The sequence below is a fragment of the Sarcophilus harrisii genome, chromosome 2, assembly GCF_902635505.1.
Source record: "Sarcophilus harrisii chromosome 2, mSarHar1.11, whole genome shotgun sequence".
Classification (NCBI taxonomy): Eukaryota; Metazoa; Chordata; class Mammalia; order Dasyuromorphia; family Dasyuridae; genus Sarcophilus; species Sarcophilus harrisii.
Genome location: NC_045427.1, coordinates 34691997 through 34752944, shown reverse-complemented (window position 1 = coordinate 34752944; position 60948 = coordinate 34691997). Strand labels below are relative to the sequence as shown.

The following is a 60948-nucleotide window of genomic DNA, read 5'->3' as shown; positions in this document are numbered from 1 at the left end:
GGAGAAGCTGGGCAGAGGCCCGGCCCCCGAGAGCCGCTCCAGCTCCGGACCCGCCTAGATCACGGCCGTAATGCGCTTGGCAGGTAACAGCGCTGTTCACCTGCGCGCTAGGACCAGGGCTGTCTAGGAGCGGAGCATCCTATGACGTCACTGCCCAACTGAGCGCAAGAGCCTGGACAAGGAGATTCTAGAAGCACCAGAAATTTCTGCGGATGAACTTGGTATTTATTTTGCAAATGTTTTAAAGTCACTTCCCAGTGTCTGGCTTTACCTCGCTCTCCCCGCTTTTTGGGGGGGGGGGGGGCAGAGACCATCTACCTTAGCCTCCTGTCACCCCACCCCTAATCCCGCCATCTCACCTGGGACTTAATCAAAATCAGTTTAAACCCAAGTGCAAGGAACTCGTGCGCCTGCGCTCCATCCCGGAGACTACATTTCCCAGACGCGAGGAGAGGAACCGCAGCTCCCACGGCTGCCAGCAAGAGCCACGCTAGCCCTGGGCAGGCGCAGCTGAGGAGCTATTTCCGTCCCTTTTCACTTAAGTGGAGATTGGGGAAAGTTGCCGACCTCTGGGTTGTGTTTGTGGGCGGGGGCGCTCTGATTTGAGGCCACCCGGGCGGAGAGATGGCTTCCGGAGCTGGGGAGGAGAAATCTATCCTTGGAGCCCTTGGTTCTACTTCTGCCCCCGAGGCTGTGTTGCTGCGGGATCCGAACTAGAACCTTGAATCCCGCTTTTTTTCTTCACCTTAAAAAAGCCCCACTTTTTTCTGAAGCCTTAAAAGGGGCGCACTTAGTCCCTGAAGAGTAGCTGCATTGATTACGCGCCAGCTGAGTGCCAGCAAGGAAGATGTAAATTACTAAACAATAAACACTGATTAATCAGCGGTGGAAAAAGAGACCCCGCCCTCTGGGTTCTGTGTACCTGGGGAGAAGCTGGGACACCTTATTGAGGTAAGGCAGGGATAAAAAAAAAAACCGAGGGGGGCGGGGGGATTTGGGGGCAGGAGGGATGTGGGTCCCCAGGTTTACTTTGACCCTTTTTTGTGAGCATGAATGATAATAGCCGACCCTTTATAAAGACCTGAAAAAGGTGGGTGTTCCGATTTACGGTCCAGGTGGTGTAGATTAATAGGAGTGGGATAAAGGGGAAGGGGGAGAGCAAGGAGGGAGGAGGGAAAAGAGGTGGAAGGGGAGGGGGCGAGGGCGAGGGCGAGGAAGTAGAGAGAGATCGGGAGAGGAAGGAGAGAGGGAGGGATCCCTGGGTGGGGAGGATAAGTGATGCGCTTTGGGTGCTCTAGATTCCTGGTGGCCTAGAGGTCAGCGGCAATAAAACGGTTGCTAAGAATCCCCGTTAAGTTGTCCACGGGTTTTAGGAGGGAAAGAATTCACTGATTCCCGAAGATTACTTGCAAAATGAAAGTTTATTCTTGGATAGAAATCAGTTCCCCAGAGACTGACCCTGTAGTGGCAGATCTGGGGCAAATGGACTTTGGCACTGAGAGAACGCAGTTCTCAGTGGACAGAAGGGTCCTGATAGCTGAGTGAGCCACCGAGAGCCATCTGCAAAGACCTTCCTTGAAAGGAAGCTGTGATATTGGGTCTTAGTGGGGGCTGGGACAGCCCAAACAGGTCTGACTCATTGGGGCTCTGGCAGCCCAAGCAGCTCAGACCCAGTGGGGGCTGGGACAGCCCCGATCTCCTATTGGAATCAACAGCACTTCAGAGTGGAGCTTTTTGACCAGGATTTCTAATTGAATCCAAGGCCCGGCGTCCTGGAAAGACCTTGTCTGGGGGGGAAATGGCTTCCCTAGGAATGGTTGAGATTATGAAAGGGATCACAGATGAAAAGGAAATACAGTTTCTTAAAGGGACACAACCTGCTTCATAAGGAATAGCCAGGCAAGTGAAGGACACCAGGAGCAGAATTAGCTGAGTCGGGGAAAAGAGGCTTTCAACAACATTGTAACAAGGATCGCGGTAGAGTTTATTAGATTTTATTATTATTATTATTATTGAGGTTTCTCAAGGGAGGACTTGCGTGTATATTTCTGTGTAAATGCCTGAGTGATGACATGTATGGGTGTGTGTATACATATATATGTATGTATGTGTGTGTGTTTATATATATGTGTGTTTTTGTGTGTGAGAATGTAGCAGTTCCTGAGAAGCTTTAGGGCAGTGTCACAAACTGTGCTGCCTGTGGGAGAACCATCTGTTGGTCTGTGCGCCCAGTGGTTTCAATTAATTCTTGGGAACTGCCCCACTCCTACACTCCTCAGTTGTACCCCTAAGCCATAAAATTAGTACATCAGTGACTTCTTTGCTATAAAATTAACTTCTTGCTTCTGACTCTTTGGTAAATTTCCTCGGAACTTGAGCAGTTTCAGTTGGCATTAATAATTATCATAAATCTTTGCGCCTTAACTTGAAAACTTGAGTTTGCGAATTCTTTTCCCATGCCTGGAACACGGTCTTGGGGAACCTCCTGCCTCAACAAGTGCATGTAGGGGTGTGTGTGTGTGTGTGTGTGTGTATTTGATGTAAATATACGTGTGTATGCTCGTAGGTGTATAAAAGTGTGTTTATAGATGTATGTATGAGGGGACTACGGATAGGTGTCTGTTATGTATGTGTGTGGGTACACATCTAAGTTTGTATATAAATACATGTATATGTTGGGGTGTGGATGGGTTATGTATGTGTATATACTTGTAAATGCATGTGAGTCTATATAAATACATGTGGGGAGATGTGCAGATGGGCTTATGCGTTTGTGCATGTAGGTGTGTGTAAGTGAGATAGATGTATGTGTGCTTATGTGTATGGACGTCTGAACATAAATGTATGTGTAGCTGCTTGGGGGAAGGGGATAGGATGAAAGGAGAAAAAAGAATAAAATAAAAATTGTACTGCAGGGACAATGTCTACTATTATTATACATGCTTTCTTGAAATGGAAACTTATTGTTATACTTTTTGAATCTACTCTATGTTCTTCTGGGCACGTGACAAATGCTTTTCTATTTTCTTTTCCCATTTATTTTCTTTTTTATATTGTATTTATTTTTAAATATATATATTTTAAAAGTCCTTAAATGTTTTGTAAAGCATTTGACATGGTTATCTCATTTAATTCTCACAACAGCCCTGACAAGTAGATGCTATTATTTATCTCCCATTTTTCAGATGAGTTAAGAGGGAAGAAAATAAATACATGTAAAGTGCTTACTATGAGGCAGGCACTGTGCTAAGTACTTTTTAGAATATTATCTCACTTAATCCTCACAACAACCAGGAGAAGTAGATGCCATTGATGCCATTGTTATATTCATTTTTCAGATAAATTAAAGGGGAATAGCTGGGAGCTATGATTACCCTCAAGTAACAGTTGGAGAAACTGAAGCATAGAAGTACAGTGACTTGTCCAGGACCATACATTCTTTGTGCATTATGATGCTGAACATAAAAGAGTTAGCCAGGTGATGGTCCCTTCTAAACTTACATACAGCTGTTCCTCAATTGTCTGTATCAAGAAGTCTTGGCAGCCTGGCAGGATTCAGCTGACCAAGTGGGTCCATCTATAAGGAGGAAAGAGAACTTTTGTTCTTGGAAAGGATACAAATGGATAATGGAAAAGTCCTATCCACCTGGAGAGGCTTCTGGGATAATCTCCAGTTAACGCCCTTCAAGGTCTGGCCTGGCTAAGTTGAGGTTTTGATGAAAAGAATTCTGAGGTTTTGTCCCGGGTCACAGAAAAATGGCCATCTGCACCTGGAGAGGGCTGAACCTTCCCAACCAATGAAATAGTGGTAAGTTTGAAAAAATGTATAGATGTGTCTATGGATACCTACAGCCCTACTAACATTTATGATCCTAGAATACTTTGAGATCTGGTGAGGAGCTTTGTTGTGGAGTTCTGTCACTTGTATCAAGCTTCTTCTGAGTCTTTCTTAGCAAAGGTGGTGGAGTCCTTTCCAGCTCATTTTTAGATGAGGAAGCTGAGCCAAAAAAGAATTGATTGACTTGCTCAGGGTCATCTAGCTGTTAATTATCTGGGGCTAGATTTAAACTCATATCTTCCTGCTTCCAGGCCTGGTGCTGTTTGTATTGTGCCACCTACTTGCCCAGTAAAGGAACATAGAATTCTTCAGGTCCAGCCCTCTTATTTTGTCAGCCTGGAAAAGCAATGTGACTTGGCCAGGCTCACAGGGCTGGTAAATGCCAGATCCTACTGAGATAGGATTTGGAGCCAGTTTTTCAAGAATTTGTACTTTTCTCTTTCTGTGTTCTTTTTCTGTTTTTTCTTGTAGTTTTCTTTCTCTTTTCTCATTGTTTAATTACTCTTCTCTCTCTTTTCAATCTCAGTTGTATTTGTCTGTTATGTGTGAATATATATAACTACATATCTCAGTATAATTAGAATATTTATTGACTGACCTCTTCCTTAGATAATCAGTTCTTTTAGACAACAAAGGATTTGTATTTAGTATTTATTATTGTTATGTTTATGAGGCTTGTAGAAGACCCTTACCCAAAATGACTACTCAGAAATCACTCAGTAGAAGGCAGAAAAGTTGGTTATTGAAAACCCCGTCCCATCCCGAGATAAGAAAGAGAAAGCTTGTGATAGGAGGGCTAAAGAAGTAGTAAAGATACATAGCTTTTATACAAGAAATTACATCACAAGTAAGAGAGCATTGAGAAGGGGAAGAGGAGGTATCTAATTGGTTGTTGCTATTTGGAGAGATCGGAATGGAAGGTTTTTGTTTCCCCAAAATCACCTGATTTCTAGGAAACAGAAAATCAGGCCTTCAGGCTTAATCAAGCAGATAGTGGTCCAGCTAATAGACTAAATATCGATAAATGTCAAATACTGATAAATGTCATCAGCTCAGGTTAAGTAAACATGTTTCTAGCTGGCCAAGGCTCAAGTAAATATGAGCCTGCACATATTATACAAGTCATAGAGGAAACACAGAAATATGAAAATAAAATGCAGAAAAAGAATTCATACATTCCTGTAAGTTCTTCACCTTATCTCTCTCTCTATTCCATACATGTTGTCTTCAGTTATGATAATGGTTCTATCCTATTCAGTATTTGAAAAAGTGGGCATTTGTGTGTCCTGGTGCTCAGGTTTGAATGTAAGGTTTCTGAAGCTGATGTGGGATGTCCCTGCATCTTTTGGTAAAATCTTTACAGTTTGAAATCTTGTTCTTGGTACTGTTGGTACAAGTACCAAGTCAGTTCTGGGAAGCAAAAATGTATTCTAAGGTAACTCTGCCATCTTTCTAGGGAGATAAGACTTGAGAAAGGTCAGAGTCTCAAAGAAAACACTGAAAAAGGATTGATTTTGGAGGACCATGGCATTCAAGAAAAAGGTAAGAATCCAACCATGTCAAAGTGGGAATAAGGAGAGAGGGACAAACCTTGCCCAGCCTAACTTGTCTCCCAGTATCCCTCTTGCATCACAGTCCACCTGCTGGACATATCCCAAGTGAGACATATCCAAAAGAAAACTCACCTTCCCCCACAACCCCCATGTGGCATTCCTCCAGACTTTCTGTTTCTTGACAGCACCATCATTCTTCCAGTCACTTTTGTTCACGGTCTTGGAATCATCCCCACCTCCTTCAGCACATTGTCCATTCTTTGTCCAAGTCTTCTTTCTTTTCCCTTCATAGTAGTTCTTTCTTTTTTTTTTTTTAATTTAATTTAATTTAATTTTTCCCCACTCATCTGGGAAAATAATTTTTAACAATTGTTGGTTTTTAAGTTTTGAGTTTCACATTTTTCATCTCCCTCCCTGCCTTCCTGCCTCAAGATATACTAAGCAGTCTGAAATAGAGAGATACATATGTTATACATGTTTAGTCATGTAAAGCATTATGCTATTAGTCATTTTGTGGAAGAAAATTCATACAAGGAAGGAAAGAAGAGGCCAGAAAACAAGTGAAAAATAGTGTTTGGGGCCTGTATTCATATACCATTCTTTCCATGGAGATAGCATTTTTCATTAACATTGTATTGCTAAGAATAGCATCATAGATCAGAAATACTGTGCTGCTGCTGCTGTGTACAGTGTTCTGGCTCTGCTCATTTCACTTTTCACAATTCATGTGAGTTTTCTAGGTTGCTCTAAAATCATCTTGCTCCTCATTTCTCAGAGCCCAGTAGTATTCCATGACAGTCATGTACCACAACTTGTTCAACCATTCCCCAATTAATGGGCATCATCTCAGTTTCTAATTTATTTTCCAGAATGGCTACAACAATTTGCAGCTTTGGCAGTAGTATATTTGTGTGTTTATCTTCCCCTAGGCCCTTTAACTTTGGCATTTTAAAATCATCTTTGCTAGGTTGTTGGATTTGGAGTAAAATTTAATTGTTGTTTTCATTTGAAATCTATTATTAGCACTGTGAAACATTTTTTTCATATGGCTATTGGCCATCAGTGTTTTCCCATATGAAAAATGTTCATCCTGACTCCTCAGGGACTATGTTTTGCATGACTACATATGTATAACCTATATAAAACTGCTTTCCTCCTCAGTGAGGAGAGAGGGAAGGAGGGAATTTGAAACTCAAAGAAGTTTACTGAATATCTAAAATTGCATTTACACACACACATATATGTATATTTTAATTAAAGCTTTTTATTTACAAACGTATGCATGCGTAATTTTTCAACATTGACCCTTGTAAAACTTTCTGTTTGAAATTTATCCCCCTTCCTCTACTCTTACAGGGCAAGTAGTCCATACATGTTAAATATGTTAAAATATATGTTAAATCCAATATATGTATACATATTTATACAGTTATCTTGCTGCATAAGAAAAATCAGATCTAGAAAGGAAAAAAAAAAACAAAGAAGGAAAATAAAATGCAAACAAAAAGCATGAAAATACTATGTTGTGGTCTACGTTCAATTCCCACAGTCCTCTCTCTCTCGATATAAGTGGCTCACTTTTTTATCATTGAACAATTAGAACTGGTTTGAATCCTCTCATTGTTGAATGTCCATCATAATTGATGATCGTATAGTCTTGCTGTTGCCATGTATAATGAGCTCCTGGTTCTGCTCATTTCACTCAGCATCAGTTCATGTAAGTCTTTCCAGGCCTTTCTGAAATCATCCTGCTGGTCGTTTCTTACAGAACAATAATATTCTATAACATTCATATACCATAACTTATTCAGCCATTCTCCAACTGATAGGCATACACTCAGTTTCCAGTTTCTTGCCACTACAAAAAGGACTGCTATGAACATTTTTGCACATGTGGGTCCCTTAGCCTCCTTTAAAATCTCTTTGGGATATAAGCCCAGTAATATCACTGTTGGATCAAAGGGTATGCATATTTGATAAGTCTTTGGGCATAGTTCCAAATTACTCTCTAGAGTGGTTGGATCTGTTCACAATTCTACCAACAATGTATCAACATCCCAGTTTTCCCCAGTCCCCTCCAACATTCATCATAATCTCTTCCTGTCATCTTAGCCAACCTGACAGGTGCCCTTATATTTGGAAAAAAATTTTACATTTTCATCTTATCCTTACTATATATTGTGGACAGCTTCTTGGCCTGATTTCTTCCCATTCACTATATATCTGAGATACCAAGCTTTTATCAACAATATTTGATGCATTGAGTTTTGCCTTTTCATTACCTTCAAAACAATTGCATAACTAACAAAAACAGTAAGAATCCATTAATAAACATCTTTCATAGTAAGCTGTACTTACTTATGTTTATAAAATCTAGAAAGGTTAGCGACAGAAAAGCCCCTCTTTAGTGCAATCAAAAAGACTTATCTAAAAATATGAATTTTGTTATGTGTATTAGCAAAATACCAGAAAATTTTCCCTATGAGGATAAAGTAAGGATATTCTTCTCTCCACACCATTCTTCAACATAGTTCTATAAATGCTAACAATAGGAATAAGGGAAGAAAGATAAGTTACAAAGACATTGGCAAAGGAAAAAAAGATTATTTCTACTTGTAGACAATGTGCTAATTTCTGTAGAAAACCCCAGAGAATCAGCACGGAAAAGAAAGACATTTGTAACTTCTGTCATGAAACAGAACTTCAAATACATTCACAAAAATCACAGTTACTTCTTTACAGATTTAGAAAAACAGTAGCAGGATCCAGTCTTGAAAAGAGAAAGTTCATTCAAATTCAAAATAATTATTAGATGCCTAAAGCCTTTGGGAATTCTCCTGTGAAGATCTTGAAGACACCCCATGACATCCCTGTGACAGAGCCGAGTTACATGTGTGGGACTGTGGGTGACCGGACCACTAGGAGCTGGAATGCTCGGCCACGGGTCAGACACAAGTCGTCCCAAGGACCCTTTGCAGGGGGCTTCTCCCCAGAGCACATCTCGTGTTTCTTCTGAGCGAATCCAGCTCTGCTTCTCTGGTGGAGCCTGGCGCCTTCTGCGGGCGCACGCCGTACTGGGCAGTCCTGGGCCAGTGTCTCCCTTGTCAAACACTCGATTCTAAAGTTCTTTCAAGATCCATTGAGAGCACCCTTGCCTCACCGACTGCCTCGTGAGCACACACTGTCATGTGTGAGTTTTCCATAAAACTGTTTTGCCGAGCGCACACTTGGTATTCCAATAAAATGACCAGCCCCAGAGTTGTGTCCTCTGCAGCAGAGCTGGAATGCTGGGCAGCTCAGTTGGAAAAAGCTCAAGTTGTTTCTCTCAACACAAAGTCAAAAGAAGCATGAATGGACCATCCCTTCCCAAAGTGAATATGCCCTTCCTTTAGAGGAACTTCCAAGAAGACTGGCTGGAGTGAAAGGCTCTTGGGAGGAGTGGTGAGGATTTTTTTTTTTTTTTAATGAACTAGATCGAGTTTTATCTACTTGGGAGAAATCATCCCTTGCTAGGATAGTACCTAGGGTACATGATGTATCTAGGAAAGTCTTGAACTAGAATCTTTGTAACTGAAGTTGGTTTTCTATCCACTATCCAATGGTTACCTTTATCTAGGAGTCTTACAAAAGAGATGGTGTTAGACTGTAGAAGTCCTTGAATTCTTATGAGAAAACTTTGGATATTACTCTAGAGAACTTGAAGGATTGAGCTCTCTTTCCTGACAGTGTATCACTTTCTCTACTACATCTTTCAAATCAGTAAATACTTTGAAATAATCCACTGTGCACCAGAGACTGTGCTAAGTACTGGGGATACAAAAAGAGGCACAAGACAGTCCCTATCCTCCAGGACCTCCTATTCTAGTGTGAGAAAAGTGGGAGTAGCTTTGCTTCCTCTTGGCACTAATCCAGAAACCTTTTGATGTTGCACCTTGGGCTTTCATCTTTCCATTTTCCCTTGAGTTCCTTGAACTCAAATCTGAGAGCTAATCTTTCTGACTATTCATAGCTGAGTTCAGAGCTGTATCATACCCTCCCTTTATTTCCTGCTTCTCTTTTACCTCAGATCTCAATAATCAAATTTACTCAATGTGTTCTCCCAAAGGACCATACTTTAGTTCTCATTGGACTCATCTCAGTGATTCCCCTTATTCTTGGAAGCCTTAGAAACCATTTGCCTTTTTCTTGTTTATTTTTTATTAATATTTTTTCTTGTAACTAAACCCTAAGAGAAAAAGGAAAGATGGTCTTCTGTTATGTTAATAGGGAAAAAGAGATTGTGGGGAACTAGCTACTGGAACTGAACACTATTTTAGTGTCCCTTGCACAGAACAGTGATTAGACAGAGATTGGATCGTCCTTATTTATGAACTCCTGGGTCATGAAAGGTCAGCGGTCTTGTCCTATTTCTCAAAAAACTTTTGTATACCACCAGAAGCATATGTCTGTACCTGCTTCTTGTGTTTCCTCACTTTGAGGAGTAAATGATAATGCCTCTTACAAGTTTTTCTTTTGTTTTAGTTTTTTCCTGATTAGTGGTTGCAAAATTTTTTATAGTGTTTAGTTACCAGTTGTATTTCCTCTTGTGTGAATTATGTTCATTCCCTCTGGCCTTTCTCCTTTGAATATCTTTTTGTCTTTATAAGTTTCTGTGAGTTTCCTGTAAATCCTGCAATTGCACCTTTTAGCCATCCCGTTTCTTCCAAATCATTTCCACAGTTCTTTTGCATTTGTCAATATCTAATTATTGCTTTTCTTTTTTTCTTTTTTTTAATTAAAACATTTTATTTTCAACATATATACATGATAATTTTCAACATTCACCCATACAAAATCTTGTGTTCTAAATTTTTTCCCATCCTTCCCTACATCTCAAGTAATCTAATACGTGCTAAACATTTGGACTGATTATTGCTTTTCATATGATGCAGTGAATATCTAACTTATATGGCAGAGAATGATGATTGCCAAAAGTAATGCCAAATTATAATATATGATTATTTATAAAATCTTACAAAAAAGGATGCTAGTCATGAGAAGCATCATTTCTTTAGTCAAAAAAAAAAAAAAAAAAAAGCATGGAAAGCCAAACCATTTTAAAGAGGGCTTGATATTAATTAAGCAGTCCTAAGAGGTACATTTTTTATATGAAAATTGGAAGTCAAGTATAAAAGAAAAATTGAAAAGATTTCTGAAAATTGTTATATCACTTATGTTTCACCATCAGGCAGTTGGAACTGCCACACTCTAACCTCAAACTGGGGTAAGTGGAAATAGCACTAAATATGATAAAGATGGAAAAAACAGCTGTCTTGGGTCAAGTTTATACAGACATATTTTGTTTAGGAAAAGCAAAGGTATAAGAGTTTTTAAGGCTTGATAAAGATAAAGAAAGAGTACTATAGGCATGGGAAAATAATTGTGCTTTAATATTATTTTTAAAATGTATCTGAAAAAACATCAGTGTCTACTTCTCTGTATTCTTCCTTTCCTGTCATTACAAGATCTTTATGAGAATCATCTCCTTGATCATTATATACTTCAACAACAATACTATATGATGACCAGTTCTGATGGATCAGGCCATCCTCAGCAATGATATCAACCAAATCATCTCCAATGGAGCAGTAATGAACTGAACCAGCTACGCCCAGAGAAAGAACTCTGGGTGATGTCTAAAAACCATTACATTGAATTCCCAATCCCTATATTTATGCACACATGCATTTTTGATTTACTTCACAAGCTAATTGTATAATATTTCAGAGTCTGATTCTTTTTGTACAGCAAAATAACGGTTTGGTCATGTATACTTATTGTGTATCTAATTTATATTTTAATATATTTAACATCTGCTGGTCATCCTGACATCTGGGGGAGGGGGTGGGGGGGTAAGAGGTGAAAAATTGGAACAAGAGGTTTGGCAATTGTGAATGCTGTAAAGTTACCCATACATATAACCTGTAAATAAAAGGCTACTAAATAAAAAATAATAATAATAATTAAAAAAAAAAAGAGAGAATCATCTCCTTATAAATTGAGTCTTCAATCTGGGTATTTGTAGGAAACAGGTAGACTTACACTATCATTATTTGACAAAGGGACACCTTTCCTTTTTCACATTTAACTGAAAAATATGGAAAACATAAGATCCCACTGTACTTATTGTATCCCACCAGTTTTTATACAGTGGAATGATGTATTTGACTCCTTTTACAAGGAGGGTTACATACATCAAAATCATTCAAAATTATTTGATAGATAGCAATGGAAATAACCTTGTGATGCTCTGATCCTAAATATCCTATGGATATTTGATAGTGGTCTTAGCCACTATGATGGAGACCTAGTATAGAGTCCAAGAAACTAGGCATTGGCCAACACTGAGTACCCTATACCAAGATAAGATCGAAATGGGTTCATGATTTAGACATAAAGGGTGATATTTTAAACATCTTAGGAGAATAAGGGATAGTATACCACCCAGATCTGTGGAGAAGAAAGGACTATATGGCCAAAGAAGAACTAGAGAAAATTGTGAAATGTATATTGGATAATTCTGATTGTGTTAAATTTTAAAAGTTTTTGTACAAACAAAACGACTGCAACCAAGATTAGAAGGGAAGCAGTAAATTGGGGAAAATATTTTATAGCTAATGTTTGTGAAAAAAGCCTCATTCCTAAAATATATAAAGAATTGACTCAAATTTCTAAGAATACAATTCATTTTCCAATTGATAAATGGTCACAGGATTTGAACAGACAATTTTCAGATGAAGAAATGAAAAAGCCATTTCTAGTCATATTGAAAAATGCTCCAAATCATTATTGATTAGGGAAATGCCGCTTAAACCAACTGAGATACATCTCTTTTTTTTTTTTAATTTTTTTTTTTTTAATCATTATAACTTTTTCTTCACAGAACCCATGCCTGGGTAATTTTTTACATTATCCCTTGCACTCACTTCTGTTCCGACTTTTCCCCTCTTTCCCTCCACCCTCTCCCCCAGATGGCAAGCAGTCTTATACATGTTAAATATGTCACAGTATATCCTAGGTACAATATATGTGTGCAGAACCGAACAGTTCTCTTGTTGCACAGGAAGAATTGGATTCAGAAGGTAAAAATAACCTGGGAAGAAAAACAAAAATACAAACCGTTTACATTCATTTCCCAGTGTTCTTTCTTTGGGTGTAGCTGCTTCTGTCCATCCTTGATGAATTGAAACTGAGTTAGATCTTCTTTTTGTCGAAGAAATCCACTTCCATCAGAATACATCCTCATACAGTATCGTTGTTGAAGTGTATAATGATCTCCTGGTTCTGCTCCTTTCACTCCATCAGTTCATGTGAGTCTCTCCAAGCCTCTCTGTATTCATCTTGCTGGTCATTTCTTACAGAACAATAATATTCTATAACATTCATATGCCACAATTTACCCAACCATTCTCCAGTTGATGAGCATCCATTCATTTTCCAGTTTCTAGCCACTACAAACTGGGCTGTCACAAACATTTTGGCACATACAGGTCCCTTTCCCTTCTTTAAGATTTCTTTGGGATATAAGCCCAGTAGTAGCACTGCAGGATCAAAGGGTATGCACAGTTTGATAACGTTTTGGACATAATTCCAGATTGCTCTCCAGAATGGTTGGATTCGTTCACAACTCCACCAACAACGCATCAGTGTCCCAGTTTTCCCACATCCCCTCCAACATTCTGCATTATCTTTCCCTGTCATTTTGGCCAATCTGACAGGTGTGTAGTGGTATCTCAGAGTTGTCTTAATTTGTATTTCCCTGATCAATAGTGATTTGGAACACCCTTTCATATGAGTGGTAATAGTTTCAATTTCATCATCTGAAAATTGTCTGTTATCTTTTGACCATTTATCAACTGGAGAAATGGCTTGATTTCTTATAAATTAGAGTCAATTCTCTATATATTTTGGAAATGAGGCCTTTATCAGAACCTTTAACTGTGAAAATGTTTTCCCAGTTTGTTGCTTCCCTTCCAAGTCCAATTTCTACCATACTAATTTCCAGTTATCCCAGCAGTTTTTGTTAAATAATGAATTCTTATCCCAAAAGTTAGGATCTCTGGATTTGTCAAACACTAGATTGCTATAGTCGACTATTTTGTCTTGTGAACCTAACCTATTCCACTGATCAACTAATCTATTTCTTAGCCAATACCAATGGTTTTGGTGACTGCTGCTTTATAGTTTTAGATCAGGTACAGCTAGGCCACCTTCATTTGATTTTTTTTTCATTAATTCCCTTGAGATTCTCAACCTTTGATTCTTCCATATAAATTTTGTTATTTTTTCTAGATCATTAAAATATTTTCTTGGGAGTCTGATTGGTATAGCACTAAATAAATAGTTAGTTTAGGGATGAGATACATCTCTGATTGGTATAGATGAGAGGAAATTAATGATAAATATTGGAAGGGATGTGAGAAACCTGGAACACCGATATATTGTTGGTGGAGATGTGAATGGATCCAACCATTTGTAACTTTGTCCAAAGGCTATAAAATTGACCATACTCTTTGAACCAGCAATGTCCCTCCTAAGTCCATATCCCAAAGAGATCATAATAGAGTGGAAAATAAACCACATGTGCAGAAATGTTTGTAGCAGCCCTTTTTATAGTTGCAAAGAACTAGAAAATGAATGACTAAAGTAGTTGTGCTGTGAATGTAATGGAATATTATTGTTCAGTATGATGTGATAAGCAGGTTGATTTCTGAAAAGCCTGGAAAGAGTTACATTAACTTACATAAACCAAAGGAGCATTGTGGGCAGCAATAAGAAGATTATGTGATTATTTTCAACAGTGAGGTGATTCAAGGGAGTTCTAGTAGATGTGTGATGAAGAGAACCATCTCCACCTGGAGAGAGGATTATAGGGATTGAATGTGGATCAAAGCATAGTCTTTTCACCTTTTTCTGTGAGTGATTGTTTGCTTGTTTTTTTTTTTCTCCTTTCTTGTTTTTTCCCCCTCTGATCTGATTTTTCATGCAAAGTATGTTAAAGGTAAAAATATATTTAGAAGAATTGCACATGTTTAATCTAAATTGGATTGCTTGCTGTTAACAATTGGGGGAGGAAAGAGGAAGGAAGAAAATTTAGAACACAAAGTTTTGCAGGAGTGAATGTTGAAAAATTTCTTTGCATGCATTTTGAAGAATAAAAAATTATTATTTAAAAAGGAAAAAAGAAAAGGGGGATTTGAAATTTAAAATTTATTTCACTTTTTGGCTATATTTTGAGATGCAAATGATTCCCTTCTTTTGTTCTGATCCCATGTTAGTAGGTGCCTTCTAAAGTCTCTTTCAAGTTATGATTCTGTCATGTTTTAGAAATTACTGACATTCCAAGATGTTGCTGTGGAATTCACCCAGGAGGAATGGAGCTATTTGGATCCTGGCCAGAAGGACATGTACAGGGACGTGATGCTGGAGAACTATGAGAACTTTGTCTCCCTTGGTAAGCTAATTTTTTTGAGTCATTCTTACAGCATTTATTTTTCTCCAAGTGAGTACCAGGAACTATGATAGTCACTAGGAGGAGAAAGGTAAAAATTAGACAGGCCCTGCCCTCATGGAGCTTCTGTACTATCCAGAGAGATACCAAGTTTGTAAATATTTGTTAATACAAGTGTTAATACAAAACAAATCTTTTCCAAGGGGATGGCAATAGCAGGTAGAGGGATAAGGAAAAGCTTCATTCCAGAGATGGCTAAGCTGTGAATGAAACTAGGGTTGCAAGAGTTGAAAGGCAAAGAGCAGGTCAGGGCAGAGTTAGGGGAGCATCCCATAGTGACCTGCAGAGATGGCAGGTGTGAGCCACTGCAAGGTCAGTGATTCCAACTGTCTGTGGCCGTGGGTGGGGCTGAGGAGCTTGGCTGAATTTGACTTTGCTGTACAGGAAGGGAGAGTCACACAAATACCTTTCATACAGAGATGCATTCAGACCTTTGTGCAGTTTCTGAGCAGTTGTTGCTCTTCCCAGACAAAAAGTCCTTCTTTGTCCAGCTGGAAATCAGCAGCTTCCTTCTGCAGCCCGGCAGACTCTCCTTCCACACTCTCTGCTCACCAGGCTTCAGGTTCTCCATAGAGCCCCAGAGCAGAGAAGGAAGGACTTCTCCCAGCAGACTAGGAATGGGTGAATGTGACCCCATCTGTCCTGTGTCTGCACCAAAGGCTCTATCCCTTCTCTACTGTTTGCTGAGGGAAACATCCTTCAAGGGTCATTGGTACTTCTCCCCTTGCATTTCTAGACCTGCCCCTTTTCCTTAGAGAGAGGCCAGGACTGAGTTCTGATGTGTCTCTGTGTTCTTAGCACTTCCCACTTATTTCTCCTTGAGCAGGGCTTCCAGTAACTAAACCAACTATGATTTCTCGCCTGGAGAGACATGAAGCCCCATGGCTATCAAGGGAAGAAGACCCCAGATGCTCTTCTGAGGGTGAGTAATAATCAGGCGGCAGGGGGTGCAGTCCCCCAAGAGCCAGTCCTGTACTGAAGGAGCCTCAGGGTTCTGAGTTCCAGTCTGACCTCAAACACTTCCCAGCAGTGAAACCCTGGACTCATCTGTGACATGATGTGGAGAAGGAAATGGCAGACTCCTCTGAGATAGGAATCTCTGCCCAGAAATCCCTCAGAGGGGCTTACAAAGGGTCAGATGCAGCTGAAAACCCCTGACCCAGAAATCTAGGCAGAGACTCACTGCCAGCAGGAGCTTGGCTGGGTCATTAGAATGAGTTACCTTGGAAATGTTGGGCCTGGAGCTCTCTTTCAAGGTCTGTAGGCCTGAGGAGAGGAGCTGTGGTTGTCCGTCCTGCACTCCTCCTGTAATCTCAGCTTCCATGTCAAGAAATGGTTTTCTATTAAATCTGTCTTTGTATTTCTCTCTAGCCTCAGAAACAACTGTAATTCTTCTTGATGTTTAGCCTTCCACCCATATGCTGGGTCCTATCCTTTATTTCCTTTTTTTTTTTAATTTTTAAATTTTTTTATTATAGCTTTTAATTTACAAAATTTATGCATTTTCAAATTTTCCCCTCCTTCCCCTCAGATGGCAGGTAGTCCAATACATGTTAAATGTGTTAAAATATATGTTAACCTATCCTTTATTTCCATAAGCATTTTCTATTCTTAAATCTTTAGATTATTTTTTCTCTTCAATGAGTCCTTTGTGAGAGATAAGGGAAAAGAACTTTCAGGTATAATTAAGTCTGACCTCTATTTTAAAAAATCAGTCCATTGCTCCAACTTCTTGCCTGTTTTATCTCCCTTCCAATTCATCTCATTCTTTTCAGGGACAGATCCTATAACGATGCCGTCTTCCCCTTCCATCCACCTCCTACTTTCCCTTTCTCACCTTGAATTGATGCTGTCAGCATTTCACTGATTCATGGAAAATTGTCTTTAAGTTATTGCTGACTTTAATAATAACTATAACTAATATAATAGGAGCAGATTTGGGAGTGTTTTGCTAGTGTTTGGGTTGTATGGTGTTTGTATCATTCTCATTTTAGAATAAGGCCTGGGGAAAGGCACATCATCTTAACTTGCCCATGGTGACCTTATAAGTATAACAACTGGACTCACATTTTGGCTTTTCAACAAATTGAAGGATTTTCCTAGTACAGGGAAATATAGGACATGAAAGCAGCCTTTAAGGGTCTGACGTGTTACCAAGTATAAAGAGCACCAGCTTCCTAGTTAGCAGACTTGGAGTCAGAACCTGCCTCTAACACATTTCTAAATATGACATTGGACTATTCACTTTACCTCTCAATGCTCCTTTTCTCTTGAGGTCTTGAGTTTTATCCAACACCTTGTGACCCTGTTTGGAGTTTTCTTGGTAGAGATCCTGGAATGGTCTACCATTTCCTTCTTCAGCTCATGTGACAGATGGGGAAACTGAGGCCAACAGAATTAAGTGACTTGACCTGGGTCTCTCAGCTAGAAAGTGTCTTTTCAGAAAGATAAGTCTTCTTGACTGCAGCTTCATTGCTCTTTGTAGTATGGCGGTCACACCTTGCTGTTCAATGTTTTAGGCAGCTCTCAAGCTATAACTTTCATAGAAGGTGGAAACCTGTTTTGGTCAAGGGATTTTCTTCATAAAGTCACAGTTTCAGTCACTATCTCTTCTTCAGTGTTGCCAGAGAACAACTTCAAATATAATTCTTGTTTTTCTCTCTGAAAATTTTAATGTTTTTGACATCATGAGCAGTTCTATTACTTTACCCTCACCTATCTTTAGATTTCATCTCCCTCTTGATCATGTTTCTTCTACTTTGCCCATATCAGTCACTCCTCTTCCTATTGAAGATGACTGAATAGAATTGAACATCAAGTAGTTTTCTTTTCCCCACAATACTGAACATTGAGTACTGATGCCGTTTTGTGATACTTTCAGATTCCCCTGTTGAGGAAAGAAAATATGAAACCAAGGAGTCAACTCCAAAACAATGTATTACTATCAGAGAGATATCCAGAGAGAAACTCATCAAGGATGATTTCTGGGATACTAAATTGGGAGAAACTTGGAATTATGACACTGGATTAGAAAGTCAGATAAACGACCTGGAAAGACAGTCCATGAAGCTAATAATTAAGTGCAACAAAACTTCATCTAGCAAAATTTCCATGGAGAAGAACCTTTGTAAGTTTAGTAAATATAAGAAGTTTTATTGTCACCATTCAGAACTTAATGATTACCATAGAGTGTGCTGTCAAGGAGAACCTCATAGAATTGATGAATGCAGCAAAACCTTCAACATCAGTTCAAGCCTTAGTGTACATGGAGGAATTCAGGCTGGAATGAAAGCTCATAAATTTGGTGACTGTGGTAAGGCTTCCAGCTACGATTCAGACCTTGCTGTTCATCAGAAAAATCTGGAGGAAAATCTGGAGGAAAAGTTTTCAGGTGGGAAAACTTTTAGTCAGAGGAGATATGTTTGCCAACATAACAGAATTCCTACTAAAGAGAATCCCTATGAATGGAATGAATGTGGAAAAGCCTTCCTCAGGAAGACAAGCCTTTATATACATGAGAGAGTTTATACAGGAGAGAAACCACATCAATGTAATGAGTGTGAAAAAGCCTTTCAGGATAAGCCAGGCCTTAAACGACATGAGAGAATTCATACTGGGCAGAAATCCTATATATGTAATGAATGTGGAAAAGCCTTCAGAGACAAGGCATACCTAGATATGCATCAGGCAGTTCATTCTGGGGAGAAGCCTTATAAATGTAATGAATGTGGAAAAGCCTTCAGATTTAAAGGAATCTTTTCTTCACATAAGAAAATGCATGCTGGAGTGATACCCCATAAATGTAATGAGTGTGGAAAAGTCTTCATGAGGAATGATCGCCTTAAAAGGCATGAGAGAGGTCATACTGGAGAGAAACCATTTAAATGTAATGAATGTGAGAAAGCTTTCATGAGTAAGAGAAGCCTTGATCTACATACCATAATTCATACTGGGCAGAAGCCCTATAAATGTAATGAATGTGGAAAAGGCTTCATTTGTAAGGAACACCTTGGTCTACATATGGCAATTCATACTGGGCAGAAGCCCTATAAATGCAATGAATGTGGAAAATTCTTCAGACAGAAGGGAGGCCTTAATTCACATAAGAGAATTCATACTGGAGAGAAACCCTATAAGTGTAATGAATGCGGAAAAGCCTTCAGGGAGAAAGGAAGCCTTAATAGACATAAGATAATTCATACTGGGGAGAGACCTCATAAATGTAATGAATGTGGAAAAGCCTTCAACTATAAGGGACATCTGAATAGACATAAGAAAACTCATACAAAAGTGAAACCACAAATGTAATGAATGTGGAAAAGCCTTCAAATATATGGGAAACCTTAATTTATGTAAGAATTCATATTGAAGAGAAACACTAAAAATCCAAGGAATGTGGAAAAATTTTTAAGTGGTAGAGAAACTTTAAAAGCATCAATTCATACTGGAGGGAAATCCTTTGAATGTACTCATGTTGAAGCAGATTGTAATCAAAATCCAAACTTCCAATGTAATAAAATTGAGAAAACTTTCTTGCACTTGGCAAACTTAAGAAACATCAGGTTCATTCCTACTGGAGAGAAATGTAAATGTAAAGAAAGTGAGAAAGCTTTCAATGAGCAGGAAAACTTAATAAATCCAGTTTATTAAAATTACTGAACAGGAATTTTTTTCAGTGCTATTTATTTTACGTGAAAATAGTTTTATGAGTTCCAGCAGCAATAACAGGTTAGGCAGTTACCAGGATTTAGCAGTGTCTATGGGATCAGATGGCCTGGAATATCATATTCCAGAAGGCAAAGGATCTGGGGTTACAACCAAGAATTAACTACCCAGACAGACTGAGCGGTTTCTTTTAAAAGAGTTGATGGAGCTTCAGTGAAGTAAGGGACTTTCAATCATTTCTATTGAAAAAACCATAACTAAACAGAAAATTTAATGTATAATCACAGGAATTAAGAGAAGCATAAAAAGGTAAACAAGGTATAAATGTATATTATTTAAAGATTAAACCATTCATATCCCTACATGGGAAAACAATACCTGTTCCTCTTGAGAACTGTTATCTGTCACTGGGGCTTACAAAAGGGGCAGCATATGGACTGAGGGTGTGCTTGTCAATGGACTCTGATGTGATGACATCAAAGAAAAAGACATTAAAGAGTGGGAAAAGGTCTGTACTGGAAAAAGAGCAAAGGTGTGATAAAATGGGACAACTAGATCATATGAAGAGGTACAAAAGACCTATTACAATTGGGGAAAAGAAGGGAGGAAGATGAGCTTGTCTGAAGCTTGATCTCATCAGTTTGGTTCTAAGAGGGAATCATTTAATCATTCAGTTAGGTATAGAAATGTATCTAATCCTCTCAAGAATTAGGAGGAGAAAGGAAAAGAAAAAGGAGAAGCAGGATAGAAGGGAGAGCAGAAATACTAGGGGAACAGTTAAGAGAAGGGGGGAAGAGTTGAATGAAGAAAAGGTAGGGAGGTAGAGTGGATTAAAAAAAAAAAAAACTAGGGGAATGGAGAGGTGTGATAGGAGATAAAGTAGTAGGTGGGTTAAAAAAAAAAAAATAGACTAAAGGACAAGTGGAAGGGGAGAGCCAAAGTACATACTGGGGAGAAAATAGGATGGAGGGAAATTGGTAACCGTAACTGGGAATGTGAATGGATTGAACCCTCCCATAAAATGCAAGCAAATAGAGTGCTTAAAAAGCAGGAACCTTACAATATGTTGTTTACAACAAACACATCTGACAGAGAAACACAGATTAAAGGTAAAAGACTAGAACACTATTATTATTCAGCTGAAATGAAAAAAGCTGGGGTAGCAATTCTGATCTCAGATGAAGCAAAGATAAAAATAGATCTTATTAAAAGAGATAAGGAAGGAAAGCACATTTTGATAAACATTACTGTAAACCATGAAGTAGTAACAATATTAAATATTAATTTGTGCCCCTCTCCCTAAAAAAGGATTTCAGCATATATCCCATTTACAACATAACTTATAAGTGGTCACTACTTGTATTTTTGTTTGTTCATTTCTGACTGTTAATGACATTATTTGGAGTTTTCTTTGCAAAAATATTAGCCATATTTTCTCCAGCTTATTTAAAATTGAGAAACCTGAGGGAAGCTAATTTAAGTGATTTCCCTAAGGTCACACAGATACTTAATATCTGAGCTAGATTTGAACTCATGAAGATGATTCCAAAGCTAGTGCTCTATCCATTGTAACAATTAGCTGCCCCAAAGATGTGTAGTGGGAAGAACAATCTGAGCGACATTTCTGGAGAGCTCAGATTTTACAAGGTATTATTCCTTAAATTAAGTCAGAGTCTTCCTTTTCATACCTACCACTTGTTCTGGGACTCCTGATTCTTCCTTCTGGAAATAAGCAGAACAACGGTGATTTCCTCCTTTACATGATAGACCTTCAAGGACTATCCTAGTCTCCTCTGATCCAAGATTTTCTGGATCCCGGCTTCTTTGAGCCAGTTCCCATATGATGTCAGCTAAAGGGATTCATCCTTTCTAGATACTGTGAGATCAAGTACAAATTCTTCTGCTTGGCCCATAAAGAATGTTGAACCAATCCTGCTCCCCAGGCTTGTTGATCATATTTTCCTTTGTGAGCTCCATGTCCAGACAGAATGGCCTTCTTTTTGCTTCCACATAGGACACTCTACGGTGCTTGAAAAGCATTCATTCCTCAGGTCCACTCAACAGTTGCCTTCAAGGGTCTATGTTCCAAGTCAGACAAATTAGACAGTGCCCAATAAAAGCCCTTGGGCAGTACAAATCTCCTGGTTAAGGTCCCAGTAAATTCTGAATCTTAAATGTTATGAAATAAATGAAAACTTCAGATCTTTGAGCACCAGAGAATAGAGTAAAAACAAAAAGAACCCACCAATCACCTTCAAAGACCTTCAGAGAAAAAACTAGGGTTGTCTGCCCAAATTCAGGATAGTCATATCAAAGAAATCTCTAGGAAGCATCCAGAAGGATGTAAATCAAAGACCAAGGAACCAGTCAAATTTGCACAAGGCCTTGCAGCTTCTACTATAAACCAGAGATGTTAGAATACAATATGCCAAAAAGCAAAAGACCTGATCCTTCAACTAATTGTGTGAAAAATTGGATATAATCCTATGGTTACGATATTGATCCTAAAAGATTTTGAGTAGGAAATTTGAAGTATAGAAACAGGAATCTACAGGACTTCAGAAAGTTCACTTTATTTGAGCAATGAGACAGGTAATGCTAATATTGTAATGGGGAGAGAAGAAACAAAGGTCTCATCAGAACCTGCAAATCTTTAAAGAATAATGGAGTTACAAGTTCATGAGAATTAAAGCTATTCTCCATTTGATAAATGGTCAAAGGATATGAACAGGCAATTTTCAGATGAAGAAATTGAAATCATTTCTGGTTGTGTGAAATGGTACTTTAAATCATTGATCAGAGAAATGCAAATTAACATAACTGAGGTACAACTACTCACTTTTCTGATTGGCTAAGATGACAGGAAAAGAAAATGATGATTTGGGATTTGGGGAAACGGGGACACTAATACCTTGTTGGTGGAGTTGTGAACTGATCCAGCCATTCTGAAGAGCAATATGGAATTGTGCCCATAGGGCAATCAAACTGTACATACCCTTTGAACCAGCAGTGTTTCTCCTGGGTCTGTGTCCCAAAGAGATTGCCCTCCAATTTGATCTTTCTTGGGGAGATGTTAATATTAATCTGCCCTAGATGTACAGAGGAAGCTACAGAAATCAGCTTGGGTTCCCAGATTCAGCTGTTAGAGGGAGTCTTTAATAAAAGGGACTGAACAGCAGCAGGGAGGAAGACCACAAAGTTAAAAGGAGAAATGGAGAACAGTACCAAATTTTAGCTGTTGCTGTATCTGGGAATCATAGGAGTTTGTGCTTCAGGTGTAATGGACAGGGCCATCAGGCTCTCAAATGTCCATAGAGGGGAAACATCTGAGGTTCCCCCCCTCCCCCAGTCCTTGCCCCAAGAGCAACCAGGAGGGGCACTGGAGGAGAGACTGCCTGCAGGGGACAAATTGCCCCCTGCCCTCCAGCAGGAGTTTGGGGTTTGGCCAGGATCCCCCTTGCTCTACCATGACATCAGCATCGGAATCCTGGGTATCCTCGGGTGTGGGCGGTGAGACCATTGAATTTCTTTTTGCTATGAGGGCCTCTCTGTCTTGCTTCAGCAGTTTGGTCCCTCCCCCCATAGAATGGGGATTGAAGGGAAACTTAAGAAGTCTTTTGAGACCTCCCCTCTGCCTTACCAGTTTGGTGACCTGTTATTTAAACTCTTATTATTCTATCCTGCTCCCTTATTGAGTCGTGATTTAATGGTGAAATTGGGGACCCAATTTTCTCTTCCAGGCAATCTCTTGATGCTTCTTTCAAAACTCTCCCAAATTCCCTCTGAATTCTAGGAGAAAATAGATTCCTCTGTCTGGAACCAAGGAATCCTGAGTGAGCCACTCGCCAGCCCAGCCTTAGTCAGGCTGAGGGACCCCAGTGTATTCCCCCTAAACGCCAAAACCCAATAAAGACAGAGGCTGGGGAAGGATTGCAACCCCTGATTGAGAAACTTGAGCACAAACTTTTGGCTAAAGATTGAAGGGATTCGGAGTGCTTTAACAGCAGTCTCATCCACTATGTAGATGATATTTTGATTTCCAGCCCCACACGAGAGGCTTCCTTAGATGCTGCTGTAAAAACTCTTAATTTTCTGGCCTTGAGGGGGCTACGCCGGCTCCTTATCCAAAGCCCACATTGCCTGCCAGGCTGTCAAATATTTGGGCCATAACCTAACCCCCATTCAAGGCCCTGTTGTAAATAAACATCCCCCTCCAAAAAAAAAAAAAAAAAAAAAAAAAGAAAGAAAAACAAAAGGAAGAATAGAGTTGACCCAAAAAAAGGGGGCAGAATTATTCATGCTTCTTTTGCAAGCTGTGTGAAGTGAAGATGGATAGTTTTGCAGAGAATCCACTTTTGGTATTCTGCTTCAGGTATGGAAATGCTTTTATTATTTCAGTTCAAGATGAAAAAACTTAGAAAACACACAGATACCTATCACAGACCCTACTGTCTCCAATAATGCAGCATGTGTAAAGACCACACTCCTGCATCTGGAGTTTTCCCTTGATGTTTATTTCTGAGAAAATAGGAAGCAAGGGAAAGTAAGAAAGAAGGGCATTCCGGTCCCATAGGATAGTAAGAGAAACGGCCAGAGCATCAGAAGCCTCATGATAAGATACAGGCAGAGGGACATTGTCATAGCTCATGGGGTACTTGGGAAGAAGTAAAATTTCAAGAAATTGGAGAGGGAGGACATAATCAAGTTAGGATTGGCTGTCAAGGCCAGTCAGAGGATTTTCTATATTAGGTTCTGGAGGTAATAGAGAGTGACAGACTTTCTTGAGCAGGAGGGTAATATTTTATAACCTGCACTCTCCAATGATCCATTTAACAGCTGAGTGCAGCATTGGCTGAAGTGGGGAGAGAGCTGGTGCATAGAAACTGATCAAATAACAATGGCAAGAGTCCAATTGTGAGCAAAAGAGGAGCACCTGACAGAAGGTGATGACTTTCTAAGTGGAGCAAAGGAGATGATGGATTTCAGTAAGAAAAAGGCACCTGAAGAGCCATTTTGCTTTTTTGGCCTCAGTTTCCCCACGTACAAACTGCAAGGAGGAGACCAATAATCTTTTTTTCTCTTTGTAGTTCTTCAGAAGAAGATAGAACAATACAGAAGAGAAGAATAAACATCTCCCCTCCAACAACTCAAGGGATCTATCCTCCTCAGGATACCTTGTGGACCAAAAGTCTCTGAATTCTTTCCATCTTCAGTTCATTTCACCTGGGCTCTTATCTGTATTTAAATTCTTTTTGTTTCCAAGCCTTAGCTGAGACTGCTTTTGGATAGGGCATAGATCTTGCTCGTTCCTATGTACATCTGGGACACACAGATGTCTAAGTTGAAAAGGGAAAAAAGAGCAAGCTGGATTACCTTCAGGAAGTTACAGAGCTCCTTGGATGACCCCCAAGCTTCCTGGGAAAGCAATGGCCTGTGTTTTTACTACTGGTCACTCTATTCCTGACAAATGTAGAAACTGCATCAGACCATATCCTGATAGGGAAATCCAGAACTCAGTCCTTTGTCCAGCCTAGCTTGGCAAAGGGAGACCGTCTGGGAGGTCTGGGGACATGGGGAACAAATTAGGCTAAGAGTATGAATGCTGCATGCAGACACAATAGGACACAGGGAGAGGCTGTGCATCAGGGCAAGGGAAGGTAGTATGTCAGCGGGAGAAGGAATGCAACAGTCTCTAAAAAAAATTTAAAATTAATGTCACACAGAGCACAATTTAGAGGCCCACGGTAGGTGGAACAGGCTCTGATGAATAATGTTTCTCAACACTGAAGAACAGGATTAAAAGATGTCCTTGGTGATTATGTGAAGAGAAGGGGAAACAGGCTGGTCCTGTGACAAACCCCAGAGATAATAAGTGGACAGCCAGAATGTTTCACTAGAATCCTGGAGATAACAGGGAAAAGTGAGAGAAACCTCCATTGCATCAGGTGGACACGGCCAGGAATCACACAGGATGGACAGGTATTGTGATTGCTGTTGCTGATGGGAACTTCTGAATCTATGGTATTCATCCATTGCAGCATCCTCCACTTTGCTTTTCTGTAAGTATTTGTTTGATTGAATTGATGGGGATTCCCTGCCCTTCTCTCCATCCCTTTTCATCTTATGTGACTCCTATCTCATCATCCCTAACACAGTTCAGTTAAATGTCTCCATTTTCTAACATGGTGCAGGAAGACTTTCCAGGTTTCACAGCCAAACAACAATGAAATCAGCACAACAGCTCTGAAGACTTTCAGTTTGGTAATCAGGCTAATACTTCTTCTTTCCCATCCTTTTCTTCTGGGCTTCCCAAACACTGAACGATTCATGCATCAACCTTTTCATCTATGTGTACATCCCTTTATAGGGTACTGCCGAGGTAAGTGGACTCATCCACAGTATTCCACATTTCTCCCATTGTTGTACCTAATGGTTCCAAGGATGGATGGTGTGGTGCTGGTTGACCCAGAGCCTCTGTTTTCTTAGTATATTCAGGCCAAACTTGGACACGCAACAGAGAAATGATCCATATTCTATTGCTTCTCAGCCCTCAGATGTCCCACTGAGTGCATATAGAAGAACTGCAGCAACACAAAGGAAACCTGAGATGTAAAAATCCAGAGACGTACCCACCCCAAATGGTCAGAGGGATTATGTGTGTGGCAGACCCTTCTGAGCTCAGTTTGGGCTGATCAGGCAGTCATGCTGTACCCTGACCTTGACCCCCTAATGTCTTTGGTCCTCTTCAAGTACAAAGAGGAAAAAACTCATCCTTTCACAAAATCTTCCACTCTACAAACATTCCATATGCTAGGATCTTTCTGTAGACTTTTTAAAATTAGAGATGTGCCAATAAACCTGATGGGCCTATATGTTATCACTAGCTCCCTTTTCATTTTGTAGTCATACATCTTGTTGATTTATTTCATCAGATTTCATACTTAATTAGCTTCACTCCACTCTCATCATACCCTACAGAAATTGATAATGCAACTTGCTAGAGAAAATGTTAATGAGTTTTGTAGAAGGATTATACTAGGACTGCACAAGGATGCTCCTTTAGAGGAGATCATAAGATGCTGTGCCACAATGGGCACAAATGCCTTTTATAGCCAGGCTATGATACAGACTTCCCAAGATCCCAACATGGGAAGACAGGGTCCTTTTTGGCAAGGGACTTCCAGAGAGATTTGTCAATGTTTTCAATGTAGTAAAGTAGGGCATCTGAAAGCTCAATGTTGGCAGAGAGACAGAATGAGAAAACAGGGTGGGAAAACAAGACCCAAAACCCCATGTCCAAAATGCAACAGAGGCTTCCATTGGGCCTCAGAATATAGACTATTCAGGGAAACGGAATGAGGAGCCCAGCCCCAGGGCCCAAGGCAAAATATACTTGAGGCATGATGACAGCCGATGCTACACCCAGAGAGTGCCTAGAAGTCCAGTACCCAGACATGACCAATCAGCCAGGAAGCAACCTTATGGAAGAAAGGGATTACAGTTGGGGAGAATAGACTTGTATGCAGCTGAGACAACTGAGATATCCCCTGGAGAGGTGAAATCTGTTCCTCTCCAACCTTGGATCCCTTGCCTCCAGGCACAGTAGGCTTGACCATTTCACCTCCTGAGAGTATTTACAAAACAGTGTCTATCCATGCACTGCTTGGGAAAACTAGATCAATCCTAGTCACTAATACAGGTAGACAATGTGTGACTTATCACCCAGGAGTAGTAGCATCGGGTTTAGTGACACAGACTCCTAATAAGCAATCTGGTGATAGTCACCCAGATTCTGCCAGCAGAATCCAGGCATATTCTGAACAGCAGCTGTGACAGCTGACCGACCTATGTCCACTATCTATATAAATGGCATACCATTAGAAGGATTGATAGAGAGAGAGAGTAGCTTTGCCTCCTTTTGGCACTAATCCATAAACCTTTTGATGTTGCACCTTGGGCTTTCATCTTTCCTTCTCTCCTCATTCCTTGAATTCATAAATCTGGGAGCTAATCTTTCTGTCCATTCATAGCTTAGTTCAGAGCTCAATCACACCCTTCCTTTATTTCCTGCTTCTCTTCTACCTCAGATTTTAACAATCACATTTACTCAATATGTTCTCTCAAAGGACCATGCTTTAGATCTCACTCATCTCATGTCAGTGGTTCCCCTTATTCTTGAAAGCCTTAGAAACCATTTGCCTTGTTTATTTTTATTCTTGTTTATGTTTGATTATTTTTTTCTTGTAAGTAAACCCTAGGAGAAAAAGCAAAGACGCTCTTCTGTTAATGGGGGAAAAGAGATTGTGGGGAAGTAGCTGCCAGAACTGAAAACTATTTTGGTATCTCTTGCATAGCACAGTGATTAGATAGAGATTGGATGCTCCATGTTTGAGAACTCCTGAGTCATGAAAGGTCAGTGGACTTGTCAGATTTCTCAATAGACTTTTATATACCACCAGAAGCATATATTTGTATCTACTTCTTGTTTTCCTTACTTCTATTTCTTTTTGATTCCTGAAGGAGTAAATGATAATGCCTCTTACAAATTTTTCTTTTGTTTCAGTCTTTCCCTAATTAGTGGTTGCAAATATTTTTAGAGTGTTTAGTTACTAGTTGTATTTCCTCCTGTGTGAATTATATTCTTTCCCTCTGGTCTTTCTCCTTTGAATATATTTTTGTCTTTATAAGTTTCTGTGACTTTCCTGTGAATCCTGCAATTGCAGCTTGTAGTCATGCATCCTGTTTCCTCCAAATCATTTCCTCATTTTTTTTTTGCATTTCTTAATATCTAATTATTATTGCTTTTTTCTTTTAATTAAAACTTTTTATTTTAAAAATACATACATGGATAATTTTCAACATTCACCCATACAAAATCTTGTGTTATAAATTTTTTCACTTCTTTCCCCACATTTACTCCCCTAGATGGCAAATAATCCAATCTATATGCCCAAGAAATCATAATACAAATGGGAAATAAGCCACATGTGCAGAAATGTTTGTAGCAACTCTTTTGACTAGAAAATGAATAACTAAATGAGTTGTGCTACGAGTGTAATGGAATAATATTATTTTATGTGGAAATGATGAGCTGGCTGATTTCAGAAAAGCCTGGAAAGATTTACATAAACTCATGCTAAGTGAAGTGAGTAGAAGCAATATAGGTAGAAAAATTGCACATATTTAACCTATACTGGATTACTTGCTGTGTTAACAATTGGGGGAGGAAGCAGGGAAGAAGAAAATTTGAACACAAAGTTTTGCAATAGTGAATATTGAAAATTTTTCTTTGAATGCAATTTGAAAAATAAAAAGCTGTTGTTATTTAAAAAAAAGGAAAGGGAAATTTACAAAATTAAATTTATTTTATTTTGTGGCTACATTTTGAGATCCAAATGTCTTTCTCCTTTCCTATCCAACCTATATTAGTAGGTGGCTTCTAAAGTCTCTTTCATTTCTCAAGTTAAGATGCTATTATGTTTTAGAAATTACTGACATTCCAAGATGTTACCGTGGAATTCACCCAGGAGGAGTGGAACAATTTGGATCCTGGCCAGAAGGACATGTACAGGGACGTGATGCTGGAGAACTATGAGAACTTTGTCTCTTTTGGTAAGGTAATTTTTTTTGGTCATTCTTTCAGCATTTATTTTTCTTCAAGTGAGTACCAGGGATTTTGGTAGTCACTGGGAGGAGAAAGATAAAAATTAGACAGGTCCTGCTCTCATGGAGCTTCTGTACTATTCAGAGAGATTACAAGTTTGTAAAAATTTGTTAATCCAAATATCAATACAAAACAAATCTTTTCCAAGGGGATGGCAATAGCAGGTAGAGCCATAAGGAAAAACTTCATTCCAGAGATAACTGATCCTCAGCTAAGCGGTGAAGGAAACTGGGGTTACAAGAGTTAAAGAGCAAAGAGCAAGGAAAGGCAGAGTTGGGGGAGCATCCCATGGTGACCTGCAAAGATGGCAGGGAGAGCATCACATGTGAGCCACTGCAAGGTCAGAGAATTCCATCTGTCCATGGCTGTGGGGGGCTGAGGAGCTTGGCTGAATTTGAATTTGCTGGACAAGGAGGGAGAGTCACACAAATACCTTCCACATGGAGATGCCCTCAGACCTTTGGGCAGTTTGTGAGCAGTTTTTGCTCTTCCTAGACAAAAGTCCTTCTTTGTCCAGCTGGAAATCAGCAGCTTCATTCTGCAGCCCTGCAGGCTCTCCTTTCACACTCTCTGCTCAGTCAGGCCTCAGGTTCTCCATAGAGCCCCAGGGCAGAGAAGGAAAGACTTCTCCCAGTAGACTAGGAATGGGTGAACGTGACCTCATCTGTCCTGTGTCTGCACCAAAGACTCTGTCCCTTCCCTCACGTTTACTGAGGGACTTCCTTCAGGGGTCATTGAGGCTTCTCCATGGGCATTTCCAGTCATGCCCTTTTTCCTTAGACAGAGACCAGGACTGAGTTCTGAGGTGTTTCTGTGTTCTCAGCACTTCCCACTAATATCTCCTTGAGCAGGGCTTCCAGTAACTAAACCAGCTGTGATTTCTTGTCTGGAGAGATATGAAGCCCCCTGGCTATCAAGGGAAAAAGACCCTAGATGCATTTCTGAGGGTAATAACCAGGTGGGCAGGGGGTGCAGTCCCGTGAGAGCCAGCCCTGGACTGAAGGAGCCTCAGGGTTCTGAGTTCCATTCTGACCTCAGACACACTTCCCAGCAGTGAGACCCTGGATTCATCTGTGACATGATGTGGAGAAGGAAATGGCAAACTCCTCTGAGATATGAATCTCTGCCCAGAAATCCCTCAGAGGCATGATAGAAGGGAGGAAGAAACACTAGGGGAAAAGGTAAGAGAATAGGAAAAGGATTGACAAAAGAAAAGGTAGGGGGTTGGAGTGAGTTAAAAGAAACACTTCAAAGGAAAGGAAAAGAAGAAGGAATGATAGGAGATAAAGTAGTAGGTGGGTACCCCTCCCCCCCAAAAAAAACCCTAAGACTAAAGGACAGGGTGGAAGGAGAGAGCCAAAGTGTATATCAAAAAGAAAATATGATGGAGGGTAATACAGGTTGGTAATAATTTTTAATGTGAATGGAATGAACTCTCCCATAAAATGGAAGCAAATAGCAGAGTGTATTGAAAAGCAAAATCCTACAATATGCTGTTTACAAGAAACACATCTGACACGGAGAAACTGAAACAAAATTTATTATTATTCAGCTGAAATTTAAAAAAGCAAGGATAGCAATTCTGATCTCAGATGACACAAAAATAAAAATAGATCATATTAAAAGAGATAAGGAAGGAAAGCACACTATGATAAAGACTAGTGTAAACAATGAATTAGTAAGAATATTAAATATTTCTTATTCCTTGATTTGTGCCCCTTTCCCTAAATCATTTCCTCACTGTGATTTATCCTGTAGTGACTTCTCTTGAATGTTTCATATTCACCCTTAGTAGACTATGAACTTATTGAGGGTAGGACATGTCTCACTTTCATATTTTGCTGTCAGCCCCAAGCATATTTCCTTCCATGTAATATTTAATAAATGCATACTAATGTTTTGATTAATTTTTTTTACTCTATGCTATATTTCCAGACCTGAGATTGCTGCTTTTGAATCTGTTTCTATCTTCCTAATGCATCTTCTATTAAACTTGGCCATTCCAGTGAACTCTGATAATACAAAATCACAAAACCTCACTGTTAGGACTTCAGCCTATATCTCAGTACAACATAACTTACAAGTATGTTTGTTCATTTCTGAATGATAATGACATCATTTGTAGTTTTCATTACAAAAATATTAGCCATATCTTTCTCCAGCTTATTTAAAATTGAGAAAACTGAGGCAAGCTGGTTTAAGTGACTTGCCTAAGTTCACACAGCTACAAGTATCTGAGGCTAGATTTCAATTCATGAAGATGATTTCAAGGCCAGTGCACTATCTATTGTAACACCTAGGTGCCCCAAAAGATGTGTAGTGGGAAGAGCAATCTGAGCTACTTGCTATATTTCTGAGTGAGGTCAGATTTTACAAGGTATTATTCCTTACATGAAGTCAAAGTCTTCCTTTTCATACCTACCACCTGGCTCTGGAACTCCTGATTCTTCCTTCTGGAAACAAGCAGAAAAATGGAGATTTCCTCCTTTACATGATAGACCTTCAAGGACCATCCTAGTCTCCTCTGATCCAAGATTTTCTGTAGATTAAACCTCCGGGCTTCCTTGAGTCAGTTCCCATATAATGTCAGCTAAAGAAATTCGCCAAGCTGGGCCTGCTTAGATACTGTGAGATTAAGTACAAACTCTTCTACTTGATCTGTAAAGAATTTCACAATCTTGATCCAACCCCACTCCCCAGGTTTATTGATCATTATTTTCCTTTGCAAGCTCCATATCCAGACAGAATGGCCTTCTTCATGCTCCCACATACGACATTCCATTATGTATCTCCAGGTCTTTGGTTACAATACTTGAAATGCATTGATTCCTCGGGTCCTCTCAAGAGTTGCATTCAAGGGTTGATGTCCCAAATCAGACAAATTATAGAACCCCCTATAAAGCTCTTGGGTACCTACAAATCTCCTGCATAAGAACCCAGTAAATTTTGGATCTTAGATGTTAAGAAAAAAAAATAAACACTTCAGATCTTTCAGAACCAGAGATCAGAGCAAAAAAACAACAACAAAAAACCCCCCACCAATCACCTTCAAAGAAGCTCAGAGAAAAAAACTAGGGTTGTTAACCCAAATCCAGAATATACCCATCAAAGGAAACTCTTGGGAGCATCCAGAATGATGCAATTCAAAGACAAGGAACCACAGTCATATTTTCACAAGGTCTTGTATAAATAGCTTCTACTATAAACTAAAGAAGATATTAGAATACAATATGTCAAAAAGCAAAATATCTGGGCCTTCAAACAATAACAAGTTTGAAAAATTGGGCATAATCCTATAGTGAGAAAATTGACTCTAGGACTTTGAACATTTTTGATGAAAATACTAGAGATGAGTTGGTACAGAAGTACAGAACCAGGAATCCACAGGACTTTAGAAAGACCAAATTATATGAGCAATGAGATAAGTAGTGCTAATATTGTAATGGGGAGAAAAGAAACAAATGTCTCATCAGATCCTACAAATCTTTAAAGAATAATGGAGTTACAAATTTATGAGAATTCAAGCCTTCCTCCAGTTGATAAATAGTCAAATGATATGGCAATTTTCAGATGAACAAATTAAAATCATTTCTAGTCATGTGAAACGGTGCTCTAAATTATTGATCATAGAAATGCAAATTAATATAACTCTGAGGTATCACTACACACCTCTCAGGTTGACTAAAATGATAGGAAAAGATAATGATGAATGTTGGAGGGGATGTGGGAAAAGTGGGGCATTTGGTTGGTAGAATTGGTAACTGTTCCAACCATTCTGAAAAGTAATATGGAACTGTGCTCAAAGGGCTATCAAACTGTGATCCAGCAGTGTTTCTACTGGGCCTGTATCCCAAAGAGATCATAAAGGAAGGAAAGGAACCCACATGAGCAAAATGTGTGTGGCAGCCCTTTTTGTAGTGGAAAGAAACTGTAGAAGTTGAGTGGATGCCCATCAGTTGGGGAATGGCTGAATAAGTTATAGTATATGAATGTTATGGAATATTATTGTTCTATAAGACATGATCATGGGCAGCGAGATGGTGTAATGGATAGAGCACCAGCCCTGAAGTCAGGAAGACCTGAGTTCCAATGTAACCTCAGATACTTAACACTCACTTCCTATTTATGTGACTGAGCAAGTCACTTAATCCCAGCCAAAAAAAAAGAAATGACCAGCCTGTGGGTTTCAGAGAGGCCTGGAGGGAGTTAGATGAACTGATGGTAAGTGAATTGAACAGAATCAGGAGATCATTATACACGGCAAAATTATACAATGATCAGTTCTGATAGACGTGGCTCTCTTCAACAATGAGATGATTCAGACCAGTTCCACTGGTTTTGTGATGCAGAAAGCCATCTGCACCCAGAGAGGGCAGAGTAGGAACTGAATTTGAATCACAACATAGTATTTTCATTCTTTGTATTGTTTGCTTGCATTTTGTTTTCTTCCCCATTATTTTTCCTTTTTGAAATGATGTTTCTTCTACACTATATTTGCAAAAATTTGTATAAAGAAATTGCACATTTAACATTTATTGGATCACTTGCCGACTAGACTAGGGCAAAGGGAAAGGGAAGGAAAAATATTAGAACACATGATTTTGTAGGGGCCAATGTCAAAAATTATCCATGTATATATTTTGTAAATAAAAAGCTTTTAAAAACACAGATATTAAAAAGACAAGAATGAGTTAAATGAGAACAGTGTTTTTTGAAGGTGGATTGATTTCATTCCTGGGTTTTTAAAGAAGAATACAAGTTGAGGGGGGAAGGAATGTGTTAATGTAGAAAGAGGGAAGAAGGAAGCAGAACTTGGTATTTCTCCTAATTGGCATATGTGAGAAGAATCTTTGAGTTATAATTGGGGAAAGGAATGAGAGTGAACATCTATGCTGACCCCAAATATGCTTTCACATTTTGCACGCTCATGGGGCTATATGGAAAGAAAGGGGACCTTTAACAGCAAAAAGGTCTCCTATTAAATATGCAAGGAAACAGGTTTGCAGATTTGGCCCATTTAGCCTTGACCATGGCACCTTTACTCCCCCAGCTACGAAGAAAAGGGACATGCCCTTTCTCCTTCTGACTGATTACAAACATCCTCAGAGTGACAGTGGCCCAGCCTTCACTCCTCAAATAACTCATAAGGTGGCAGAGGCACTTAAGATGAACTTATTTATTGTTATTTTCCACTTTTTTCCAGGTGTATCTTTAACAACGCTCCGAGGGCAAGAGCTTTGGAGATCTTCGTATTTTCTCTCCAGCTCTCTTGATGTCACTCTGTGGGCCCCACCAGTGGGGAGATAACTCCTTGGTTTTTAGTCGGGCCGGGAACTCCGTGGACAGTGGAGACATTCAGGATCATTGGGTGTGCCCTCAGCATTCCCAAGGCAGCCACACATGCGACCTGGTGCATCATTTACAAAGGCCCTTTTCCCAAATGTCACCATCCCCACCCTGGATGTCACCCCATTTGTGCTAACTACCCCCCAGGGGAATAACTTTAACTGGACTATCCTCTCTCTCTCTTGCCAGAGAGGATCTCTTGCCTACATAATAATTGTAGAATATCTATTCCAAAAAGACTCTGCCCAACTGGCTCCCAATGCTCCTACACCACCTTCCTTGAAGCTTCTTCATAACCCCCTGAGAGCTAACATTCCGGATCCCGAAGCCAGACTGTGGGAACTTCTCTGTGACTTTCACCAAGTACTCACTTGAGAAACCACACACTCTAACCCTTGTGGAACCTATTTTCCCTGATTTCGAGCTGGGAGAATCAATCAGAGCTGTCAAATATGCCCAGCTGTTGAAAGGGCTGCTAACACCCTCCCCCCCCCCCCATACAGATGGATTTGACACACATGCCCCTTTCAGGGCTTCAAACTGCTTTTTGGGTTTTGTTGTTGTTATGCCACAGTTCTCTTTAACTGTTCTGACTCGGTTTCCCTGAACTAGTTTCCTTTGTCTCAGTTTCCTTAACTGTTCTGTCAAATCCCCTTAGTCGTAAAAACCCACTCTGATCCATTAAGATTGGGAACCGTTTACTCTAAGGTTATAAACTGCTAGCAAGATAAACAAGAAGAGCAGAACTCCTGACCCTCCCCTGTCCTCAAGAATTTACAATATCCCTCTAAAATATTCCAAGATACCTCACTGACATCTTTATCTCTGGGTATTCAGACATCCTGTCTCTGGGCTTTTAGAATTTATGGTCTCCCCCAACCTGACAGAAGTTTTCCCGCGTTTCTTGCTTCTTTGTTTGTAGGGAGTATTTAAGAAGCTGGTTGTCTCCTATTGATTGCTGGATTCTTTGAGATGGCAGTCTCCCCAGCCCTGGGACCAACATGAATTCCTTGGTCCCAGTATATCTTTATCTGACTGGATAATTTGAGACGAGAATCCTGTCCAGTCAATTATACTCTTCAATTAATAAACTATTGAAAACTCTCTAATCTCTCTCCTGCCTCAGTTTCTCTGGCATTACATTGTCACCTTTACTAATTGGGTAAAAGCCTTCCCTTCTAAGACTGAAGGCCCAGGGTTTTGCTAAAGGAATCAAACCGAGTGAAGATTCATTATCTGCACTCTGCAGGTCATCCTTTCTACCCAAGGCTTAACACCTTTTAAACATCATGATGCTTGCATCCCAGGTCATCTGAGTACTCCTTTCACTGCCACTGCCTCAGACACTGACTCCCTCTCCCCTTCAAGGGAGAAAAGGAAGGATTTTGGTATTTCTCCTAAGTCACTTTGATTCCTCTCCTCTCCCACACTTTCCTCTGGAGCCTCCCAAACACTGACCAAACTCTGGCAATGTGTGTATCAATCTCAGCATTAATGTCACACCCCTGGAAAGCAAACTGCCAAGGCAAGAGAAATGATCCACAGCATTCAGAACTTCAGCATTTGGCGTAGCTGATGGTTCTGTGTCATATAGCTTTTAGGGGGACAGAACAGTAAGGGCCCCTGTCCTTAGGGGACTTCTGTTCTAACAATCTCTCAGTGATTCTAACCTCCTCTGGCTTTGGAATCTGTGACCGAGGCCCCCAGGCCCAGCCTGGGAATACTATTGTTCTAACAATCCACCTGATTCTGAAGTCTTCTGGCCTCAGGACAGCCCCACAGACCAAACTCCTGAGACAACAGCGGATAGACGGCTCCTCAGCTCATTGCTGCCTGTCAGATGGATAATCCGTTGGCCAGTGGGAGCCAAATTCCAGAATCCCCTCCTTGGTTCCACCTCTGGGCCAGAAAATTAGCATTTCGGTGACACGAAGAGCCAGATAAATGTGTTCTCTGCTTCCGTTTCTTTGCTAAATTCTCTTGGAATTTACACCACCTCAAACGGCATCACAAGTACAACAAACTTTGCCCGCTTGGACTGGAAATGATCCAAGCCTGCAGTTTCTTTTGGGACACCTCCCAACCCGTCTGTGAGCCCCAGCTTTTGGGGTCCCTTCCCAACCTCAACAAGGGGAAGGTGAGAAGAGACACACACACACATGCTCCCTCTGTCTCTCTCACTCCGGGCAGGACTGGTGCGGCTGAAGGGCAATGGGGCACCGCGTCTCCCCTTACTGCCCGGTATTTCGGACATGGCACGGCCACGACAAGGTGTCTCTCAGGTTACAGAGGTTACTTTTTTATGTGAATAAACGCGGGGACAAATATGACGCGGGGTTTGGCACCGAAAGTTGGGGTTCGGCACCGAAAGTTGGGGTTCAGTCACGTGAAGAATTCACAATGCGGAGGAACTTGGCATTTATTTCGCAAATGTTTTAAAGTCACTTCTCGGTGTCCGGCCTCACCTCGCTCTCCCCGCTGCTCTGGGGCAGGGACCATCTAGCTCAGCCTCCATCTATCCCCAGCAGCTGATGCTTAAAGTCAGTTTAAGCCCAGATGAAGTGAACTAAGCCGTGCACCTGCGCACTAGTCCCGAAACTACATTTCCCAGAAGGCAAGGGAGGACTCTCGATGCGACGGATGCCCGCTAGGGCCACGCTGTATCTGAGCAGGCGCAGTTGGGGAGATGGCCATTTCCATCCTTTATCCCTCAGGTGGAATTTGGGGAATGACGCAATCTTTGTGGTTGAGTGTCTGTGGTCTGGAGGGATTTTATTTGGGGAAGCCCAGGGGGAGAGACGGCTTCCGGAGAGGGGGAGAAATAAACCTGCAGGGTTCTGGGTTCTAATTCTGCTCGCGAGGCTATCTGTCTGCGTGAGCCGAGCTAGAACCTTGAGCCCGCTTTTTTCTTCTGCTGTTAAAGGGGGCGGACTACGTCCCTGAGGACTAGCTGCAGCCTGCACTGATTACGCACCAGCTGAGTGTCCGCAAGGAAGATGTAATTTACAAACAATAAGCGTTAAGCGCCAGTGGAAAAAGCAAAAAGAGGCCCCGCCCTCTCGGGTCTGCGCCCTGGGGGGGAAGCTGGGGCACCTTATTGAGGTAAGGCAGGAAGAAAAAAGCCGAGGGGGGCGGGGGGATTTGGAGTCGGGGGGATGTGGTTTGACCCGTTTTTGTGAGCCTGAATGATAATAGCCGACCCTTTATAAAGACCTTAAAAGGTGGGTGTTTAAGATGCAGGAGTGTAGATTAATGGGAGTGGGATAAAGGGGGCGGAGAAGAGCGGGGAGGGAGGAGGAAGACAAAGGAGGGAGGGCTCCGTGGGTGGAGGAGATAAAGGAATAGCCAGGCAAGTGAAGGACACCGAGAGCAGAATTAGCTGAGACAGGGAAGAAGAGATGTTCAACATTGTAACAAGGATCGCGGTAGAGTTTATTAGATTTTATTATTATTATTATTCTTGAGGTTTCTCAAGGGAGGATTTGCGTGTGTATTTCCATGTAAATGCCCGAGTAATGACATGTATTGGTGTGTATGTGTGTATCTTTAGAGAATGTAGCAATTCCTTGGAAACTAGGGCCAAACAACTGGTCTCTGCAGCGTCACAAACTGTGCTGCCTGTGGGAGAACCGTCTGTTGGTCTGTGAGCCAGTGGCTTCAATTCGATGAACTGCCCCACTCCTACGCTCCTCAGTTGTACCCCTAAGCCATAAAATTAGTACATCAGTGACTTCTTGGCTATAAAATTATCTTCTTGCTTCTGGCTCTTTGGTAAATTTCCTCGGAACTTGAGCAGCTTCAGTTGGTGTTATAATTATCCTAAATCTTTGCGCTTTAACTTGAAGATTTGAGTTTGCGAATTCTTTTCCCATGCCTGGAACACGGTCTTGGGGAACCTCCTGCCTCAACAAGTGCATGTAGGGGTGTGTGTGTGTGTGTGTGTGTGTGTGCTCGTAAGTGTATAAAAGTGTGTTTATAGATGTATGTATGAGGGGAGTAGGGAGAGATGTCTGTTACGTATGTGTGTGTAAGTGAGATAGAGATGTGTGTGTGCTTATGTGTATGGATGTGTGAACATAAATATGTTACTTGGGGGAAGGGGAGAGGATGAAAGGAGAAAAAAAGAATAAAAAGGGTACTGCAGGGAACAAGAGAATAAACAAGGAAGTGATGAAAACATGGGCATTCATGAAGATGTCTACTATTATTACACATGCTCTTGAAATGGAAATTTACTGTTACATATTTTGAATCTTCCCTTTGTTCTGGACACGTGACAAATGCTTTTCTATTTTCTGACTTTTCCTATTTATTTTCTTTTTTATATTGTATTTAGTTCTATATTTATTTTTTAAGAAAAACCTTAAATGTTTTGTCAACACGGTTATCTTATTTAATTCTCATAATAGCCCTGACAAGGCTATTATTCATCTCCTCATTATTCAGATGAGTTAAGAGGGAAGGAAATAAATACACGTAGAATGCCTACTATGAGGCAGGCACTGTGCCAAGTACTTTTTAGAATATTATCTCATTTAATCTTCACAACAACCCTGAGAAGTAGATGCCACTGTTATGTTCATTTTTCAGATAAACTAAAGGGGAATAGCTAGGAGTTATGATTATCTTCAAGTTACAGTTGGAGAAACTGAGGCATATGGGTGGAATGACTTGCCGGGGCCAAACATCCAGTTAAGTTTTGGTGCATTATGATGCTGAACATAAAAGGTGTTAGCCAGGTGATGGTCCCTTCTAAACTTAGATACAGCTGGTCCTCAGTTGTCTGTATCAAGGAGCCTTGGCAGCCTGGCAGGATTTAGCTGACCAAGTGGGTCCATCTACAAGGAGGAAAGAGAACTTTTGTTCTTGGAAGGGATACAAATAGATAATGGAAAAGTCCTAGCTACCTGGAGAGGCTTCTGGGGATAATCTCAACATCTTTCCAGGTCTGGCCTGGCTAAGTTGAGGTTTTGATGAAAAGAATTCTGAGGTTTTGTCCCAGGTCACAGAGAAATGACGATCTGCACCTGGAGGGAGGTGAACCTCCCCAACCAATAAAATGGTGGTAAGTTTGAAAAAATGTATAGATGTGTATGTGGGTACCTACATCCCTACTGAGCTTTTCATGATCCTAAAATACTTTGAAATCTGGGGAGGAGTTATGTTGTGGAGTTGTGTCACTTGTGTCAAGCTAGTTCTCAGTCTTTCTTAGCAAAGGTGGTGGAGTCCTTTCCACTTCATTTTATAGATGAGGAATCTGGGCAAATAGGTTGACTGACTTGTTCAGGGTCATCTAGCTCTTAATTATCTGGGGCTGGATTTGAACTCATATCTTCCTGCCTCCAGGCCTAGTACTCTGTGTCCTGTACCACCTGCCTGCCCAGTAAAGGAACATAGAATTCTCCAGGTGCTGGACCTGCTTCTCATTTCATCAGCCTAGAAAAGCAATGTGACTTGGCCAGGTTCACAGGACTAGTAAATGCCAGATCCTACTAAAGTAGGATTTGGAGCCAGTTCTTCCAGACTTTTTACTTTTCTATCTCTGTGTTCTTTTTCTGCTTTTTCTTGTACTTTTCTCTTTTCTCATTTTTGAATTACTCTTCTCTCTCTTTTCTATTTCTCACATGTATTTGTCTGTTATATGTGTGAGTATATATAAAATTATATATCTCAATATAATTAGAGTTTTTGTTTACTGACCTCTTCTTTAGATAATCAGTTCTTTTCGACACCAAAGGGTTTTAATTTAGTATTTATTATTATGTTGTCTTCAATCATGATAATTGTTCTATCCTATTCATTATTTGAAAAAGTGGGCATTTGTGTGTCCTGGTGCTCAGGTTTGAAGGTGAGGTTTCTGAGGCTGATGTGGGATGTCCCGGTACCTTTTGGTGAAATCTGCACAGTTTGAAATCTTGCTCTCCTAGTAGTGACTGTTGGTACCAGTACCAAGTAAGTTCTGAGAAGCAAAAGTGAATTATTCTAAGGTAACTCTTCCATCTTCTAGGGAGACAAGACTTGGGAAAGGTTCGAATCTCAAAGAAAACACTGAAAAAGGATTGATTTTTGGAGGACCATGGCATTTAAGAAAAAGGTAAGAATACAGCCATGTTAAGATGGGAATAAGGAGAGAGGGACAAACCTTGCCCAGCCTAACTTGTCTCCCAGTATCCCTCTTGCATCACAGTCTACATGCTAGACGTGTCCCAAGTGAAACATAACCAAAAGAAAGCTCACCTTCCCCCACAATCCCCCACCTGCAATTCTTTCAGACTTCCTGCTTCTTTGTAAAGTGCCATCATTCTTCCAATCATTTTATTTATGATCTTGAAATCATCTCTACCTCCCCTGGCACATTGTCCATTCTTTCTCCAAGTCTTCTTGCTTCTGGCTTCATGGTAGTTCTTTCTTTTTTTTTTTAATTTTATTTCATTTTTCCTTACTCATATGGGAAAATAGTTTTTAACATGTTGGTTTTTAAGTTTTGATTTTAACATTTTTCACCTCCCTCCCTGCCTTCCTTCCTCAAGATATACTAAGCAATCTGAGATAGAGAGAGACATATATACACACACAAGTACATAGTAATATAACACAGACTGGTTCTGATGTAACAAACAATATGAATCAACATGAGGAATTATATGTCCATAAGTCCTAGAAGGAGGGTATATAAATAACAGTCACCCATACACCTCCTTAAGCAGCCAAAAGATAATCCAAAATCAATCTATTGTCCATTACTTCAAGTGTCAAGGAATCCAATGATGTCCTGCAACAGTCTCATTAACAATTTTTGATATTCATGAGTCAATTGTCATAGACATTGAGTTAATGGGCATGCTTTTTCAGTGGCACATGTAGTCAGAGATGGAACCACCTGATGTTTCTTGGATCTTCTACAAACCTCATTAGCATTTTCTTTAGCAAGTTGTCTTATTATAATTTCTGTTGCTACATTTTCATCAATAGTTAGTATGACAGCTGTCTGCAGACATCCCACAAATTCAGCAAAGGATTCATTTGGACCTGGGCTATTTTCGTGAAGGCTTCCCCTCTATCTTTTCCTGGAGAGTGCCCCATGCTTTCATAGCAGCAGCAGTAGCAGCAGCAGCAATTTGCTCATATGCTGCTATAGGGTAATTTAATCTGTGATAAAGTGTCTACATAAGGACCTGCTAGTTGGTCACAGGTGATTGGTATATCAACTCCAGTTTGCTTATTTCTTTGGGCTTGCATTCTACAGAATTCACTGTACTGGAAAGCCACAAGTTCAAGATCTAAGCATGTCCTTGTTATAGATTTCCAGTCACTAGGGATTAAAATTTCAAAAGCTAAATTCTCTAATAACATCTTACCATAAGTTGATATACTCATAAAGAGTACAAGCCTTCTTCAAATCTTTGGTAATTTCCAGATTAAAAGGAGTGTATCTTCTTTTTTCTTGACCTGAAGAGTCAACCTCTTCAATCACTAGGTCCACTTCTATTCTCAAATCAGATGTATCCTCTCCTTCTTCTTTAGCTTTAATTAGTGCCCTTTGTAATTGTGTCATAGGGGATGGACAGAGCTGCTGCATGGGTGGTACTGATGGTGTCACTGCCCCTCTCCCCCTCCTCCTCTCTCCACTCTCAGAGGTGAAATTGAGGGGAGGGACTCAGGAGATGGGGAATGCCCTAAAGGCTCCTGCTCTGATGTAATTGAGCTGTGAAAGTGAGAAACACCACACCCCTTAAGTTCATCAACACTGTTCTTGTCCAATTCTCCATGCTTTTCAGCCGCTTTTTCAGTACCATTCACACCCCACACCCCCTTTCTCCTCACACTTCCTTGTCTAACCGTTCTCTTTAAAACTTTTCCTTTTTTTTAGAACTTGTAGGATTCCTTAAAAACCACTTGTATTATCTTGTACATAAAGAATGTTTCCTCAGGAATTGAATCAGGACCCTTAGCTGATAATATTCAATTAGTTGCTCTCCCACTAGTTCCCACATATCTGGCTCTAATCTTTCTTCCTTAGAGAGCTAAGGAGATGTGCACTTTGATACATTTAAGAGCCCAGTGATCTGCTTCTGTTACCAACAAACTTTGCTTCTTTATTAACCTAACTATGCATTCTACACACTTCCCTTGGGGTGAGGTGGTTCTTTTCTTAGTATTTGCCCCATTTTAACTAAAAAATGAAAGTCACTAGTTTAGCCCTTACCAAATCTTCCCGCTTGTCTATTTTTATACTTACCCTATTTCAGGTCATGGGGATTTCTTTACTGAGCTGATTTGTGCCCTGCTTTGCAAGGCCCTGTGTTTCTAGGGCCCCATGTTTAGGCACCAAAATGTAAAGTCTGGACTACTTTTCTGGATGGTCTCAGGATGGGCCTTGTTCTTTAGGTAGAGAAGTGATGAAGGCAAGAGAGCCATCACAAGGCTGGTGAAAAATGGAGTCCAGAGTCTTCTCTGTGTCTGTGATTGAGATTCTCTGAAACCAGTCCTCTCAGCCCTTAAATACCTCAATACAATTACATCACTACAGCAACTGAACCTGAGCCAACTATAAACCAGATCACCATATCACAGTAATTATATGCCAACTAGAGTAATTACATCATTATATAGATTCACATTATATAGAACTTTTATCCCATCAATCACACTGAGTAAGTGCTTAACTATAAGCACGCTGCTGTCCTTGATTCAAGTATACCTTTCCAGAGTTCCTGGCCCTCGAAAGAAGCCCATTCTCTGTATTCAGTATTTTATATCTTTATAAGTATATGCTCAGTTTAATTTTTTCTTTTCTAATCTGAGCATCCACTTAATTTATTTCTACATCCATCTGTTGTTCACACTCTTCATTTCTTTCTTCAGTAATTCTTTTCCAAACTTATTATATCTTATATAATTCTAACTTATTTTCACAAACCAATTGATGTTATTACAGGTTTTCTGTGTTTCTAATTTTCCTACATAATTGACTTAAACTGCAGTAGTACATTAAATCTCTCTTACCTTCACTTGCTTTCTGATTTGTAAAGAAGTTTTCTTTTTCTGGGAACACCTTTGGATTTACTGCCAATCAGAATCCCACTTAGGCTTACTTGCTACACACAGGTTGGTTATTTAAAAGCAGTAAGCAAGAGAAATTTGTTTTGTTTTATTTTTAACCAAAGGGATGTTTTTGTAACTAGCTGGCTGAAATGGGGAACTAGCAATTCCATCTTCCTATTCTTAACAAAATGAAAGTAAGAAAAACAAAAGAAAAAACAACATTGTTCTCCTGTGTCCATAGTTCCCTATAGTGAAAAAATGTTCTCAATCATTATTGATTAGAGAAATGCAAGTTAAAACCACTTTGAGGTACCATTTCATACCTCTCAGATTGGGTAATGTTGGAAGGAATGTAACAAAACTGGAACACTAATATATTTTTGTGGGTGAACTGATCTTACCATTCTAGAGAGCAAGTTGTAACTTTGCCCAAAGGCTATAAAATTGACAATACTCTGATCCAGCAGTGTCTCTACTGGGTCTATATCCCAAAGAGACCATAATAAAGTAGAAAATAAACAACATATGTAGAAATGTTTGTAGCAGCCCTATTTGTAGTGGCAAAGAACTAGAAAATGAATGACTGAATGAGTTGTGCTATTAGTGTAATGGAATGTTATTGTTCAATGTGAAATGATAAGCAGTCTGATTTCTGAAAAGGCTGGAAAGACTTACATAAACTGATGCTAAGTGAAGTGAGTAGAACCAAGAGAGCATTGTAGACAGTAACAAGATTATGTGATGATCAACCGTGATGGACTTCGCTCTTTTCAACAGTGAGGTGATTCAAGGGAGTTCTAGTAGATTTGTGATGAAGGGAACCATTTGCATCTAGATGCAGATTGAATGAGGATCAAATTTATTTTCACCTTTTTTTTTTTTTTGGTAGGTGGTGGTTTGCTTATTTTTTTCTTTCTCATTTTTTTCCCTTTGTGATTGGATTTTACTTATAAAGCATGTTAAAGATAGAAATATATTTAGAATAATTGTACATTTTCAATCTGTATTGGATTACTTGCTATTAACAACTGGGGGAGGAAGAAAATTTGGAACATAAGGTTTTGCAAGAGTGAATGTTGAAAAATTTCTTTGCATGCATTTTGAAAAATAAAAAATTAATATTATTTAAAAAGGAAAAAGGGGAAATTAAAAAATAAAATTTATTTCATTTTTTGGTTACATTTGGAGATCCAGATGATTCCCTCCTTTTCTTCCAACCCCACATTAGTAGGTAGCTTCTAAAGTTTCTTTCATCTCTCAAGTTAAGATTCTATCATGTTTTAGAAATTGCTGACTTTCCAAGATGTTGCTGTGGAATTCACCCAGGAGGAGTGGAGCTATTTGGATCCTGGCCAGAAAAACATGTACAGGGACGTGATGCTGGAGAACTATAAAAACTTTCTCTCTCTGGGTAAGATAGTTTTTTTTTTTTAGTCATTCTGTCAATCATTTATTTCTCTCCAAGTGAGTACCAGGAACTATGGCACTCACTAGGACAAGAAAGATAAAAAGGGCCTGTTCATGGAGCTTCTATACGATCCAGAGAGCTCTCAAGTTGTCAATACTTCTTAACAGAAATGTCAATATAAAACAAGTTTTTTCTAAGATGGCAGTAGCAGGTGGGGGGGGGGGGTAAGAAAAAACTACATGCCAAAGATCATTGATCCTCAGCTAAATTGTGAAGGAAACTAATGTTACAAGAGTTAAAGGACAAAGAGCAGGACAGGGCAGAGTTGGGGGAGCATATCATGGTGACCTGTAGAAATGGCAGGGAGAGCATCACGAGTGAGCCACTGCAAGGTCAGAGAATTCCATCTGTCCATGGCTTGGGGGGCTGAGGAGCTTGGCTGAATTTGAATTTGCTGGACAGGGAAGGAGAGTCACACAAATACCTTCCACATAGAGATGCCCTCAGACCTTTGGGCAGTTTGTGAGCAGTTGTTGCTCTTCCCAGACAAAAGTCCTTCTTTGTCCAGCTGGAAATCAGCAGCTTCATTCTGCAACCCTGCAGGCTCTCCTTTCACACTCTCTGCTCAGGCAGGCTTCAGGTTCTCCATAGAGCCCCAGGGCTGAGAAGGAAAGACTTTTCCCAGCAGACTAGGAATGGGTGAATGTGACCCCATCTGTCTTGTGTCTGCACCAAAGGCTCTGTCCCTTCTCTACTGTTTGCTGAGGGAAACATCCTTCAAGGGTCATTGATGCTTCTCTATTGGCATTTTCAGACATGCCCTTTTTCTTTAGAGAGAGACCAGGACTGAGTTCTGAGATGTCTCTGTGTTCTCAGCACTTCCCACTTATTTCTCCTTGAGCAGGGCTTCCAGTAACTAAACCAACTATGATTTCTCGGCTGGAGAGACATGAAGCCCCGTGGCTATCAAAGGAAGAAGACCCCAGATGCTCTTCTGAGGGTGAGTAATAACCAGGCGGGCAGGGGGTGCAGTCCCCCGAGAGCCAGCCCTAGACTGAAGGAGCCTCAAGTTTCTGAGTTCCAGTCTGACCTCAGACACTTCCCAGCAGTGAGACCCTAGACAGGTCCCTTACTCCTGTGGGTCTCATCTGTGACATGATGTGGAGAAGGAAATGGCAAACTCCTCTGAGATGTGAATGTCTGCCCAGAAATCCCTCAGAGGGACTTACAAAGGGTCAGATGCAGCTGAAAACCCCTGACCTAGGAGGGGTTTTCTGGAAATCTAGAAATCTAGGCAGGGACAGGACTGCAGGAGCTTGACTGGCTCATTAGAGTGAGTTACCTTGGAAATGTTGGGCCTGGAGCTCTCTTTCAAGGTCTCTTTCAAGGCTGGGGAGAGGAGCTATGGTTGTACATCCTGCACTCCTCCTTTAACCTCATGTCAAGAAATGGTTTCTAGTAAATATGCCCTTGTATTTCTCTCTAGTCTCAGAAACAGCTTCTTGATGGTGCTTAGCCTTCCACCCATATGCTGGGTCCTATCCTTTATTTCATTTTTTTAAAAAAATTATTTTTTATTATAATATCTTTTTATTTACAAAACTTATGTGTGGAAAATTTTCAAATTTTCCCCTCCTTCCCCCCAGATGGCAGGTAGTCCATTACATGTTAAATCTGTTAAAATGTATGTTAACCTATCCTTTATTTCCATAAGTATTTTCTATTCTTAAATCCTTAGATTATTTTTTCTTTTTGATGAGTCCTTTGTGAGAGATAATTGGGAAAAGAATTTTCTAGCATAATTAAACCTGACCTGTATTTAAAAAATCAGACCATTGCTCCAACTTCTTTCCTGTTTTATCTTCCCTCCAATTGGTCTCATTCTTGGCAGGGACAGATCCTATAAAGATGCCATCTATCCCTTCCATCCTCTTCCTACTTTCCCTTCCCCACCTTGAATTGGTGCTGTCAGCATTTCACTGTTTCATGGAAAATTGTCTTTAAGTCATTACTGACTTTAGTAATAACTAGAACTAATATACTGGGAGCAGATTTAGGTGTGTTTTACCAATATTTCGGATGTATGGTGTTTGTATCATTCCCAGTTTTAGAAAGACACATCATCTTAATTTGCCCATGGTGACCTACCTCATAAGTGTTACAACTGCTACTCACACTTTGGTTTTCTATCTCAACAAATTTAGGGATTTTCCTAGTACAGGGAAACATAGGATAAGAAAGCAGTATCTAAGGGTCTGAAGTGTTACAAAGTGTAAAAGCACCAACTTCCTAGTTAGCAGACCTGGGTTTAGAACCTGCCTCTGACACTTTCTAAGTGTGACATTGGACAATTTCCTTCACCTCTCAATGCTCCTTTTCTATTGAGGACTTGAGTCCTGTCCATCACTTTGTGACCCTGTTTGGGGTTTTCTTGGTGTCTGGAATGGTCTACCATTTCTTTCTCTAACTCATGTGACAGATGGGGAAACTGAGGCCAATAGGATTAAGTGCCTTGACCAGGGTCCCTTGGCTAGAAATTGTCTGAGGCCAAATTGAACTCAGGAAGATGAGTCTTGGCTGGAGGTTCAATGCTTTGCCCAGTATGGTGGTCACACCTTGCTGTTCAATGTTCTAGACAGTTCTCAAGCTATGACTTTAATAAAAGATAGAAACCTGGTTTGGTCTAGGTTATTTCCTTCATAAAATAACAGTTTTAATCACTATGTTTTCTTCAGTGTTACCAGAGATCAATTTCAAATATAATCATCTATGATTTTAGAATTATTGTTTTTCTCTCTGAAAATTTTAATGTTTTTGAAGTCATGGGCAGTTCTATTACTTTCTTCTCACCTATATTTGGGCTTTAGCTCCCTCTTGATCAAGTTTCTTCTACCTTGTCCGTATTAGTCACCTTTCTTCCTAATGGAGATGACTGAATCTAGAAATGAGCATAAAGTTTTCTTTTCCCCACAACATTGTGCAGTGGGTGCTGATGCTTTTTTTGTGTTACCTTCAGATTCCTCTGTTGAAAAAAGAGAATGTGAAACCAAGGGGTCAACTCCAAAACAGTGTATTACTACCAGAGAAACATCCAGAAAGAGTCTCATCAAGGATGCTTTCTGGAATTCTAAATTGGGAGAAGCTTGGAATAATGACACAGAATTAGAAAGGCAGACCAAAAAAATGGAAAGACAGTCAATGAAGCTAATAGTTACACGTAGCAAAACTTCATCTAGCAGAATTCTCATGGAGAAGAACCTTCGCAAGTTTGATAAATATAAGAAGTTTTATCACCAGCCTAGAAAACAATGTAATATAGGTAGGAAAACTTTTAGCCAGACTAGATATGTTTGTCAACAGAAGAGAATTCCTACGAAAGAGAAACCTTATGAATGTAATGAATGTGGGAAAGCCTTCAGCCTTAAGGGAATCTTTAACAGACACAGAAAATTCCATACTCTACTGAAACCCTATAAATGTAATGAATGTGGGAAAGCCTTCAAACTTAAGCAAACCTTTAACAGACACAAAAATATCCATACTGCAGTGAAACCCGATAAATGTAAAAAATGTGTCAAAGCCTGTACATGCAATGCATCTCTTAATAGATATGAGAAAATTCATTCTGGAAAGAAACTGTATAAATGTAATGAATGTGGAAAAGCCTTCCCCTGGAAGACAAGCCTTTACATACATAAGAGAATTCATACCGGAGAGAAACCACATGAATGTAAGGAGTGTGGAAAAGCTTTTAGGGATAAGACAGGTCTTAATCGACATGAGAAAATTCATACTGGAGAGAAACCCTACATATGTAATGAATGTGGAAAAGCCTTCAGATATAAGGCACACTTAGATATGCATCAGACAGTTCATTCTGGGGAGAAGCCTTATAAATGTAATGAATGTGGAAAAGCCTTCAAATTTCCAGGAACCCTTTATTCACATAAGAAAATGCATACTGGAGTGAAACCCTATAAATGTAATGAGTGTGGAAAAGCCTTCATGCGGAGTGATCGCCTTAAAAGGCATAAGAGAGTTCATACTGGAGAGAAACCATATAAATGTAATGAATGTGAAAAAGCTTTCACGAGTAAGAGAAACCTTGAGCTACATGCCATAATTCATACTGGACAGAAGCCCTATAAATGTAATGAGTGTGGAAAAACCTTCAGTTATAAAGTAAGCCTTATTCAGCATGAGGCAATTCATACTGGCCAGAAGCCCTATAAATGTAATGAATGTGGAAAAGCCTTCATCCGGAATGATTACCTTAAAAAGCATAAGACAGTTCATTCTGGAAAAAAACCATATAAATGTCATGAATGTGGAAAAGCCTTCATTTGTAAGGTAAGTCTTGAAGTACATGAGGCAATTCATACTGGCCAGAAGCCTTATAAATGTAATGAATGTGGAAAAGCCTTCATCCGGAAAAGTCGACTAAAAAGGCATAAGACAGTTCATACTGGAAAGAAAGCATATAAATGTAATGAATGTGGAAAAGCCTTCATTTGTAAGGGAAGCCTTGATCTACATGAGGCAATTCATATTGGCCAGAAGCCCTATAAATGCAATGAATGTGGAAAAGCCTTCATCTGGAAAAGTCGACTTAAAAGGCATAAGAGAGTTCATACTGGAGAGAAAGCATATAAATGTAATGAATGTGGAAAAGCCTTCATTTGTAAGGAAAGCCTTGATTTACATGAGGCAATTCATATTAACCAGAAGCCCTATAAATGTAATGAGTGTGGAAAAGTCTTCAGGCAGAAAGGATGCCTTAATTCACATAAGACAATCCATACTGGGCAGAAGCCCTATAAATGTAATGAATGTGGAAAAGTCTTCAGGCAGAAAGGAGGCCTCGATTCGCATAAGACAGTTCATACTGGAGAGAAACCCTATAAGTGTAATGAATGCGGAAAAGCCTTCAGGGAGAAAGGGGGCCTTAATAGACATAAGATAATTCATACTGGGGAGAAACCTCATAAATGTAATGAATGTGGAAAAGCCTTCAACTATAAAGGACATCTGAATAGACATAAGAAAACTCATACACAAGTGAAACCATAAATGTAATGAATGTGGAGAAACCTTCAAATGTATGGAAAACCTTAATTTATGTAAGAATTCATATTGAAGAGAAACCCTAAAAATCCAGAGAATATGGAAAAACTTTTAAGTGGTAAAGAAACTTTAAAAAACATAAATACATACTGGAGGGAAATCCTTTGAATATACTGATGTTGAAGCAGATTGTAATCAAAATCCAAACTTCTAATGTAATTAAATTGTGAAAACTTTCTTGCACTTCGCAAACTTAAGAAACATCAGATTTATTCCTACTGGAGAGAAATCTAAATATAAAGAAAGTGAGAAAGCTTTCAATGATCAGGAACACTTAATAAATCCAGAGGAATCCATACTGGACAGGAACTTTTTTTAGTGGTATTTATTTTACATGAAAATAGCTTCATGGGTTCCAGCAACAATAACAGATTAGGCAGTTACCCAGGATCTAGCAGTGTCTATTATTATCCTATAATAAAGGATCAGAAGGCCTGGAATATCATATTCCAAAAGGCAAAGGACCTATTGTTACAACCAAGAATTAACTACCTAGCAGGACTGAACATCTTCTTTCAGGAGAGGTGATGGAGCTTCAATGAAATAAGGGACTTTTAATCATTTCTATTGAAAAAAACAGAACTAAACAGAAAATTTAATCTATAATCACAGGACTAAAGAGAAGCATAGAAAGATAAACAAGGGGAAAATATATATTATTTAAAAGTTAAGCCATTCAGTTGTTAATGCTGTAAAGTTACCCATACATATAACTTGTAAATAAAAGGCTATTAAATTAAAAAAAAAAAAAAAAAGTTAAGCCATTTATATTCCTAGATGGGAAAACAATACTTGTTCTGGAGAGCTCAGATTTTACAAGGTATTATTCCTTACATGAAGTCAAAGCCTTCCTTTTTAGTATCTATCACCTAGTTCTAGGACTCCTGATCCTTCTGGAAATAAGCAGAACAATGGTGATTTCCTCCTTTACGTGAGAGATCTTCAAGGACCACCCTGCTCTCCTCTGATCCAAGATTTTCTGTAGATTAAACCCCTAGGCTTTCTTGAGCCAGTTCCCATATGATGTCATCTAAAGGGATTAGTCATGCAGCTGGCCCTCCCTAGATATTGTGAGATCAGGTACAAACTCTTCTTCTTGGCCTGCAAAGAATTTCATAATCTTGAACCAATTTTTTGCTATCATCAAGAACCAATTCCATTTGCCATGCTTGTTGATCATTATTTTCTTTTGTGAGCTCCTTATCCAGACAGAATGGCCTTTTTCATGCTCCCCACATAGGACATTCCATCACGTATCTCCAGGTCTTAAGAGTAGAATGTTGGAAATGCATTCATTCCTCAGATCCACAGACCAGTTGCCTTCAAGGGTCTATGTCCCAAGTCAGGCAAATTAGACAGCCCCCAATAAAGCCCTTGGGTAGTACAAATCTCCTGGTTAAAGATCCAGTAAATTCTGAATCTTAGCTGTTATGAAATCAAAAATAAAAACTTCAAATCTTTCAGAACCAGAGAGCAGAGTAAAAACAAAAAGAACCCACCAATCACCTTCAAAGACCCTCAGAGAAAAAACTAGAGTTGTCAGCCCAAATCTAGGATATCCATATTGAAGAAATCTCTTGGCCAGAAGGATGTAAATCAAAGACCAAGGAATCAGTCAAATTTACACAAGCCCTTGCAGCTTCTACTATAAACCAGAGACATTAGAATACAATATGTCAAAAAGCAAAAGACTTGAGCCTTCAACCAATAATAGTTTGAAAAACTGGACAGAATCCTATGGTCACAGTATTGACCCTAAAGGACTTTGAGCATTTTTGATGAAGAGACTAGAGATGAGTAGGAAATTTGAAATACAGAACCAGGAATGCACAGGACTTTAGAAAGACCGAATTTTATGAGCAATGAGACAGGTAGTGATAATAATGTAATGGGGAGAGAAGAAACAAATGTCTCATCAGATTCTGCAAATCTTTAAAGAATAATGGAGTTACAAATTTATGAGAATTCAAGCCATCCTCCAGTTGATAAATGGTCAAAGGATATGAACAGACAATTTTCAAATGAACAAATTTAAACCATTTCTATTCATGTGAAACGGTGCTCTAAATCATTGATCAGAGAAATGCAAATTAATATAACTCTGAGGTACCACTACACACCCCTCAGATTGGCTAAAATGGCAGGAAAAGACAATGAATGTTGGAGGGGATTTGCAGAAATGGGGACACTAATATATTGTTGATGGAGTTGTGAACAGATCCAGCCATTCTGGAGAGCAATATGGAACTATGCCCAAAGGGCTATCAAATTGTTCATACTCCCCTTTTTTTTATTATAGCTTTTTATTTACATGATATATGCGTGGGTAATTTTTCAGCATTGACAATTGCAAAACTTTTTGTTCCAACTTTTCCCCTCCTTCTCCCCATCCCTTCCCCCTCGTAGCAGGTTGACCAATACCTCTTAAATATGTTAAAGTATAAGTTAAATGCAATATATGTATACATGTCCAAACTGTTATTTTGCTGTACAAAAAGAATCAGACTTTGAAATAGTGTACAATTAGCCTGTGAAGGAAATAAAAAATGCAGGTGGACAAAAATAGAGGGATTGGGAATTATATGTAATGGTTCATGATCATCTCCCAGAGTTCTTTCGCTGGGTGTAGCTGGTTCAGTTCACTACTGCTCTGTTGGAACTGATTTGGTTCATCTCATTGTTGAAGAGAGCCACGTCCATCAGACTTGATCATCATATAATATTGTTGTTGAAGTATATAATGATCTCCTGATCCTGCTCATTTCACTCAGCATCACTTCATGTAAGTCTCTCCAGGCCTTTCTGAAATCATCCTGTTGGTCATTTCTTACCGAACATTAATATTCCATAACATTCATATACCACAATTTATTCAGCCATTCCCCAACTGATGGGCTTCTGCTCAGTTTCCAGTTTCTGGCCACTACAAAGAGACCTGCCACACACATTTTGCACATACCTCTTTTAAGATCTCTTTGGGGAGATTTTAAAGGAGGGAAAGGAACTGTATATGCACGAATGATCTTTCTGGAAACTGACTGGATGCCCATCAGTTGGAGAATGGCTAAACAAATAAAGCTACATGAATGTTATGGAATATTATTGTTGTATAAGATATGGTCATGGGCAGCTAGGTGGCGCAGTGGATAGAGCACTAGCCCTGAAGTCAGGAGGACCTGAGTTCAAATCTGGCTTCAGACACTTAACACTTCCTAGCTGTGTGACCCTGGGCAAGCCACTTAACCCCAGTTGCCTCAGCAAAATAAATAAATAAATAAGGAAAGAAATGATCAGCAGGATGATTTCAGAGAGTCCTAGAGAGACCTACAAGAACTGATGCTAAGTGAAGTGAACAGAACCAGGAGATTATTATATTTGGCAACAACAAAACTATGATGGACGTGGCTCTCATCAAGAATGAGGTGATTCAGACTAGTTCCATTGCTCATGTGATGAAGAAAACCATCTGCACCTAAAGAGGGCACATTGGGAACTGAATTTTAAACACAACATAGTATTTCCATGCTTTTTGTTGTTTACTTGCATTTGGTTTTGTTTCCCATTTTTCCCCCTTTTTTATCTGATTTTTCTTCTACAACATATTTGTGGGAAAATGTATAGCCAAATTGCACATTTAACATTTACTGGATAGTTTAGCAACTGTGGTGGTGGATTGTGGGAACTTGGTATTCTAATTGGCATATGTGAGAATAATATATAAAGAAGGAGAAAAAAGAAAGGGAAGGCAAATCCAGTGAAGCACACACACTTATCTGAAATAAAAAAGAAAAAGAAAAATTGATTACACAAAGTTGATCACACCTTTACGCTGAAAGATTGTACAGAAAAATATTAACATTCAATGGGAAAACAATGGGTCAGTGATGAGTGAAGATGATACCCTCCTAGCCTTCTTTTTTGTTGTTGTTTTCAACATTTCATGACCTCATTTGAGGTTTTTCTGGCAAAAATACTGGAGTGGTTTGCCATTTCCTTCTCTAGCTCATTTGATAGTTGAGAAGACTGAGACAAACAGGGTAAGTGACGCCCAGTCACACAGCCAAAAAGTATGTAAGGCTGGGTTTGCACATGGGTCTTTCTGCCTCGAGCCTAGTGTTTTATCTACTGAAAACCAACTGCCCTCCTCATGGATCAGTAAAGTCTAAGGTAATGCCTTGTATTTTCTCTTGAATAATTGGAAAATAACTGAATAAAATGCAGTACAAAAATATTAAGTTGGAAAACCAATGGAAGTCTATTTCATAAAATCGTGGATGATACTAACTAATTTTCATGAGGACCTGAGCATTATAAAGACAAATATCTATGATTTGCTGTGTCTGTAGTGAAACTGAGAAGGTTGTTAACTATTTCCTGACAAAAAGATTGTGTATTCAGAAAGAGTTTAGATTTTATATAATAAAACTCTGTGTTTCCTTGATGTTTTGTTTTTTTGGGGGGGAAGGGAGGGCCTTGGGTTGGAAAAATCCTAAATCTCAATCCCTCCAGCCTCTAGGAGCATCCGCACCCTCCTACCTGTTTCCCATGGGAAACTTCCATGTCCAATAATCTGGGAATCACTTTAGTCTGGGAAACAATCACCACCCTTTTTTTTTTTTTTCATTAAAGCTTTTTATTTTCAAAACATGCATGTATGATAAGGGCTGCCAAAAACATTTTTTGCACATGTGGATCCCTTTCCCTCTTCTAAGATCTCTTTGGGATATAAGCCCAGTAGAAACACTAATGGATAAAAGGGTATGCACAGTTTGATAGCCCTTTGGGCACAGTTCCAAATTGCTCTCCAGAATCGCTAGGTCTATTCCCATCAATAATGTATTAGTGTCCCAGTTTCCCACATCCACTCCAAAATTTGTCATTATCTTTTCCTGTCATCTTAGCCAATCTGAGAGCTGTGTAGTGGCATCTCAGAAGTGTCTTAATTTGCATTTCTCTGATCAATAGTAATTGAGAGTACCTTTTCACATGATTAGAAATGGTTTTAATTTCTTCATCTAAAAATTGTCTGTTCATTTCTTTTCTGACCATTTATCAATTGGAGAATGGTTTGACATAAATTTAAGTCAGTTCTCTATATATTTTAGAAATGAGGCCTTTATCAGAACCTTTGAATGTAAAAATGTTTTCCCAGTTTACTGCTTCCCTTCTAATCTTGTCTGCATTAGTTTTGTTTGTACAATTTTTTAACTTAATATAATCAAAATTATCTATTTTGTGATCAATAATGATCTCCAGTTCTTTGGTCACAAATTCCTTCCTCCACAAATCTGAGAGGTAAACTATCCTATGTTCTTCTAATTTGTTTACAATATCATTCTTTATGTCTAGACCATGAACCCATTTTGAATTTATCTTGGTATATGCTATTAGGGCTGGACTATTTGAGTAGGCTGAGGTCAGCGTTGAAAGAGCAAACACCAGGTGTGGAGTTGGAGACAAAACCACAGCTTTCTTCTGAAGGAGGAAATGATAGGAAATCTGGCAGCTTTAATCAGCCAATAAACATTTATTTAAGTGCCTATGTGCCAGGCCCTGTGATACAAAAAAAAAAAAAAAGGCAACAACAGTCCCTGCCCTCAAAGAGCAAATTGGGAGACATTTTGCAAGTTCCCATGTAAAACAAAAAAAAAACAAAACAAAACAAAACAAAAAAAAAACACAAGCTACAGACAGGAGTTCTTGAAAGAGAAATTCCTTTTCAAAATTTCAAACTATTTGAATTTTAGATCTGGTATTTGCTTGAATAGGGGCCTTGAAATTCAAAGATTGGAGAGATGTGTGTTGTGGCATAGGAAGCCCTGGGTCAGGATTCAAAAGGCCTGGGTTTAAATCTCATCTCAGGCCAGTTTTTTTGTTGTTGTTGTTGTTGTTGTTGTTTATTTGGTTTGGTAAGACAACAAGGGTTGTGACTTGCCTGAAAATGTATTTGAACTGAGATGCTCTTGACTCTGGCATCACTGCTGTATGTACTGTGCATACAGGGGTACCCCAAATAGGCAAATTCTAAATAATATTAATTTCACTACCTGCCTAACAGTTTGTTATGGTAATCAAGCAAGATAATCCGTGTAAAGTACTCTATAGACTTTAAAATGCCATACAAATGTGAATTATTATTATAATAATTAATCAGCAAGGGTTTATAAATTTCAGCCCTAAAACTGATAATGGTAGAAGATAAATTTATGGATTGATATGTGAATTTGTCTGTGTAAAGAATTCATTCATTATTGATGTGCTCTTTTAGAAAATGTAAACACCTTTATGTGCCTTTGAGATCCAAGTAGGAGACAAGTTAGGAAAAAATGTGGACTGGGTTCTTTCATCTTCAAGAAGTAGAATGCAACAGAAAATAATTTCTTTAGAAAATCCGGTACCAGGAATGCTCAAACTCAGAAATTTCTGAACTTGGAATTATTTATGATAAATTTCAAAGTGTAGTGTGACCCAGAAATCTTTCTCTGCTGAAAGCTAGATTTTAAGCTCATGCTGTCTAGTGAATTCAAAACACCCTTTCCTTCTCCAAGTAGGTTGAGTTTCAGGAAGCAGTGCATTGATTTCCACTTTCAATACTTCATGCAAAATACATTTTGCCCAAGATCATATGCTTCTTCTACAAGTCACAACTACAGTTTCTGGTTGGGGGAAAGAAGTGAGAAATCCCCCAACTTCTGCTTCACTTTTCAAGAGATTCATGGCAAGGATCACTCAAAAGTGAGTCCAATAATTTTTGAGATTTCCCTCAAAAATGGAATGTTAGCAAAGAGCAGCCAGCTTGCTTTTTTTTTTTGTTTGCCACTGTGGAGATGGCTGATCCTTAGCCAGCCAATTACTTGTTATTCCCTATAGCCCATCAAACCAGATACCTGAAGTGATCATACAAGGCAAAGGTACTGTACAAAATATCTTTGGGAAAGCATTGGACAGAGAAATTCGCTCCAACTCTTCCATACCTCCTGTAATAATGAATATTACTGGCTTGTCCTTATGCCCCAAAATTTGTTTTTCCGATGATAACATAAAATCCCCATATTTCCCTTACAGAACATGAACAAAAGTTGCAGGCATACCATGGCGAAAAAGGGGTTGGACCAAAAAAATCACTTTCAACATCAAATATACTGGAATTAAGCCAGATGATAATTGGCATAATGAGTTCATGCTCGATAAACCTTCTTTTCCTATTTGTCATAATCTAATCCACTAGACTGTTCCTGGGGGCCTTCTTCCTACAATAATGGACAGTTTTATCCCTCTTCCACCAATAATAAAGAACATTACAGACACATATAAAGTTCACTCCTTTTTAAATTCTTCTCTTTTAAGTTAGAAGGGAAGCAATAAACTGGGAAAACATTTTCACTATCAAAAGTTCTGATAAAGGCCTCATTTCTAAAATATATAGAGAACTGACTCAAATTTATAAGAATACAAGCCATTCTCTAATTGACAAATGATCAAAGGATATGAACAGACAATTTTCAGATGAAGACATTGAAACCATTTCTAGTCATATGAAAAAGTTCTCTAAATCACTACTGATCAGAGATCAAACTATCTCCAAAAGGGAGGTATTTTTGAGAGCACCAGCAGCATCATTTGTATTAGCACAGTCTCTAAAAGCTTGCTCCCACAAAGGGATTGGAACATATACTAATAAATTTGAAACAATTTTTGAAGTCCAGCCAGATTTCTCCTGCTCCTCCATCACTAAGACAAACTACCTAGCTAATTAAGGGCTCTCCTGACTTTTGGGAGAAGTGGGCAGGGAAAAGAAGGTCCTTGAAAATTATATATTGGTACTGAGAAAGCAAATATATCCCTGTCCTCAGGGTGAAGAGGGACAGAGTAAAAGCAATCGTTAGTATCTATTATCCATAAGGGCCATTCCCTGGGGATCATGTTTGGGGATGGCAAACCTGCCTGTAAAGAACACATGTTGGGAATGGAGCTAAGATGGTGTAGAGGACACACGCTTCTTTCTGAGCTCTCCTACTACCCTCACACTAATTACAAAATTCAGCCTCTGAAATAGTACTTGACTGGTAGAATCCACAAATATTGGAATGTAACCAATTACTAGCAGAAGATAATTTCAAAGAAGCCAGAAAAGGTCTGTTTTGATCGGGCAGGGGCATGGGAGGAGCCTGGGCACAGGCAGGGAGGCAGAACACAGAAGCCGGTGCATGTTGAGCAGACAAGGGGTGGGGGGTGGTGTCCGCAAGGTGAAGAATTAGTGTGGAGGACTCTACTACAGTGTTGGCTACTTTGGTTGTAAACCAGTAGATCAACAGAGAAGCTATAAAACATCCAACATAAATGCAAAAGGTAAAGAGTGAACCCCAAAGCACCAGAGTCTCATGGGACCTGGCCACACCTAGACAGTACCAGGAGTGACTCAACACAATCCCAATGCAGCCACTGTTTGCAGCATAGCTGCTGTCCCTTCCTGGTCTGTAAAGGAAGATTGGAACCTCCTTGCACTAAAGGCATATCCCAATGTTTTTAAAAAATGAGTAAAAAAGCAAAGTGGGCTCTAAATATAGACAGCTTCTATAGTGAAAGAGAACAGATTTTCAACCCTGAGAAGACTAATAGCAGATTGTCTTTAGACGAAGCCCCAAAGGGGGATATAATCTGATCCCCACCACACGAGGCCCTCCTAGAAGAAATTTAAAAGAATCTTAAAAGAAAGGTGGACAAAAAATGGGGAAATAAAATGAAAAATCTGCAAGAGGGTTTGGAAAAGGCATATTCATTCTGAAATGAAAAAAAATCATTTAAAATTTATTTAAAATTCATTTTAAAACTCTTGGACATATACAAAAAGAAGTTTAAAAAAATAAATGAAGAAAATTAACTCATTAAAAATCAGAACTGAACAAATGGAAATGAATGACTCAATGAGACATCAAGAATCAGTCAAGCAAAACCCCCCAAAAAAAAAAAAAAGAAAAAATAGGAAAAATTAACGTTAAATATCTACTTGGAAAATAATAGACTTGGAAAATAGATCTAGAAGATATGATTTAAGGATTATTGGACTGCCTGAAAATCATGATTAAAAAAAAGAGCCTAGACATCATTTTTCAGGAAATCATCAAAGAGAACTGCCCAGATGAGATAGAATCAGAAGGTAAAATAGCCATTGAAAGAATTCATCAAACACCTCATGAAAGAGACCCCAAAATTAAAACTCCAAGAAATATCGTGGCTAAATTTTAGACCTATCGAACCAAGGAAAAAATATTACAAGGAGCCAGAAAAAAACAATTTAAATACTGAGGAGTCACAATAAAAATCACTTAGGATCTATCAGCTTCCACATTAAAGGATCAAAGGGCCTGGAATCTGATATTCTGAAAGGCAAAGGAACTTGACGTTCAGCCAAGAATAAACTACCTAGCTAAACTGAGCATTTTCTTTCAAGGAAGAAGATGAGCATTCAATGAAAAAGGCAAATTTCATTTATTTCTGATGAAAAAACTAGAGCTAAACAAAAAATTTGACTTCCAAATATAGGACTCAAGAGAAGCATAAAGATAAAAAGAACTCTTGAGATCTGTACTTCTGTTACGGGTATACATAGAGAGTGCATGTATAATTTGATTTTACTATTATAATGTAAAAAAGGAACTAGAGGTGGAAAGGGGAATGTACCAAAAAAAGGGAAAAGTGGAGGTAAAAGGAGAGAAATTACATCTCATGAAGAGGCAAAAGAAATCTATTGTATCTGAGGGAATGAAGGAAGGGAGATGAACATTGTGTGTGAATCTTACTCTCATCAGATTTGGCTCAAAGAAAAAATATTAGACATATTGGTTTATATAGAAACTTCTCTTACCTCATTGAAAAGTGGGAGGGGAAAAATGAAAAGGGAAGATGTAGGCTAAATAGAAGGGAAAATAGTAGGGGAAAGATATAAGAAAGGAGGAGGAACTCTAAGGGGGAGGGATTCCAAAGGGGGAGAGCTGCTTGAGGCAAGTGGTACCCCTAAGTTAAACAGGGGGGAGGGGGATAAGGGGAAAAGAAAAGAGAAAAGTATAATCTGGGGATAATAAGATGGCAGGAAATATAGAATTAGTAGTTTTAATCACAAATGTGAATGGGATGAACTCTCCCATAAAGCAGAGGTGAATAGCAGATTGGATTGAAAGCCAGAATCCTACAATATGTTATTTACAGGAAACATTTAAAGCAGGGTAATACATACAGAGTAAAGATAAAAGGCTAGAGCAGAATTTATTATGCTTCAAGTGAAGTAAAAAAAGCAGGGGTAGCCATCCTTATCTCAGATCCAGCAAAAGCAAAAATTGATCTAATTAAAAGAGATAAGGAAGGAAACTCTATCTTGCTAAAGGGTATCATAGATAATGAAGCAATATCAATACTAAACATATATGCACCAAGTGGTATATTCCTAAAGAAGAAGTTGAGGACTGCAAGAAGAAATAGACAACAAAACTATAATAGTGGGAGTTCTCAAACTTGCACTCTCAGAATTAGATAAATCAAACCACAAAATAAATAAGAAAGAAGTTAAAGAGGTAAATAGAATACTAGAAAAGTTAGATATGATAGATCTTTGGAGAAAATTGGATGGAGGCAGAAAGGAGTGCACTTTCTTTTTGGCAGTTCGTGAAATCTATACAAAAATTGACCATATATTAGGACATAAGGACCTCAAAATCAAATGCAGAAATAATAAGTGCATTCTTTTCAGATCATGATGCA

The 60948-nt window shown here is 39.3% G+C and overlaps 1 protein-coding gene across 3 annotated transcripts; it reads left to right on the top strand.

Annotated features, from left to right (window-relative positions):
- Positions 1 to 394: 394 nt before the first annotated feature.
- Positions 395 to 50831, top strand: LOC100933879 (zinc finger protein 665-like). 3 transcript variants are annotated; one of them, XM_031949849.1, is made up of 6 exons: positions 37117 to 37330; positions 37540 to 37718; positions 40624 to 40710; positions 44946 to 45072; positions 45974 to 46069; positions 48086 to 50831. In XM_031949849.1, exons 3-6 carry the CDS (start codon positions 40693 to 40695, stop codon positions 50137 to 50139), a joined length of 2295 nt encoding a protein of 764 aa, XP_031805709.1. In that variant the 5' UTR covers positions 37117 to 37330; positions 37540 to 37718; positions 40624 to 40692; the 3' UTR covers positions 50140 to 50831. The 3 variants fall into 3 exon arrangements, with proteins under 3 accessions (XP_031805710.1, XP_031805711.1, XP_031805709.1); XM_031949850.1 differs by lacking the exons at positions 37117 to 37330; positions 37540 to 37718; positions 40624 to 40710 and adding exons at positions 395 to 951; positions 5295 to 5380; XM_031949851.1 differs by lacking the exons at positions 37117 to 37330; positions 37540 to 37718; positions 40624 to 40710; ... (1 more) ...; positions 45974 to 46069; positions 48086 to 50831 and adding exons at positions 433 to 951; positions 5295 to 5380; positions 14758 to 14884; positions 15768 to 15863; positions 17823 to 19596.
- The last annotated feature ends 10117 nt before the right edge of the window (positions 50832 to 60948 follow it).

What these genes read in the sequence shown, in the direction of transcription:
- LOC100933879 (XM_031949850.1), top strand. An exon ending in TAAAAACTTTCTCTCTCTGG is followed by an intron (nt 45,073 to 45,973) that starts GTAAGATAGTTT and finishes CTCCTTGAGCAG; the next exon opens with GGCTTCCAGTAACTAAACCA. An exon ending in CCCCAGATGCTCTTCTGAGG is followed by an intron (nt 46,070 to 48,085) that starts GTGAGTAATAAC and finishes TGTTACCTTCAG; the next exon opens with ATTCCTCTGTTGAAAAAAGA.